Raw genomic sequence first — 72,089 nt, 5'->3', positions numbered from 1 at the left:
AATGCATTTGCAAAAATGTCATTTTAAAGACAGTTTTTTTTTTCTATAGTGCACATGAAATATAGGAATTTATGCTCCCGTTAATTCCCTTTCTTGAGTCATCATGACAGCATACACCTTGACCTTGCCCTTGCACACCTGTTGGGACAGGAAGCGCAGAAGTACAAAGGTAACACCCCACCACCAGATCAGCAGTGTGTACCAAATTACTACAGTGACCAGGCTCTCCATGAAGAATACTTATTTATAGCACATCATTGAATACAGAATGACACGTTACCTAATGTGGACAATTCTTGAAGAATGAACAGGGAGGGAAGCCCTATATGCTGTCATGACGACTCAAGAAAGGGAATTAACGGTAGGCTAAATTCCTATGTTCCCCTCGTCATCATGACAGCATACACCTGGAGGAATACTAAATTAAACAATGGCTTTAAGGATGGACCACCGCATGTTAGACCTTGCGTCCGAATGCCATATCACTACTGGCTTTCAAGTCCAGCTGGTAACGTTTTACGAACGTATCAGTGTTGGACCAAGTGGCGGCTCTACAGATCTGGTCCGTCGTCACCTGAGCTCTCTTCACCCAGAAACAGGCAACAGCCCTATTGGAATTGGCTTTCAGACTACCCAGAGGGGAAGCGCCTTGAGACTTGTAGGCCTCTTGGATGGCCCGCCTGACCCATTTCGCAATGGTATTTTTAGAAGCGGCCTCTCCTTTGGCCGGTCCCTGAAATTGAACAAACAGATTATTAGTTTTCCTAAAGGGCTTAGTTGCCTCAAGGTATGCTAACACTGTTCTCTAATGTCAAGACTATGGAATTTCTGTTCTATATAATTACGGGGTACCTGGCAGAAGGAGGGGAGGATAACAGATTTTTCTCCCTATGAAAATTAGTGAGGACTTTAGGCTGAAAAAAGGGGTCGGATTTAAAGACTATTTTAGCAGGGAATACAAAAATATAGGGTGTTTTAATGGAGAGTGATTGGATCTTCCCTACCCATCTAGCTGAACTGATAGCTACCAATAAGGCCACTTTGTTAGAGAGGACACTAATGGAAAGATCTTCAAGGGTCTCGAAGGGGGCCTCACAAAATGACTGTAATACTAAATTGAGGTCCCAAGGGGGGGCAGTTTCTCTGACAAAGGTATGGAGTCTAACTGCCCCCTTGAGGTACTTCTTTATCAATCTATGATCCCCCAGAGGGAAATCAAAGAAGGCCCCCAAGACAGCTACCTGAACTCTAAGGGTAATAGGACATAGCCCCTTGTCTAAGCCATCTGGAAGAAAATCCAAAATCTGATGGATGTTTGGCTAGTGAAGGTCCTGGATTCTGCAGCCTAACCCCTTCAAAATGTATCCCAGACTCTGGCATAAATTTTCCTAGAAATTTTAAACTTGCACAGAGGGTTGACTCTACCCTTCCCAATAGGTCCTAGTCCAAGAACTTTACCCTCTCAGCATCCAGGCCACCAGTCTAAATGTCTGGAACTCCAGACACTCCAGAGGCCCCTGCAGAAGAAGGTCCGACCTTAATGGCAGATGGATAGGATCCCCGACTGAGAGGGCAATAAGCGGTGGAAACCAGGGCCTTTTTGCCCAGAAAGGGGCGATTAGGATTACAGCGCCTAATGGCCTCTGGACTTTCCTCAAAACGAGGGAGATTAGGGGCATAGGAGGGAAGGCATAAGCCAGTAACCAGTCCCATGGATGGGAGAGTGCGGCTATGCCCAGGGAATGAATGTCCGCACTTCGAGAAAAGAACCGATGGCACTTCAAATTTTCCCAGGTGGTGAACAGTTCCACCTGTGATACCCCCCACTTCTTTGTGATCGAGCTGTATACAAGTGGATGTAATGTCCATTCCCTTGAATCCATCTCTGCGGCTGAGAAAGTTCGCTATTGAATTCTCGGACCCCCTTACGTCGAAGGCTGCTATGGAAAGAGTCTGTCGTTCGGCCCAGTCCAGAAGTCTTGTTGCCAGGTCTTGAAGATGAGGATTCTGGGTGGATCCCTGGTGGTGAATAAGTGACAACGCTGTAAAATATTGTCCGAGAAAATTTTTACATGTTTCCACCTAACGTTTGGCTTGAGTTTACGGACAGCTTTCCATACTGCACAAAGTTCCCAAAAGTTAGAGGACTGAAATGCCGCAAAAGTACTCCAAGCTCCCTGGACATAAATCTGTCCTATGTGGGCCCCCCAGCCAGTAAGACGAGCATCCATGAATATAGTAACCGGAGAGACAGGCTACCATTCAAAGACTTTAGCGAGGCTATGAAAAGGCACATGGTAATAGGCATCCTTGAGATCAATGGTAGCCATGACACTGTCTACGGAAATTAAGGGGACGGTGGATTATATGGTCTCCATTTTAAACGTTCTATATAGGATGAATTGATTTAATGCTTTTAGGTTTATTATTGTCCTATAAGAGCCATTAGGTTTCTTCACTAGAAACAATGGGCAATAGAACCCACAAAATGGTCTTTAACTGGGCCTGGACAACTGCGCCTAAGGCCAGCAAATCCTGAGCCCCCAGCATCAGGGCCTGTTGGAGGGAAGGTGACTGGCAGGGGGTCACCAGAAACCTCTCCAGAGGAGGAGAGGAGAACTCAATTCCATACCCTTCAGCTATCAGGTGTAGAACCCAGGGGTTAGAGATCACCTCTTCCCATTTTGGAAGAAATAGAGATAATCTACCCCCCACTATCTGAAGGTGGGCCCCACGAAGAGCTGGCAGGTGGGATCTCACCCCTTTCTCCTTTGGGGTAGGACCAGCGACCTGACTTTCCTTTCCCCTTATATTCTCTAGGGGAGGATAAGATGAGGGAGGACACCTGAAAGGCCTCTCTACCGGAAATCTATCACTTCTGGTCAACCCCTTTTCCAGCAGGGATTGCAAGGGGGGACCGAAGATGTGATGGCTCTAAAAGGCTAAAGCACAAGGTCTATTAGAGGGGTCGTCCCTTGAACAAGCTTTAACCTAAACAGCCCTTCTGGCTGTATTGGAAAGTACTGCTGTACAGGCTCCAAACCGGATGGACTTCATAGAGGAGTCTGCCAGAAAGCCTGTGGCTAGTTGGAGAAAAGGCAGTTTGAGATTTCCTCTCTGGAGGCCTTCTGGGAGACTAAGATATGCAGTTGGTTTAGCCATATTGCCATAGACCTGTCGACTGACATTGCTGCAATATTGGTTTTTATTGTGAGAGCTGAGGCTTCCCAGGATTTCTTCATGGCCCCATCCACCTTAGAGTCTAGTGGGTCCTCAAAGGGCAGGGTGGTTCTGCCAAGTCAACCTTAGAGATGGTCTTGAAAAAGTTCATATCTTCAGATGAGAATAATAACCTGTCCCTAAAGTCCTTAGAGAGGGGAAACTTCTGTTCAGTACGGCTCCACTCCAATAAGATCAGCTGCTTCAGGGTTTTATAAACAGGAAATGTGGCCCTATGCTGGGATTGCAGACCTATGAACATGTCTTCCTGGATGGAATGAGGGTGGGAAGCTTTCTTCTCTACTTGCATAGTACTTTGCACCGTGCTGAGAAGTTGCTGCATGTCAGAAAAAGAGAATAAATATTTATTATTCTCGGCCGGGAAAGCGGTCATTTCCGATGGAGTCTCCTCAAAAATGCCCTCCTCAGAATCTGATAACACTTCTGGAGACATTAATCTCGCTCTTTTAGCCAGACCGCCCGACTGAGGTGGGAGGCTGGATAGGGATGTTTTCATTTCCTCCAGAATGATGGAGCGTATATCCGCCATTATGGAGGTTTTTTCATCCCCTACGATTTTAGCCATACACTCGGCACAGAGCGACTTAGTTTAAGAGCCCTCTAACCGCCTCAAGCATACGGGACACTTTTTTAGCGCACTTCTTAACCTCCTTAGCTTTCTGTGTGTTCCTGTCCTGCAAGACATGGAATAGGCAGAGTTAAACCAGAAAAAAGTGACAGACTGGAAAAGCACCCCTGGCCAGGGTATACTTACGGTTTTGCAGGCTTTCTGAGTGCTCTCTGGTGGACATGGCTTGCAGCATTTGCAACTGGCATCCAGAGGATACTCACCTGTCTTCTGCCATAATTTTTAATTTTGGCGCCAGACAGGGCTCCACTCACAGGACACGTGCGGTGTCTGATATCATCTCGCAGCGTCAGACCCAGGGGATGCGCTTGAGGCTGAGGATTCCTATGGTGACTGCTGCTGTGAGATGGCTGCCCGGAGCGATGCTGCATAGGGGCTGGGACCGGACAGGCTCAGGTAGGCATACTAGCCCCTTGGGAGGCTGGCGGTCACTGCCCGTGAGAGACCCGCACTTGGGAACTATACTCATGCAGGACCCAACAGCTTCCCGCGGCCCCCCCATGACAGCTCCAGGTTGTCAGCTACCTTCGAGAGTTGTCAGCATGGAGCTGTCCCGTCCTCAGCCCACATGGTTTTAATCCTCAGAGGAAGCATGTTTTTACATCCTTGAGGATTGAAGTCCACTTAGCTAGGACGTAAAAAGACAATGGGGCCGTGACTAAGGGGTTAAGATAAACAAATCTCCCCATAGAATCTATAAAGGATGACTCACATTTAAAAGATATTTTTATGAATCAGCACACTTACTCCACGCAAATAATTCGAGTATACAGAATGAAAAGAATGTGCCCATACAAAATGGTGAAGCAAGTGTACAGTATTCTTTTGTTGAATGTGTTTCTAATAGACAGATAATAGCTGGTTGAAATTGTTGAATAAATGAAAAATAGCGTATCTTTTAGTTTTATCCCTCACACCCCACACATTCCACGAAATTACATTAATCTCTTAAACCATGGTAAAGGATATTCATTATTGATGTTGTACACATATAAAACACCAGTTGCATTGCATGGTGGAGAAGGAGAGAAAGGGAAAAAAACCTTCCACGTTCACCCCTCACCCATACACATATCAGAGAAAATAGTTTCCCCTGTATCACAACTCTCAGCCATGCCGGGTACAAAATAACATAAAGCAGCTATAAACCCCATAACTCATCTAAAAGACACCAGCCATTTATTGAAGAGATATTAATTGGGAGGAATCTATTATATAGGGCTCCTTAGTATTAAATTAGGAGAATTAACATCTAATATTACGCAGAATAAAGGATATAAGCTCAGTGGATTACTTCCTAGAAAAAGATCCACAAAGCAAGTTACTTTTACTAGATTCCATCTGATTCATGTTAGAACATAATTACTTTAAATATAATGGTGAATCTAATTTATAATCAAGCGGCACTTCAATGGGCACAAAATTTGCCCCTTACTACATAAATTTATACATGTGGGCATTTGAGAGGAATACGTGTGGCCCCAGAATTGTATTTTACAAAATCTTTATTGATGACTTTTTAATATGGAATAGTACGGAGGAAGATTTGACTGATTTTATGGTAAAGTTAAATGTTAATGACTAGGCCCTAAAGTTTACAGCTAACATTAGTAAATTTGAAGTTATTTAGACTTGAGGATTTATATAGAAAATAAAAAAAATCCTGAGAAACTTATTTTAAGTCGTTGCAAATAAGTTACCTCAGTTTTAATAGTTGTCATTAAGAATTGGAAAGAGAATATACTTTTTCGCTAAATGAAAATGATTAGAAGAAACTTTACCATTGACAAAAGTTTTAAGCTGCAATTAAATATTTTATGTGGAAGATTTTTAGATAAAAGGATACCCAAGACTTCTTATTAAAGCCTCTCGTGAAAAGATTTTAAACTTTAGTCTAGGATTATGCTGGATCCTTAGTGTTAAATCCACCAAAACAGATGGATTTGAGCTCTATATAAAATGAGTAAAATGAATACGGCCTGCCTGATGAAGAAAAAAACGTAAATGTGGCTCCATTATCAACTACAAGTTACGTTAAGTTTCCTTTGGGGTAGTTGACCATCAAGACACTTTCCCTTTAAATAATCGTTTAAACTGTGGTACAAAATATGTTGTCTATTTTTTTTTTAATGCCCTTGTGGGTTAAAAAATATAGGGAGAACTATTAATGCACTAAGACATGAATGATTAAAACTTAGGTCGAATATTAAAGATAAATTTATGGAACATAGTGCCTCCCAACATTCTCTAGAAACCACAAAAGTGATCCATGTAATATGAACAAATTAATCCACCAAACTTCATATTATGCAAAAAGGAAATGTTTTGGATCTTCAGATTTCACAACGTAGTATCTAAGGGCCTAAATGAAGAATTAGAACATGGTAATTGTTTTTTTGTTTCTGTGTCTGCATGTTTAATTATCAATAGTTCAGAATTTTTCTAGGCTGTTACATAGATATATAAACACAATTAAAAAAATAGGTATAAATATTGAAAACTTATTTTTTTATAAAACTAGTTTTATATTTTGTACATTTTCATAGTACTTACCGTATATACTCGAGTATTAGCAGACCCGAGTATAAGCCGAGTCAATAAGTTTTACCAAAAAAACCTGGTAAAACTTATTGATTCGAGTATAAGCCTAGGAATACTCACCTCCCAGCCGGCGTATCTGTCCCTAGCGCGATGGTCTTCCTAGCAGTGCGGCAAGCTGCTTGAGAATTATCTCCCTGCTCTGCTTTGAATTTACCGCCGTCAGCGCTGTGTAAGCAATGTGATTGGATTGAGTGCCAGCCAATCATAGCTGGCGCTCAATAAACCACTCACAGCCATTCAGTGATGTCATCCACTGAATAGCTGTGATTGGTTTATCGAGCGCCGTACGGGGAGAATTCTCAAGCAGCTTGCCGCACCGCCAGGGAGACTATCATGCTGGGACACAGATGCCGGCTGAAAGTTGAGTATTGTGGATTTTTTTTTTTTTTCTTTACCTCACTCGAGTATAAGCCGAGGGGGGTTTTTTCAGAATAAAAAAAATGTGCTGACAAACTAGGCTTATACTCGAGTATATATGGTAGGTTTAAAGATGCTGGAATGCAGATACAGTGCTTTGATTCTAGACCGTTGAAACAAAAAATATCTTCCCATCAAGGCTATATTTTTTTATATACATATCATCTACATTAAATGTTTTATATATTTCGTTTTACAATATTATATATAATTCTATATGAATTGTATTAATTAATGCAATTGTGATATACGTTTTCATTCTCCCCATGTGATGTGGCGTCTTCCGCTGGCTGGAATGAACAGGCCATTTCCAGTTCCAGCTGACAGATGGTGTGCTGTCCTGCTGATGAAATGCATGCAAACTGATTTTCTGGTTGAGAACCCTAAATCTATTTATTTGTAATTATCGTGTGATATGATGTATATTGGGCTTGAGAAAGGTTATCCTTGTCATATAGGACTTTCCATCTGGAATATGCAATTCAGATCTGGCCATCAGTTCTAGGAAGAACAACTTGGAGTTTAAAAAATAAAAAAGTACAAAGAAGAGTAACAAAACTAATAAGGTTGATGGAGCATCTTAGTTGTGAGTAAAAAAAAAAAATTAGTTTAAAGAGAGACATCTAAGGGGCAACATACTTCATTTCTAAGTCTATGAATGGCCTGTAGAAAAAAAAAAAGACATGGTGAAAAAAAAAATTTACATTTAAGAACCCCTTAGAAAGCAAGGGGTTCAGTGTGGAGAAAAAAAGAACAAAATTCAATCTCCAGAGATGTTAATAACTGTGAATCTGCGGAGTAGTCACTTCAGGAGCTGCTCACTGAAATAACAATTGACGCTTTAAAAAAAGGCTTAGGTGATTTCTTAGAATATATTTACATTAAATGGGTTATCTGACTTGGGGAAAAAAAGAAGATTCCCCTCAAAACGACCCCCAAAGCTCCGGTGAGGTTACATGCTGTTCATCATTCACTCACTGTCCTCTCAGCCATTCATGCAGACACAACTGCTGTGAGAGGGACTGGTTACAGCAGTTACATGAATGATGATAGCATGCAACTGCCACAGCAGCTGTGCCATTAGACTAGACCAGTGGTGGAGAACCTGCGGCACGCAGAGCCCTCCCTGCTGGCAAGCACTGCCGTTGGCCACTCAACAAGTTAATGAATGCGGTGGCTACCCTGCCGGTATTCACTAAGCTGCACTGCTAGCGGTGCCAGAGCAAACTGTGATGTCAGTGAGCAGCCGGGATCCTTCTCCCCCCCCTCCCCTGACATCTCCTCTTTGGTTCCGCGAGAGCAGGTGGAGGAGGCGTCCGACAGCACACTGACAACACAGTGTGCACCTAGGATCAGTGCTGCTAGCAACACCAAGCAGAGGAGCAGCAGTGCTTCCACCAAGAGAAGGGGGTAAGTATATGGGTCTCAGGGGGCACTACTACTACTGGGGCCACTGTGGGCTGTGACTATTACTACTGACGGCCGTTGTGGGGTGTCACTATTACTGCTGGGGCCACTGTGGGGTGTCACTATTACTACTGGGGCCGCTGTGGGATGTCACTATTACCGCTGGGGCTGCTGTGGGGGATCACTATTACCGCTGGGGCCGCTGTGGGGGGGGGGGGGGTCACTCTTACCGCTGGGGTTGTTGGGGGGGCACTATTACCGCTAGGGCTGTTGGGGGGGGGGGGGGGGGACACTTACCGCTTGGGCCGTTGGGGGGACACTTACTGCTGGGGCCGTTGGGGGGGGACACTTACCGCTTGGGCCGTTGGGGGACAGGGACACTATCTGCTGGAGCCGTTGGGGGGGGGGACACTTATCGCTGTGGCCCCTGTTGGAGGTCACTTACCGCTGGGGCTGCTGTTGGGGGTCACTTACTGCTGGGACCGCTGTTGGGGGCGGGGGGGGGGGGGTCACTTACCGCTGGGGCCACTGTGGGAGTGTCAATATTACCGCTGGGGCCACTGTGGGAGTGTCAATATTACCGCTGGGGCCACTGTGGGAGTGTCAATATTACCGCTGGGGCCACTGTGGGAGTGTCAATATTACCGCTGGGGCCACTGTGGGAGTGTCAATATTACCGCTGGGGCCACTGTGGGAGTGTCAATATTACCGCTGGGGCTGCTGTGAGGTTCACTATTACCACTGGGGTATGTTTACATGTGGCGGAAATGCTGCAGAATGTCCTTAGCGGAAATTTTAGTGGCACAAATCTGCAGCATTTCTGCATATAAAAAGCTGTCAAAATCTGCACGCTGTATATTCTAAAGCGGCTGTGTCCTTTTTATAACAACTGAGGTAAAAACCATTCGTTGTGATAAGCCCTGTTCCCTGACATGTTGGCACTTTGAGATAAATAAGTGGGTTTTGAGTTGCAGTTTGCGCACTCGTCGCTAAAAGGTTCGCCATCACTGGATTAGACTAATAGGGCGACAATGGAGCTGGGGGTCATTTAAGAGGCAAGTTTTCTTCACCTTTATTTTTACCTTTTGGGGCAGATTGGTCAGTGCTTTATGGTATGGAACTGAGGTTCTAGAGTTTGCCTACAGCTCTTCTCTTCATCCAACATCTATTCCCATACTGCTATTTACCTAGATGGATTTTTTTTTTTTAAACTGGACTATTTAACTATGTAACCCTAAGAGGAGGAAGGATACCATTGCTGCAATTGTTCTCTTTGTACTCAAAACTCAACATGAATGGAGGACCAGGGGATAGTGATTGAACAGAGTAGTCCCGTGGAGTCCATGGATTGAAAAAAAAAAATAAAACTTCCTAACAGACTAGAAAGGGACCCATTTCCGAAAAGAGCCACTGAAACCGTGTAGAGAGGCAGCTTTTGAACTGTCTGTAGGTACCCGAAGGGAGGAATAACTATCGAGCAGGAACCTTAGCTTCTGGGTCCAGGCATAAATTGGGCTAGAAAGAAAACACACACCAATACAACCCTCTATTTCCCAGACCTAATCAGGTCTTCAGTAGGTCTTAACCCTTTCCAATCCATTTATTTTTTCTCACCCATTCTCCCCATCTCCAAATAAATTGGAGCTGGGGAGAATGGGTGAGAAAAAATACATTTTCTCTGCACCCTGCTGAACTGACAGAGTTCAGGAGGGTGCAGGGAGGGAGGGTGCAGGCCCCCAGCTCGGCATTCATGTGACCGCCGGGGGTCAGGTAACACCGGCGGTCACATGATCGCCGGCCGGAATCTATGCATTGCATAGCGCTAATTGAGCGCTATGTAATGTGTAAAGGGGTCCTCGACCAGTGCAGGAGTGTATCTGCACCCGATGTGCCTGACGATCGGGTGCAGATCCACTCCTGCACTGCAGTGTCGGGCCTGCCCCGACATCGGAGCTAGAGAGGGAAATTAGGATGTCGGGCAGGCCCGACATTGGACTGGAAAGGGTTAAACTAAAAATCTGTTGGGCAAAAAAAAAAAAAAGAGCCCAAAGATTAGACTTTGCCAGACTTCTATATTTTGAAACCGGAAAAGCCCACCTTAAGAGTAGTAGTCAGTAGAAACAAGAGGGCATCTGCAAAATGACATTCTGTGGAGAAAGGAACCAGAGAGAGGAAAGTCATGGAGCATCCAATCAATGTGGAGAGAGAGATAAGGTGGGACTGCAGAACCAGCCTAGGAGGGAGGTGACAAAGTGCTCCAGCACTAGGCCAAAGAGCAAGGACTAAATAAGCATGTTTCAGCCACTGAAGGATTTCATAGCGCCACACTAAGCTGCAAGGAAAAGCCCTGCAGAGGTAGAGGCTGCTCCAGACAATTAAAATGGTCTGTTGGTGGAAGCTGCAGGTGGCTACAAGGTCATTTACCAGGCACAAGCTAATGCTGTAAAGTGGGAGATATATTAGTTGACCAAGTCCACAATGGGGACTTGCCACTGCAACAACTTAGTGGGGCTTAAGGGAGTCAAGAAGTGACTGCAGCTAGGTCTTAGGAGTAATCTCCAAGGAACCGGGAGGTAAATTAATCAGTCTTGCCAAGAACCTAAGCAAGGCAGGGCTAGACAAAAGGAGGCGGCTATTGACCGTGTCCTTAAAGCCATGAGGGAGGCCTAGATAGAAAGTAGAACAGTAGGACACGGCAAATTGATGTAGACCATCTTCAACCTTGCATGTGAACCGGACAGATAGAACTGGCCTGCTCCCAATTCAGTCCAACTGTTGGCGAGCAAGGGGAGACAATGTGACTTCCTCAGCCCTGTTCCTCAGCTCACAGTGGGGCACCTATAACCATATTTTCCTGTATCCCCAAGGAAATGTACAAAGTATTAATTTCTTATTGCTTGGTGTATACAAAGCCGAAGCAGACCTGTGTGTCTTAATGGTCACAGACTACGAACAAATCCTGTGTGTAGTATGATCCTTCATTCATGAGATAATTCCATCTGTCCTTTGCAGCAGAAGAAGCAGTACTTTCCAAGGGGGTAAATGGTCTAATATAGAGTATACAATGGAGCCTTGGCTGATTTTATTTTAATGTGGCGTCTGGATACCTGTATCCCCATATTGAAATTCACTCTGGCATTTTTGTGATACTGATTCCAAATGTGTTCCCCCTGTAGGCTACAATCAGACAGCTGTGAACATAACTCTTGCCAGAAATGAAGGTGGACTGAATCAGAGGGGGGTGGGGGGGGGGGGAGTTTCTTGACTGCCACCCCCCCTCACTCCAAAAAAGTTTAACGGCAACATCCCAAAGTGTTGTACTTTATGCAGATAACATCAAAAGTCTGACACAGGTTTCAACAACCAGAACATAACTTTATTGGAGATATATTCAGCTACAGTTATTACAAAAACTATTAAAAGTATTTGTGATCCATAAGGTGCAGACTGCAAATTTCTGCAGTACGATTACAGTATGAAAGTCATTGAGACAGCTGCAGCATGTGACACTGACAATTTCACATCCAGATTACAATTTCGCTTTTTTTCAACCCCTTTCCCCCCCACCACTGCTATTTACAATAGGATTGCCTGCAAATTCTCATTATCTTGCTCACAAACATTTCTCGGCGAGTTTACCACTGTAAACAGATGGGCCAATGCACAGCTTATCTGGTCTGTGGGTGATTTCATTCATAGGAAAAAAAAAACAAATTAAAGCATTTTAATACATTTAAAAATTTTCAAACATCCTGTAATATATTTTTTCTGCTATTTAAGGTACACCTGAAGTCCTGGGAAAAGTTTTGTTCACTTTATAAAATGACAAGCGTCACTGGTTTAAACACATAGCAACTAATGCAAACATATCAAATAGTGTTTATGTCAAGCTGAAATTTCATCCACGGCAAATAAAAAATAAAAAAGGAATGTTATACAGTTTTTTGTATTTTTTTTTCACAGAAGTGAAAAAAAAAAATCACGACATTCAGAATTTAAAAACACAATAACCAGATCTTGTAGTGAAAATATGCCAGGGACGAAAATACAACATTACATAACGTACAGGGTAGTTTGCTGTGCAAGAATATGACACAATGCAGGCATAAAATGATCCTATTTTCTGATCAAAATGACAGCGAAATCCAAACCACATTCTTCCCCTCCCTGTTAAGCATATAGTCATTCTGAAATGAGGTAAAGCACGGTACCAAGTGCAAGGCTTATTTGTGCTACATAAAACAAAAACAGCAAAAAGAAAAAAAAAAAAGAATGAAACAAAAAGCTTAAACACACACATATATGCAGCATAGTTCGGTCTAGTCAAATACAGTATTGTAAATCGAAGATGGTAAAAAATATACACTTTACCAAATATCATCCGAATGCTGTTGGGTCTCTTGATTCTTCAAGGGTGCATTAAAATGCTTTTAGAATTTATTTTTTTGCACTGAAACGTTCTAAAAATGATTTCCATTTCTCAGCCAGAGTTCCTCCGGAAATCTCCCCATAACTGTAATTGTTACACACCTTGTATACAGGAGGGCACAAAATGAGGTTTGTGCTCACATCGAGGCATTCCCGGGAAAAACAATAGAATTAAATCAAAGGAATTAGGAGAAAAGAAAGCATAACTGGCTTCTTGACACATCTGGATTTGGCAGAGACAATGAAAAGTTAAGAAATCCTATTATACAAATTTAAGACTTTTCTGAAAAAACAGTATAAAAAGCTTTTCAAAAATGGGCTTCCAATATGTTTTGCTAAAGAAAAAGGTTATCTGCTCACAATTTAACTTTTTAGGGTTCTAAAGAAATCTTTCCAAATTTCAATTTAACTCCCTATTGAATATTTTTATGTATTAAATTGAAATACCTCTAGATGTATTTATGAAGTATCATACTAATTTTATGGCGGCGTAGGGGGGGGGGGGGGGGCGGGTGAGGAATAGTGCATTTTTTAAATTTATCACAGCATATATTTAGTCTGCGAATGTGTACAATAAGTACTCTACAATGTGGATTAGGACTGAATCCAACTTTAGGACTTTTCCATTTTTCTTAGAAATGGAAAGCTTAAGAGTATCTTGGAAGAAAATGATAAGCAAACGTTATCACTTTCCACTTTAATGGACCCTTTGTCCTCTCTTCTTATATTTCATAATAAAAAAAAATGCATGTTACAGGTGAAGGGAGTCTTCAATTTTGGCACTTGGGATAAAATGTTTTAAGAATACAATTATATAATATAGAAGGACAAGACGGGGTCATTGATGTGAAAAGAAAATTTGGTTCGAAACGCTTTGAATGAAATCTGAAAAAAACATCATATTATTGGGAATGTTTGCCAAATTGTGGCCAAAACGATTGTAGCTGTGGTTGGCAATGAATGAAAGGAATTGAATGCGATCTAATCAAGCGTTCTCAGGCACCAAGAAAAATACCTGTTGAAAAAGCTGTTCAGAACAAAAAGATCCGAAATCCCATATTTTATTTTATTTTTTGATTATTCGTTCAGGTTAAAAAAAAATTCTGTGGATATCGGAATGGATTCTATCCTTGGCCTCCGTCAATTCGTTATTAACCTATTACACAAATCATTTTGAAAAAGTATAAAATTCAATTTATTTTCTCAGTTTCAAAAATAAAAGTACTAACTTGGAGAACAAGTGTGGGACGACAGGAGAGAGCCATGCGTGGAATTTAATTGAGAAAGCAGCTAACCGAAGATATTTTTTTTTACTAAAGAGTGGCACAACATAAAGCATGCAAGATAAAAAAAAAACAAAAAAAAGAAAAGACTAAAAAATAGAAACAAAGGAAAATCCAAATGTTGAAAACTGAAGGGCAGCAGATACGTCTCTGCTCATGACAGCTCTCTACCCACTCTTAACTTATGCAAAATCCTTGATTTGTTTCGAGGCTTCAAGCATCAGTAGAAAAAAAACATTTGCAGCAAACCTCCAATGATGTGACTGTGGCTGAAAGCACCCCACAATTTGTTTTTGTTTTTTTTTTGAAAAAATACAAGAAACACGTAAATTAAAGAGGTAATATAGTTACAGTGCAAATAAAAATACGCATTTCAAGCTTAATACATAAACATAGCACCAAGACAAAAATGAGAAAGCATGCGGGGAGGGGTGGGAGGATAATGAGGTATTTAAGTGAAGACTGCCTACATAGACTAGAAATTTAGGCAAAACCCCCAACCCATAAAACAGAAAACACAAAGGGAGAGAAAGAAGAAAAAAAAAGGAAAAAAAACACATAACTTCAGTCATACTACAAGACCCCCCTTTAACCCCATGCCGCCCAAAGAGCCAAAATTGCTTTGATTAAATCACAAAACACAAGAGGGGTCACAACAGTCTCAATCAGGTCACTTTTTTTTTTTTCTTCCAGCAAGACTCTAGAAAGTTTTGGAGTCAAATTTGATGGGTTGTGGTAAATGCGACCTAACAAACCAGAGACAATAAAGTCATCTGATATATCCATTTCAGATATTGAAAAAAAAAAAAAACACAACAGAACGAAAAGGAAAAGCTACATTGCGACACCCAACACGTCTTGGTATTTGCAGCATTCCAGAAGTTGGGGAGTCCATCAAGGTGAATATTTTTGTTTCCTCTTCCATTATCTGCCCCTATTCAAGACTGATAAAATTTGTTACAAAATTTCCATTGTAGCTTTACAAGCATTTCGAAAAATAGGGAAAAAAACTATGAAGTCTACTACATGCGCATGGAATCCAGACAGTAGGAATTGTTAGATATTTTGTGGAGGGGGAGGAAAGGAAAAAAAAAAATACCCATCTGTAACACTTATCCTTTCACTCGCTCTGTGACACTAAATGGTGTCCATATAAGTGCAATGTAAAGGTTATGGTTTTCTTGCATGACACAACGAGGAAAAATTGACTTCTCATTGGACCAGATAACCCCAATAAAATTTCTATAAAACTCCCAAAACAGCCCTCGAAATGTGAATAAAATACTTGATGTATGTGAATCTCTCTATAGATTTCATTCACAGGGACAAACTTTTTCTCCCCTCTATCCGTCGAGAAACCAAAATCTGATCTTTGTACCTATTCCCCAAAACTGAAACATTTTAAGACAAGATGGAGACCAGATTCACGACTTGCTATATATCATAGTTAAAGCACTCTTGTGATTAAACAAAGCAGACGTCAGGACAGGTGATCAGATTGTGTTTGCACATTATATCTTTTCCCACAATGCACTGCAGGGCGCTTGCAAAGAGGCCCAGACTGGGAGATACCACAAGGCATGTGTGTTTGAGTTATATGCTCCACTCTGGATGTCATTAGCTCGTTGTCAAAGGGTTATGTTATATGAGTTCTCTGGATGGGCATTTGCCATGGCAGCAGTCGATGAGATCTCTCAGCTGCTTGCGACCTGAGGTTGATTTGCTTTGAGGCTTCTGAGGGCTCGTCTAGCAGCTGCCGATTTGGCAATTCTGTAACTTCTGCCAACCCCTTTGAATTTGCCCTTTCCTACAACTTCCACAGTGACGCGAACTTTGCCGTCATAGGTCCTCTCGGCCGGGCTGACAAAGAAAAAAATGGATTTCAATGGTTTTAAACAATGGATACTACACATGGCTGAATAATATTAAAATTATATATAAATAGAGGAGAAAAGAAGAAAAAATACCAAATCACCACTTCAAAACAAAAACGATGTACCTGGACCATAGGATATTCTCCAGAGTAGTCATCTCCCTCCTATACACAGTAGTTTTCTCAAGATCACTTTATAGATAGATACAGATACAGAAATTCATGAAGGATGCATGCACTTACCTGAATTTGGCTGTCTCCGGCTCCATTTCTAAAAGTTCTCGCACAGGGGATCGGGGAACATTGGCCGAAAATTTTTCTGTAACAAAAGCATTCTTAAGTCAGCAAATTTCAGGAACAGTGCAAGATAATCCCTAGTACAGCGTTTTCCCGAAAATAAGACCTAACCATTTAATAATCCCTCCCCCAGGAATCAGCTCTAGCTACACTAGGTGAAAAAAAACCAAAACACAAGACTCACCTCGCAGCCGGCGTCTGAGTTCCCTGCGATGATCCCCCAAGCGCTGTGGCAGGCCGCTGTCAGAGGATTCTCTCTGGTAAACGGGGCTTTGAATTCCCCCGGCCTTCAGCAAGTGAGTGCTGTGATTGGATTGAGCGCCAGCCAATCAAAGCTGGTGCTCGATGAACCAATCACAGCCATTCAGTAATATAATTCACTGAATGGCTGTGAATGATCGAGTGCCGGCTCTGATTGGCTGGCACTCGATCCAATCACTGCACTCACTTGCTGAAGCCGGGGAATTCAAGGCCCAATATACCAAAGAGAGAATCCTCTGACAGTGGGGAAGATTACACACAGCCTGCCATAGCGCCTGGGAGATCATCACAGGGGACACAGACGCCGGCTGCGAAGTGAGTATATATGGGACCGCCACCAATCCAGAGACTGCACCTTCGGCATGCCCTGGGCAGTGGAGGGCGTGACTACACACGTCTGCTCTATTCACTTAAATTGGGACAGATGTAGGAGAGTTCAAGCACTCGCTATGTCTGGTAGACCCATTCATGAAGCTGTAATTTCGAGATCGATGGGGGTCCCAGCAGTCGAACCTGCACAGATCCACAGAATAGGGGATAGCGTGCTGTGATAAGGAACACCCCTTTAATTATTGTATAAGAATCATTTTTACAACTTTCCATTTTTTTTGGTTCATCTTCACCAGCTGATCTAGCAGTGCGCTCCCTTTTAAGTTTACTCTGCAAAGCAGCACCCACCGTGCAGAGTAAACATAGAAGGTGTTGCAGTGCTAAATCAGAGATGCAGCCCCTTCATTCTTAGAATCCGAGTCACAGAAGTCAGGCTGTCACCGTAAATTCCCAGCAATATGCCTCTTTCTAAAAACTCATAAAATCTTATTTATATTATATATACACTCCCAATTAATATTATTTCCTAGATAAAGTATTACCTATTAATGGTCTCATCATCGGGTAGTACACCTGCCACACGGTTTCTAGTGACATTCCACTGTCCATATAAATAGCTCCCGCAAGGGACTCAAATATGTCACCCATGGCCTTTGGCACCTCAATGTCTTCCTCTTTCTCCTCATCCTCCTCTGATCTTCTCAGCTGAAGAGCAAAATAAGATGAAAGTTACTAAAGGGTGGGGGTGAGAGTTAATAACTTTGCCTCCCATTCATTTCGACTGGAGAGCTACACTACCACACCAAGCCACTGCAGAATAGATGGAGTTTTGAGGCTTCCAGCCAGCCACAAGCTTCTTCAAGATCAACTAATAGGTGGTGGTCCCCACCAATCTACCTTTGATGACCTATCCTGTAGACAGGTCATCAATAACTTTGGAGCAGAAAACTCCTTTAATATATACTTACAGAACTCCAAGTTTTCTACAGTTCTTGCAGAACTTTATATACATAGAATAGACCTCCACTAGAGCCCAATCATCATATATAAAAGTGAGGGAGGGATCTCCTTTAAATGAACAGCACCATGGTGGTTATATAGTTATCTACTTCTACTAGGCAGATGCATTATTCAAATACCTCCGAATCCATCCCTTGCATTTCGTTCTTCTCTAGTTGAAACTGCACAAAGTCATCTATGACGTGAAAAAGTTCTGGAGAAACGGCCTTGAAGTATTTGTGGTAGTCATACTTCACAGCCAGCGAAGCAAATATGGTGTTGTTGACTAGAGCTGAGCGCAAGTCAGTGAGAACTCCTGGGGAGTGCTGGCGGGGGTCTTCATAAAGGTGCTTAGTAATGAGGTAGTCCAAAATTGCATCCCCGAGGAATTCTAAACGCTGGTAGCAGTCTGGAAGACAAAAAAAACACGACATGCTTGCTAACCGGTCACTGAAACATGTGATAACACGACATAGGGGTCATTAATATAGTATATTCTTGCTCATGGGGGACAGTATTAGAGTAGTTAGAATCTCTTACGTACAGGGCAATATTTTAGTAGAATATTTTTGCCCGTATTATTCAGGGACACCGATTATAACCTTGTGTTCAGCTACTGCCACTAATACCGCATTTCCCGAAAAAAATGACGCTGTCATATTAAATTTTGCCCCCCAAAGAGGCACTAGGTCTTATTTTACTTACCTAGCGGGCTCTGGCCAAGTCCCTTGTACTGCTCTCCACAGCTCCGGCATCGTTCCCGCAGTCCTTGGGCGCCCCCACAGGATCACTTCCTGGTTACGGGATTCACAAATCCCGCCTCCACGAAGCTATGGATGCAATTGTTCTTTGGGTGCTGCCCAGCCAATCAATGTGGCGCTTGATAAACTAATTCGATGGCTGCGATCAGTTCTTCAGACACTGTTCAGCCAATCAAAGCAGCGCTCGAACCAATCACAGCCATCGCGTTGTGGAAGCGGGATTTATGAATTGGCTGAGCCGAGGCAGATAATGAGATATAATGCAGGATTTATCATGCCATGGCTCAGCCAATTCAGAAATCCCGGCTCCACAAAGCGATGGCTGCGATTGGTTCATCGAGTGCTGCATTGATCGGTTCTTCAGGCGCTGTTCAGCCAAACACAGCATCTCTTCGTGGAGGTAGGATTTATTTTTTTGGGGCATCACTGCATTCAAAATCCAATAATTTATTTTTCCATTGACGGAGCGCTAGAAGGGCTTATTTTTTGTGTGACGAGCTATAGTTTTTATAGGTACCATTTTGGGTTCTGTCAGCACTAACTGGACAATGTGGGAGTTTGCCGTGACACCCAGCTAGTAACACACAGTTTTTGATTTATTAACTAGTTTATATACCTGGCATTGCCCATTTATACATCTATGTAAATATTTCCTAAAATGACAAACTTTTCTGGGCAAGTGCTTTGACAAAGCTAGGCTCGGATAAGGATACTACTGGTACTTCCTCAGACATGGCTCTTCTCACTGCAACAGTGTCTCACAGCTCTAGTTTTGTTCCAGTTCTGCATGTGGATCTTGGGCCTGATGGTCTCTATAAAGGTGACTACCTTCATTCAGTTGCAGTCACCCCTTTCTGCGAGTCGTCATCTTCCTGTCCCTCTGGCACCGATCCACCCCCAGTCCTCAGACACCCAATGCCACGCTAGTCGCTTACGTAAACCACTAAAGTTGTGGCTTGCAGTAGTGCAGCCTTGTTGAGCAACCAGGACCCTGAAGCGGGCAGCAGCCCACATCATAGCCCCCTCAGCAGTCTACATTCCAGGAGCAGACACAACTGGATCGCTGATGTCCTCATCTGAAAACAGATTGACCCAGGATGGTATGCCCCTCATCCTCAAGCCTTCTCAATAATCTAACATGCAGGGATAAAGCAAATTTGGATTTCATGGCATCAAAACTGATTCACATGCTATATTTCTCCATGACTCAAGCTTAAGATGCTCTTGTCAAACTGCATTTCCTGTTATGTCTTCCATTCCTGTCTTAAATCATCAAGACAGTGATTGTCTAATGATCCTTTTTCTTCTAGACTGGTCCTGTCAAGGCTAGTAGACAGACCTTGTAGCTCTACTGGCCAGTGCGACTAGTGGCATCTGCTGCTCTAGAAAGATCTTTTCCTATGGGGCCCGCTTCTCTAACAGAGTTTAGCAAGAGTCAAAATATTTCCCCATGATCTTCTGGCACCCTTTGACAACCAAATTAGCGGTCTATACCTTTTATTAGGCATGGTTCACATTGTGCCTCCCTTCCGTCAGCCTACAGTTACAAGAAACAGTAAACCCGTCAGAATTCCTTGGATTACTGCATTGATCTCTAATAAAATGTGGTCTGATCATTGTGGCTTGGATAACAATCTAACTAAACTAATAAACACGCAAACAGTTGGACCATACAGGTCTTAACATTCACACTACAGGTTGAAACAAAAAAAAAACAAAAAACCCCAAACCCTAAAGTTTAATAAGCTGTAGATCTCCCTTTAGCAGCATTCACCACCACCAAAAGCTTCCTTTAGCTGCAAATAAGATTTTTAGAACTTTGAAGGAGGAATTTTGGACCATTCCTCTGTGCAAATGTGTTCCAGTTCATCAAACTTTCTGGGCTGCCTTGTGCTCACAACACTCTTCAGGTCAAGTTACAGTATCTCAATAGGGTTAAGGCCAGAACTCTGACTTGGCTAATTTCACAACACAGATCATCTTTTACAACCATTCTTTAGCTCATTTAATTGTGTGCTTTGGGTCATTCTCTTGCTGCATTATTCACAGTCTCTTCAGCCTGAGGTCATGGATTGCTGCCCTTACATTATCCTTAAAATATACCGCAGAATTACACTGTCAAAACAAAAATGAAGCACCTAGAGGTTGTCGTTTTGCTGCAAAACTCGGCATGCAGTTACATCTCAGGCAGATATGTAAATGATTAGAGTTGTGGGGTGATTAGATGAACGGTCTTACCACCTGAGGCCCCAAAAGTGGTTCCACCCTTGGCCTATAAAAGGCTCTGAGGCTCCTTGTATGTAGTGACCTTTTCTTCCGCTTGTGTAGAGCTTGTTGACCGCTAGATGCCTCTACGACCCAATCAAAGAGTTTTCACCTCGTTAAAAGAGTCTGAGAGGGGCGCATTATTGGGATGCAAGAAGCTGGATGGTCGTATTGATGAATTGCCGCCACCTGGGCCGTTCTTACCAGACTGTTAGGGGTTGGGATCAGTGGATGCATAAGGGCACGTACACAAGGCGACCGGAGTCAGGATGTCATCAACAGACCACCAGCACAGAGGACTGTCCGATATACACAAGCAGCTTCCGATATACACAAGCTTCGCCATCCAGATACAGGTGGCACCATGTGTCTGTCGAACATTTTCCAGGTACTTGTCTGAAGGACATTTGGCCTCACTGCGCCAATTACGTTTACTGCCTTTGACACCCAGTCGCCTCCGAGGCAGTGATGTCGTGAATGATGGAACTGGACTACTACAGAGTGGGCTTCATTTTTTTTTTTTTTGACAAGGAGTTTAATTGTTCCTCCAATGATCACAAGGCACCCAGGCCCCAAGGCAACAAAGCAGCCCTAAATCAAACTTCACAATTGGAATGATATTTTGGTGTTGGTGTGCAGTTTTTTTCCCCCCTCCAAACAGAGTTGTGCATTTGTGCTAAAAATTTGACTCAATATGTCCATAGAACGTATTCCCAGAAGCATCATGGAACATCCAGATGGCCTCAGGCAAACTTCAGATAGGTCACAGCAAATGCTTCCTTTGTGATTTTCTCTCATAAACACCATTCTTGCTTTTTCAATTTAAGTTATTTTTAAAAGTAGATACATGAACAGAGGTTTTTGCAGTTTGTAGAGTCTTCATGAAATTCCAGAGTTGGAAGGGATGGGTCATCTGGTCCAATCCCTTGCTCAATGTCAATGTTTTTTATGGTTACCCTTGGGTTCTTTCTCAACTCTCTCAGTATTGCCTGCCCAATGTCAGGTAGAGTAGCCGCAGTTTTGAATCTTTTACATTGGCAGAGAATTTGTCTGTGGATTGATGTCCACTTAGGTCTTTGGCAATGATTTTGCTGGGTTTTTTAGTTTCATGCATCCCTCTAACTTCTTCTGAAAGTCGGATGCATCTTTCTGGAGAAGAATATTTGTCAGTAACCAGGCTTTGTGTTCTTTCATTTATTGGACAAAGCACTCGTGAAACCCAACTTCCAATCTCTTCTCCTTAACCGAACCACCTCTTGCTCATTATCTCTTGGAAAAGTCATTAATAAAGGTTCACTTTTTCTTCTTGTCCTGTGGATTTCTACTCAACATGCTCAATAAAATGAGTAGCACAACTGTTTCAGAGTTATTAATTTAGTTACATTTTGTTTGTCCATTACTGTGACTTAGAAAACAAATCAGCAGACCACATTGTATTAGCAAACGATACAGAAATCTCTGCAATTCCAAAGGATTCCCCTACTTTTTCTTTGCAACTGCACTACTCAATGAGACCTTAATCTGGCCTTGCTTCTTTGCAATCTAATTCATTTGAACCAGTCACCTTTACCTCTACCTCCTTTCTTAGAACGTGGTATTTTACTTGCAATTTTCTTCATGCCGCATTTTTTCAAACTGTCGGCCTTTTCTTGTAGAACTGTATTTCTGGTGATCCACAGACCCAAGATAGTACTCCTTCGATTAGTCTCCTCTTCCCTACCTCCATCAGTCTCAGCCTTTTATACCAACAAGGACATGGTCTTTCTTTCCCTTTTCCCTACACCCATGCCACCCTTAGAGTATTCCTCCACAAGTTGAATGTGGGCTGTCCAATTACAACGAGTATCACGGAAAGGTATGGAGCCTTACAGCACTTTTCCCTACAGAGGCAGGTGCATCAGACAGTTCAACATAGAGCTTGGCTCTACAGGTGTAAGAGTGCCCAACAGTCCACCAGCATTTTGGGTTAAGCCGCTACATGATCCTCACTCACCACCTTTCGAAGTTCTATAGTGCATACTCTTCAATGCCTTTCTAGTTTGCATGGTTTTGCAGGGTGGTGGTGTTTGCACTTGCCACACTCTCCTTTTTTCTACCCCTAGGGACAGCCTTTAAAAATCACGATATCTGTCTCCTGCATGGATTTTTATTATTCACTGTCAAATCATTTGATCTGGACATTCATTTGGGGATGCAGTACGTCAGCACCATGGTTTCCCTTTAAGTGATGACTTTCACCACAAGTAGTTTATTTTTCCTCTAGATCTCTTGTGGTGTGTAGATCCATCATTTGTTAGTGCCATTAAGGTTTTGTCTCTCGTTTCTCCAACTGCTTATGTACATGCTGATTAGCTCAGTGTCTGCATAAGTGGTAAAGCATGGTGGGAAGAGCGAACACTTTTTTGCTTAGTGTCGGCTGCCTAATGGCCCTTTTACACAAGCCGACAATCTTTTAAACCACTGCACGAGCGCTGACGTCACGGCTAAGGTCGTTAACGCTCGTGCAGAACATGTACACTGACTTATCGCTGACTTCCAGCCGAGCGCTTCACATGTAACAAGCAGCCAGCGATCATTTTTTCGCCTACTGAAAGTCAGCACTAAAGACAGGTGAACTGATTTAGCTCAGTGCCTGCATGGGCGGTATAGCTGGAAGGAAGGCCTAACACTTTCTTTGCTTAGTGCCTGCCTCCTAGTGGCAGGAGCTATACCTCAGGTCTTGCGGTGTCTCCCAATGACACAAATAAGAAAAAATTTGGTATTGCTATGTCCATAAAAGTCCAGTCTATAAAAGTAACACATGTATCCCTTACAGTTATAGCGGTCAGAGAAAAATAAAGAACACCAGAACGGCACTTTTTTTTAGTCACCCCCGTCTCCAAGAAAGAAAAAAAAAAGTACTAAAGAGCAATCAAAAAGTCACGTGAACGCCAAAATAGTACAGATTAAAACTAGAGGATGTTCCATAAAAAGGACCCTTTACACAACTGTATTGATGGAAAAACTTAAATTCTCTGCCATCCTCTTTGACAGACATAAATCTCTCCCCCCCCCCCCCCAAGATATTTCCTGGTTTAAAAGTAGTACAACAAAAGTGTTTCATTTTTTATATATATATATATATATATATATATATATATATATATATATATATATATATATATATATATATATATATATATATATATATAATTTGGTATCCTCGTAATCATAGTGACCCACAGAAAAAAGTTGTAGCATTTTCGCCGCAGAGTGTACGCCATAAAAACAAGACCCCTCCTTACCCCCCACACCCCCCCAAGATGACAAAATAGTTTTGTTTTTTCCTGTTTCACTCCACTTAGGCATTTTTTTAAACATTTTTCAGTACATTATCTGGTACATTAAATAGTACCATTGAAAAATACAACTCATTCCGCGAGAGCAAGTCCTCAGACATCTTCGGCAATGGATAAATAAGGGCGTTAGGATTTTTTTGAAAGTGGGTAGGAAAAACCAATAAGTGAAAAAAAGAAGATGTGTCATAAGGGTTTACTTACCAGTTATGGTATTGTAGTGGTAGGATGCATGAGTGAAGGCCTGAAGGAGGTAAGCCTTATTCTTAAATGGATAGTTAATTCTCTTCTCAAAATTTTCAAAGCCAGATATCAGGTGATCGAGAGTTTTCTCTGCATCTGGGTGGTCGAACATGCATCTGGGGGGTATCTGTAAATAACCGTACTCCACCCCTTTGCAGGTTGAAAGGTCAGTACTTGTCTTATTGTTGTATCTGTAGTCACTGTTCTCATGTTTATTATTCTCGGGAAGAACTTTTAAGCCAAGAGAACAGAGGAAGAGCTGGGCAGCCCGCTCGCCGCAGCTTGTCAAGTAGCAGCCCAACAAGGCTTCTACGCAATCCGCAATACTCTTATCCGCAATGCATTGCTCAGTGTGGAGATCATAAGAGATGGACTGCTTTCCGGCATCTGCCCCACAGTTTTCTTCTGATGGGTTCCAAAACCCCACCACAAAGTCGTCTTCTTCTACAGCCTTGCTGGGATCCAGGTAGCACATGGCGTCCCAAGAGCTGTAATCAAAGTCGTCAAGGTCAGATGGGAATTGGGGATTTTCTAAAGAGCTTTTCTTTGGGGTCCTCCACTCAAACGTTGGGTCAGGAGGGGAAAAAGTTGAAAGTGGAATTTTCTTTACGAAGGCACCAGACCCCATTAGCATGCTGTCAATAAATTTTATGTGCTCCTGATCATACTCCAGAAAGTCATCGTCAAAGTCAGCTTCCTCTTTTGGGTTCCTCCAGATCAGATCATCATCTTCATCATCATCAAAATCGTCATCCATCTTGCCGTTAGCAGTCACACTGTCGCTGGCCTGGAGATACACAAAACGATAGTATAGTGAGAGCTTATTTTGATACCTTTTTACCTGATGTGTCTGTACTAGTGAGCTGGAGAAAACATGTAGGTAAGTAGGATACAACTAGGGCTACTTACAGGGCTAGTCTCTTGGAGAGGTAGCCCTGAGTATCTCTCTTTATGGCAATATTAAACTTCATGCAAGGTGAACTAAAGTGACAACAGCCCTACTTGCACATGGTCCCGCAAAAAATCCATGACAGGGTTCAAGCAACTGTCCGGGCCTGGAGAAACAAAGATGGCCAAACCAAGTTCTGCAGTGTCCGCAGGTGTGAATGGAAGAATGAAAAAGTCCATTTACTTTCATTGCCTCCATTCATTGCTTGTTACACACGGGATATACGTGTGCAAAAACGGGATATACATGTGCAGAAACACCGGCATCTTCTCTGGCCCAAAGCTCATTTAAAATGGACTAAGGCAAAATGGAAAACTGTTCAGTGGTCAGATGGTTCAAAATTTTAAATTTTGGAGGCGAAACCTCAGATGTCATGTCCTGCGGACTCAAGGGGAAAAGGACCATCCAGCTTGTTATCAGAGAATAGTTTAAAAGCCTACATCTCTGATGGTATGGGGTTACATACATGTCCCTATGGTATTGGCAGCTTACGTATGATGAAAGGTGCTATCAATATTGAGCAGCATACAGAGGTTTAAAACAACATATGCTTCCTTCCAGACAACATTTCTTTCAGGGAAGACCTTGTATATTCCAACAATACAATGCTAAACCACATACTGCATCCATCACAACAGCATGGCTTCACAGAAGAAGAGTCCGGGGGCTGAACCGGACGCCTGCAGTCCAGACCTTTCACCAGTAGAAAATATTTGGCGCATTATAAAATGAAAAATCCGGCAAAGATGACCCAGGACTGCTGAGCAGCTGGAACCCTCCATCAGACAAGGATGGGACAACATTCCCCTCCAAAAACTCCAGCAATGGGTCTCCTCACTTCCCAGAAGTTTACAGACTGTTGTATAAAGAAGAGGGGATGCTACACAATGGCAGACTTGGCCCTGCTGCAACTTTTGTGAGATGTCTTACTGCCATCAATCTCTATAAGGAGTACATTTTTTTTCTAATGTGTGTTCTATTGTGAATAAAATATGGTTATATGAGATTTCCAAATCATTTTCTTTACATTTATTTACATTATACAGCGTCCCAACTTTTTTGAAATTGGGGTTGTATATGAATCCCATCAATTTTAATTTACTTCTTGGAATATACACATTGCGTGCCCAAACCGCTTCCTTTACTGACCGATGACTTAAGCATTAGTTTCCAAGCGAAGCCACAGCCCCTCCCATCCCCTAAAAATCCCTAAGGCCGCCTGCACACGAGCGTTCCGGATTCCACTCGCGGATTTTCATGCGCGTATGGTACCTAAATGTGCTTGCGGATGCGTGAAAAATCACGCGCGGATATACGCGGATGTGTTGCGGAAAAAAACGCGCAGAAAAATCCGGAAGACACCCTTATTGTAAACCCAACCCCTAGAGAACTGCCCATTCCCTGGAAAACAGCTTAAAAACCATCACCCAGATTCTGTTTTGTCCCTCTTGCTTGTGCGAGCACCGTTAAATTATTCTGGCAACATGCTTTCACCCGGTGAGCAGATGTCTTTGTGGGCATGGTTGATCCATGTCACTTTTTTCGGACGTACTGCGGTAACGGAGGAGGAAGAGCCCCCCAGGAAAAAAAGGAGGTACTGGGTGCACCCTGGCTGGTGTCTGCTGGCTGCTCTCTGGTAGATGAGGGGACTGAAAGGACAGATCTGCAGTTGAAATGTGCCTGTGAAGCTCTGCTGTGTGTTGGGACGCCTCCTACCATGCCTACTTCCTGTAGTCATAGCAACCAGTGACTCCATCCGCAGCTGCACTCCGGATGTACTGCGTGAAAAAACGCACCCATTCACTTGTAGTGGAGGCTTCACGCGCATGATCCGACCAAAATTAGAACAGGTCGCAGATTTTTTCACTCGCGTGAAAAAACGCGATACACATCCGTCCGTCTGGGGACAACTGCGGATCCTCATAGGAGTATATTGGCTGCGGTCTGGGGCGGATTATGTGCCTAAAATCACGCGCTTGAAATTCTGCTCGTGTGCAGGCACCCTAAGGAAGGGAATGACTCAAGGATATGTTAGGAGGGTCATTTTGTTAAACATCAGGGTGTACATGTCATTTAAGAGTTTGGGCTAACCTGAAATTCTACATCCTTACAGAATGTCATGAAGTGCAAGACTCCACAGAACTGAGACTTTCCCGTCGGTTTCTACATTTCTCCATAGAACTAGATGTAATTAAATTGGGCAAACGCCGGGCTAACCTGCTCAGTACGAGGTGTGCAGGGTCTCCAAAGGGCGGATCCACACGTTACATTTTATATTACACGGCCTGTTTTAGCGATTCGTACAATGTTTTGATTCTTACTCACAGTTTCATTACTTTCCCACTTCTCAGAGGAACTTTTATCCTGGTTCACAACATATCCAGGAGGGAGCCAATTCACAGGTGGATCAAATATGGACACGACCATGCAGCTTGGCGAGCCTTTCTTCTTCCCAAGACGGTAAAGGTTACAGTTACTGACCTGTGAAGAGAAAAGGAAAAAGGGGAAAAAAAGGATTAACAGAAGAACAGAATCAACACAGCGGGCTTATTTACTATTAAACATTTGACAGTTTTCTAGTACAAATTGCGCCAAGTTGCTTTCAACCAATGCGGTGCGCCACATTTACTATGCGCTTTTGACATTTTCTGACACTTTTCATTGTATCTCAAGGTGGTGTTCAACAACATGAACCAAGAATGGTGCAATTTTCATTGTAAACTAAGCCAACTAATAGGTGGTCTAACCTTAGGCTAGACAGTCTTACAATTCAGAGCCCCCGTGATAAACTAGCGCATTTATCACTGTCTAATCTAACTCTACACTGTGTAACCATTAGACAGTATTAAACAAATAAGCCCAAAGGTCCACACACATTTGCATGCCCGCTAGAAGTCAAGTTGAGATCTGTGACTTTCTAATAGACTTTGGAAAGAATTACGGTGTTTGTATCTGCTTTCTGTCATTAAAAAGGAAAAAAAAAAAGTTGCAGATTTTAGGTATTTTTCTCTATGGAATTTTTCTTTCTGACGCACTCACTCCTTTTCAAAAATGGACTGTGCTTAGCTGGACTGACCTGACCTCCATGGGTCTTGTATAATTACCATACATACACTATAATTTGTATGGCAATATACTGGAGACCGAGCCGTCAGAGAGGTGCAGCGAGGGGTTTCACGCTGAATGGAACTGAACAATGTATAAGAATATATGTAGGCTGTAGAAGACAAACAGCTCAAAATGTTTACTAAAAAACAAATGTTTTTAATTATATATATATATATATATTTTTTTTTTTTTTTTTTTTTTTTTAACTCAGCCCAAAATTGGTGTTAAAGGGAAAAAAAATACAATTGTTTAATGGCTGTTCACAGCCTTTAAACGGTTATCGAGTCACAATTAACCACTGCAACTAATGGGATGAACGATTGAGAAAGAGTTTTTCTCCAATCGAAGCCCTTGCAGTAGGGTGTCAGTGTATGCAACAGCCGATACCCACTCCCGGGACGGTATCTGAGCCCGCCCTATCCACGTTCATCGAGGCGCACAGAACCTGAAAGTATAGTAATGTCATGGTATGAGAAGGGGTTTTGGAGAGGTTGAAGACCCCCATTAATCTAGCAAGTGCAAGACTGATAGGTAACCTCCAGTTAATTTGGCACAGAAGTCTTAATGGTCCTATACCAGGTTATCAGAGCACAGTGTACCAGATTATGGGTCCCCGATTTAAAGTATAGGGGTTACTCAAAAGAGGGGACAGACATGCAAGACTAACACAGGTTTGCGGTATTAGCTTGTAGCTACTGAGACACATAGGTGCTGAATACCTGAACAAAAGGGGTCAATCAAGACTATTTGCAAAGTTGCTTAATATTTTTTCTTCTATTTCAGTTGCACTGGAGCAAAATTACAAGTCATCTTGTAAATAATTAAGGATCACCAACCTTCTTGCTTCTCATATAAGACAGACGACCCTCGTGAGCATCGGGGTAAGTGCAGAACAAGTAGGTGGTGATGGCGTGTTTCAGAAAGGAGTCACCCAACATTTCAAGACGCTCCAGATTAAACCCATCACTGGCATTGGACAATGTCAAAGCCTGTAGGATAAGACCAGGGTTTGGCCCAAGAGTCTTTGAGGAGTACCCGTTGGAAGTCCCGTGTTCACACTTTCCACCTTCTGCGCTGACCAAAGGGCTGGGACTCCCACCTGAGGTAGGTTTGGTAGCGTTATTGTCACTCATAGTACATTCACTGTTAGCTGTGGGCTGGTTCTTGTTAGGTATATTCTCAAGGGGTAATGAGGTAGAGGATTGAACAGGTAGTTGTTTGCAGCAAGTTGGCCAACTCCCGGGGCAAACATCGCCACTGCCATTAGTAAGACCGTTACAGGAGACACCATTGAACACTTTGGGATCGTCTGAAATATTAGCCACCTGGAGGGTATTGGGAGATTTCGAACAGAGTGCTGAATAGTTCACAGACATTTGGTCATTGCTTTCTGCAGGGGCCTCCAGATTGGCACCATTGTTAGGCATTGCGGCTGCACCCAGTTTACAGTCGCTCACGGAGTCAGTCGTCGAGGGGCAGAGACTAGAGATGAACGTTTTGCTATCAATGGACCTTTTCCACCCGAAATCCAAATTGGGATATCTGGGGGGAAAAAGGGAAAAGAAAACCCAAACAAGTTAAAAATGTAAGTGCTATTCTAGTTTAATGTATAACAAACTTCTTCATTTTCACCATCAATTTCATAACCTCCGCTTGCTGTTCGTAACAAGAAACAATTATTTTTATATATTGCTTGGACCTAGTCATGCTCACACACAGCTCTGGTTTGTACAAATGTATCAATGCAGATAATCTTCTTAACCAGATGCAGTACTAGCGCAGGGATTTCTCCTTTGCATAACTGCCAGGCTTTAATCATTAAAGGAGTTCACCAGCTCCACAAAATTACTGATGACCCATCATTATGATAAGACAGCAATATCAGATCAATGGAGTCCAACTCCAAGAACATCAGCGGATTTAAGGGGCCGCAGTCCTTCATCCGCACACCACATCCCTTTGTTTACCAATCAGAGGCTCTACTAAAAGTACAGAATTGTGCCTACTAAACAATGAAAAAGGTTCAATCAGCTGATTCCTGGGAAAGACAGATCTTATATGGATGTTCTATTGTCTTAAGAGTGCAATTATTACACGGAACAATTATTGTTCATCATTTTAGACACCAATCGTTCAGTCCTCCTCACTCACTGGTGCAGCGGACTGAGCAATCCTGTTAAAATAAGCCACTTATCTTTGTGTTTAGACTGACCTTCCAAGCAAACGGCGTCATTATTTGCTTGGGCGAATGATTTATCACTACGTGCAAGAGCACCCTAAGGCCTCATGTCCACGGGGAAAATGGGATTTTAAATCTGCAGCGTTTTTCCCGCAGCGTGATCCGCGCCCCATAGGGATGCATTGGACACCCACAGGTAGTTAAATACCTGCGGATGTCATTTTCCCTTCAGGCGCGGATTGCGTCTGCGGGAAAACACACGCGGTATGCTCCATTTTAGTGCGGGTCTCCCGCAGGAAAGGCTCCCGCAGGCTTCTATTGAGGCCTATGGAAGCAGTCCAGATGCGCGGAACACCCGTACCTGAATTTCTGCTCTCCGGCGCGGTAATGGAGTGCCCGGCGCATGGGTGCGGCACGCTGCCGCGTGCTGAGCACATCCGCTGGGCCGAAGAAAGAAGATCCGGCCACGACGGAGGGAAGATCCGTAGTGTCCAGACAGGCAAGTTTAATCTTATTTTTAGCCTCATGTCCCCGGGAAAGGAGGTACCCGCTGAGAGATTCTGCATGGAAAATCTGCGGCGGGCCCGATTTTCCCCTTGGACATGATGCCTAAGGCTAGGCCATCGATATGCAGAATGACGGGCCATGATGCTGACATTCTTATGATCAGTCGAGACCCCAATTAATCACACATTGATGGCCTATCCTGTGTTTTTCTGCAGAAGTCTCTTTAAGGGTGCGTTCCCATGGGACAGAAATGCTGGGAAAATTCCACAGTATTCCCACATGCAAAGCAAAGTCATTATCTGCACCACTGCAGCAGATTGACTCGAAATCAGCTGTGTACTTCCACAGCACCTGACAAGCTGTGCTGCGCTCAATGTGGGGCGCTGGGTGCAAGGCTGCGCCAACAGCGCATAGAATTGGGAGGTAAGGGGAGCATTGTATCTGTCGAAATCAGGTGTGGATATACAGCTGACTTAGTCACCATTTGTGCGGATTTTGACTCAGTTGTGGACTAAGAATTTTCCACTGCAGATTTGTGCCCCGAGGGAACATACCCCAAGAGAGTATTCACACAGGCAATTTACCCATGCAAATTCTGTCCGATTCTTAGATGGACAGAATTTGCAGGGGAAAATAATCCATTCATTTGAATACGTTAATTCACATATATGATTTTTCTCTCAGACCAATAGCCCATGTTTAAAGAATTGGCACATGTCCTATTTGTGTGATGCTTGTTCAAGAATCACCCATTATTTTCTTAAGGAGCATAAAAAAACGGATCGAAATCACTTACCATGCAAGCTGCATGCAATTCTGAGATGTCTTAATGCAGGTAACAAACACAAACCAGGAAGTGCAGAGCAGACAGGAACAGGAGTGAAAACTGCATAGGAAACACATCTTTTACTGACCAAAGCTGCACTCACCTGTGTGAATACAGCCCGAGAAACTGATGGAAGTCTTAGGTTATAAAACACTGAGAAGATCTTACCGGAAATCTTCAGGAAGGGATTTCACTCCAACACCCGCATCGATTGCTGTCTGGGCTCTCAGCTCCTCTGCCGTCAGGAGACAATGCAAGCGGTACAGAATGCTTGGCAGGCACACTGCCTTCCTCCACAAGGATGCTGGGATTGGATGAATTGCACAGAGTTCGGGAACCAGGATCTTTCAAAGAACAGAAAGGAGTTGCATTTATGGAAGCCACCCATCAACGAGTCCCCAATTAGACAAGTACAACACTGTGGAAAGTTACCTGTTTGTTCTGTAAACTTTCCCACTTGGCTTTCCGTTTTTCTGCACTACTTAAAGGAAGAGCCTTTCCCTTCTGATTCAGATGCCGTGGGGTCAGCAGGTTAAGTCTAAGGGGAGCAATTAAAAGTTGTTACACTTTATATTATTCAAAATAACCTGTTACAAGACTCAACTGATCACCATTTTCAGTATCTGCTTGCTGGCATTGAATAGAAACACCATCACAAACACGTCTGAAAATTCTTACTAACCCAGTTCCCTTGCCACAGCTGTGGGTTTGGTACATAGATTCAGTTTATGAGAAGGGAATAACTCTTTTAAAGGGCAAGGTTTCTCAAACTTCTTCTACTCAGGTAGCTAGTGTATAATAATGCCAGGGACTCGCCAGTGAAGAAATACTATTGCTCAATACTCCTATTACCCCCTAGCAGTGGTAGTCAAATACCGCCACGCAGTGCACATAATAAACCCTTAGCAGCACAGCACAAACTACCTCTCACCTGAGCCAAACAAGCCATGGGTGGAAAGCTGGATTTAGTTAAGCATTTAAACCTTTAAAGCTTTTCAATCCAATTTGGATTCAGGGTTTCTAGGGGGCTTTCTCTTTCTGCCATTATACAATGGCGCCATCTGCTGGCTAGAGCCAGTTCTGCGGTATACGACATGCTGGAGAGGCCCCCGACAACAGAGCGGCCAGTAATCTACAGTAAGAATACCCTGCCGGACATCTTCCGACATCCTGTACAGCTTTCAATCAGAATGTAGGAAGACGGCAGACAGTGGATTGGAAAGAGTTAATTTCTGAATTCCGAACCCCGTATTGTAGCACTGCACTCCTCCTCCACAAGCCTGTTGTCACTGCACTAGTGACAGTTCTTCTCACGCCCAACTAGCCTCTGGATCTCCTACTCATTCAATCCATGAGTTTTGGTGCTAGCAGCAGAAGTGGGCAGAGTTGAGGACATCATTGGAGTCCATTTGCAACCTATGGCCAGGACCAATCATGGACCGCAATTTACAAGGGACCAGCGAAAACACACCAAGTATTGTACAGCCGAATTTCTACTTGGCACAGATGGGGTTCCGTGGGCCTCAATGCGGTGAGCGCCAGTTTGAGAAACCTTGCTTTAAGGCACTGATACACTAACAAACTGTAGTAGTGTGAAGGTAGGATAGCCAGGAGCAGCTTTTAAATATAAAGGTTTCTATTCACTGACAGCAAATACAGAGAAACAGGCATGCTGAGCTAACAGACAGCACTTCGTTCTTGTGTGTTTTGCGTACCGTGACGAGGTGTGGTCGACGTCCAAGAGTGGCTGGTTGAGGTTTGTCAAGTCGAGGTTGTACTTTGTTTTATAATATTCAGCAAATGTTTCATATTCTGGGGAAGGGAATTTACTGAGTGGAGTAAGGTCAGTGTATACATCAGCCACATAGAACCGATGAGGCTGGTCAAAATTGCGATATCTGAAGTGGAGAAATAAAAGGAATGTTTTAGTTAAAATATATTTTCAGGTGCAGAAAGCCCTTTAAATTATATTCCATCACTTCATCTGCCATAAAATGTTCTCACCCTCCCATATGATTGGACAGTAGAGGGTAGCATAATTATTAGCTCTCAGCTGCCTTGGATGCGAATAGATCCTCTACAAGCAGGGACATCAATAACTTACGGTAATAGCCATACTTTATTTGCAAGGGACAGGAGGGCAGCTTGGAGGATTTCTCAGTGACAGTAGGAGTTAACACAGGATGATGGAGTCCTGCTGCATCCACCACTACTATCTATGCAACACTCACTCAGATACCAATGGGTATGTTTAAAGGGAACAGGTCATTACCTTTGAACTCCATAAACTAAGACTCAGCATGACTTTTTTCACATAGCTCTGAAGGAGCACTCTACCATAAAGATGAATGGGAGAGAATGTGCACAGAGTCATATGAAAAAAGTCAAGCTGTGCGCATGTGGGGACATAGTGCAGGAACGGGGCACCCAGTGAATATAAGAAGCAGCTCCCTGGACTCACCTTTGAACCCCATAATGTAGTTTATGGGGTTCAAAGGTGATGACAGGTTCCCTCTAAGAAAAATGGCCTTGTACCAGGGCGAGTCATGATCCCACACAGAAGCAGAGCCCCCTTTAATTCTGGCATATTAATGAGCTGCACTTGTCTCAGTGATGCATAAGAATGGTGCAGGACCTACCTTGGAATGATAACAGCATCCTGGTAATCTTCTAGTTTGAAAATAAAAGGATTCTCGGCTGAATATTGAGTACTAGGAATGCCAGTACGAGCTTCTGATTTCTCAATATCTTCCACAAACTTAAAATCTATATCCAAAGTGCTGCAGTCATTAACTTAGGAGAAAACACAAATCACAAAGTCACGTTACAGAGGGTTTTATTGGTTAATTAAAGGGGTTCTGACATGAAGAAAAAAAAATTGTACTCACCTTGCCTGGCCTGATCGCCAGGCATGTCCCCTCCAGCCGGCATCATCTTCTGTGCCTTTAAAGCAGAGCAGGAGCGGTCAAAAAGACCGCTTCCTGGCTCTGCTCCGTCCGTCAGGCACTTCCGAGGTCAACGGACGGACCGCTCACAGCAAGCACGTCACAAGCAGTGCTTGCTGTGGGCGGCCCGTCCGTCCGGCTGAACTCCGGAGTGCTGCGCATGCGCAGTGGAGACGCAGCCCGTCCTGACTCCTGTCAGAGGGCACCTCTCTACTGCGCATGCGCGCGATCCCGGAGCGGCGCGGCTGCTGGAGGAAGAAGACTGCCTGCCGGGAGCTGACCCCCCGATGTCAACAACAACAGAAGACAAGGTAAGTGTTATATTTTTATGCTTTAGCAGCCATTAAACCATGGGTTCCCTGGGTCCATTAGGCACACCAGGGGACAATGGCTGCTAAAGCATAAAAAAATTATTCATGTCAGAACCCCTTTAAAGAAGTTGTCTGAGTTATATAAAGTGTATAGAGGGTCCCCATCGGTGCAAAAAACCCCAAAAAAACAGCTGATACCTCTCCTCGTTCCTCCACCGGCTCCACTTTGGTATTTACAGGCTGCAGTCAGCTTGTGCTGTCCTGTAAACCTGCTGCTGCAGCCAATGAGGGCGCTCAGCGATGAGTGCTGCTATTGGCTGCAGCAGCTTGTTTTTAGATGGCTCAGGGTGACTGCAGCCTCTAAAGAGGATGTCACCAAAAAGACTGGAGCCAGCCTCGGGGAAGCGGTGAGTATCAGCTGTTATTTTACACTATTGGAGACCCGTTAAAGGGGCACTTTATACAACTCGGACATCTCCTTTAAAGGAGAACTAGCAGAGTATATAGGAGTCCTTATAGTGTACAATAAAATAGGATAAACATCTCTAATACTTTACTTCTGGGCAGAGATTTGATTACTGGGGCTACCCTGTGATTCACAACAAAATCCCAGGATGGGGGCTGAAATATGGTGTGAAGACACCCTAGGTTCAAGCAATCAGTCCGCATCTTAAGATATTAACCCTTCTGCTGCCAGGGTGTTTTCTCCTGCACCTATAGTAATCAGGACAATTTTCAAATTTTCGACATGAACAAATAAAACATAAAATTACAAACCTAAAATAAGACCCATCATACTAAACCCCATAGAGTTTATGAAACGAGACACCTGGCACATTGTGCAAACACCACTCAGGACTATGTACTTACAGGAGCCTTCATGCAAGGTTTCATCAAAGTGTAATTTGTCATTAAATAGGCTGTCCAGTTGCAAACTATTGATAGCCCCATCTACAGGATAGGCCATCAATAGTAAATTAGCACGGGTCTGCCATCCGGAATCCCTACCAGTCTCCTGTTGTCTGGGTCAGTGTGCTCATGTACTGAGCTGATGGTGAATGAAGCAGACTAGCTCTGTTCCCGCTGCAGTGGCCAAGTTTGGTACTGCAGGCCAAGTAGCCGTTAAAGTGAATGGAAACTTTGCCTGTAAATACCAAGCCAAGACACTGTAGTGTCGCAGGGCAGCTAATCGGCAGGGATTCCTGGACGACGGAGCTGCACCAATCTACTATTGATGGACTATCTTGAGGATAGACTCATTATTTTGCAATTGTACAATCTCTTTAAAAATGCTTGAAAAAAAAATTATTGGTGGTTAAAAGTGACTCAAGTAGAAAATTATGTGCATAAAAGCTCCTAAACTTCAACACGCGCAGCGGTCACATAAACCACTTATGTGCATGTAGACTAAATCTGCTGATTGCAGTTGTCAGCTATGTCCACCTTCACATAATTTTGTAACAAAAAGGCTTCCAAGAAAATATAATAAATGAAACAGAGGTCACGCGTTATTTGGCAGCCAAGTAGTTCTTTGTGGTGTACTGTATATATGTTTAGCACATTTGTGGATTACAACCAAAGTCAAACACACTTCACAAGATACCCTATGTAACAACTTGACTTAATGTATACACATAACGACCTTCAGACAACTGTCTCAAAGAGGAATTAGAAGCAAAAATGCCCACAAAATTTGCAACTACAATGCGTACTCAACACCGCTTATGCTAAAAATAAAAAAGTACTCCGCATAAAAACTGTAAAATGTAAGGAATTCATACATAATACACATCTATGTTCATAGGGCTGTGTGTGTATAAAAAAAAAATAGAACATCAAAACTGCAGGAATGTGCCAACCAATTCTGGCATGCAAATACAACTAATTATTAGATGAGCAAGTGCTCATCTTCACCTCTTTTCTGAAGGGGAAGATGGGGAAATCCCTCCAAAATGTGACAGAGAAAAAAAAAGTGCTCTCTGATTGAAATGGGGGTTGTAAACATGATCAAAAGTCACTACAACCCAACTTGGGGGGCATCTAGTTAGAGGGGGGGCAGACAGGAGGATCTATATAGCTCCTCCCTTCCCTGCCGTCTGTCAGCATGTCCCGCTACAGCAGCCCTCCTCCTCCATGCTGTCTGAAGGAAGAGCTAGGTGAATGGGAAGGTTATGTGATGCCTATGCAATGCTCATTTACCAGCTCTTGGAAATTGTATTGTGATTACTGACTTTAAAACAAAACCAATATCAAAGCACTAGCTGCAATACAGCCTGAGAGAGACGGTTGTAGCAAAGATGCATCTCATACTGTCCTTGGTTACTGAAGCATCTGCCTGCAAGGACGTGTGAGATAGGTCATTGGCAGACCAAGGGTTAAAAAGCAAGGGTTTACCTCTAGAGAAAGGATTATTTGTATATTTCCATCGTAGGTCTCCTTTGAAGCATTTGAAATATGAACTAGTAGGTGCATGTGCTAGCACTTAACAGGCCCCCCCTTGGTCAAAATGCAGGGTAAATTAATGCAAATCAGGGAGTTGAATCTAGCAGTCACAATATAAACATAAAACGTCTGCACAGCTTACCAACATTGAGAGGTAGAACACAATAAGCAGCGTCAGCTGCTGTAGGCTTGAATTCTAGTGCAGGTTTCTCAAGACGAAGGATGTGTGAGAATATGTACTGGTGTAGCCGGGTGATGAGCTCAAGTTGTTGCAAGGTCAATGTAAATCCAGACTTCTTCAGCTCAATCGATATGGTCACTTCTCCTGATCGGGTGTAGACAGGGAAGTGTGGGATCTGTAAGAGACAACCAACACATAGAAGTCTCTTTAGAGAATAATGCATTATTGATTCCACTGATCCATCCATGTTTGAACAATATGCTCAATTCAGCTTGCTGGAAACAGCGAGCCGGTCAACAGATATAGCCTCAATAGCTTATATGACTTAATGTTTGGCCTCTACAAACACATTTGTTCTTTAGAAAAGTTGTCTACTTTAGAAGACATTGTTATACCACCCTTAGAGACTTCTGAATTAATAGAGGGGTCCTCTGTCCAACATCCTTATAACATGGCCGGAGTGGAGGACGACTACAAAGTGTGTCTTGCTTTGGAGGAAATGTCCTGCATTACATATACAAACCACTGATATAAATGGGCACTATGTAATACTTCATTTCTCCTGTGGTGGTGCTGCAGGGATACTGAACACTTACTACCAAGCTTGTCCTCAGAGATCAGTAGTAATCTGTGGTGAACTTTGTGGTCATCTTATATTAAGGGACTCTTGTAAAAGGCAGGGACTGTACAAAATGGAGAACCCTATAACAGCAGTTTACTAAACCAAAGACAGAAATGAAGGCAAGCAGGAGGTGATGATACCTGAGGTATGGGTTTGGCAGTCAGGATGCCGAAGCATCTAGTTGTGTCCTCAGGAGGGTAGAGCTTGCGCCTCCTGAAGTTTAGTTCATCTGGTAGAGGGGTTGTCAATACCATTCCTATCACATATAGGTAACACGGCTGGCCAGGCTTCGGATAACTGTTCCGCAGACACTCCGGGATCTGAAAGAAGAGGTTTGGGTTTTTTTGTTAGGAGTTTGTTAAGAATCAGAAATTGTTCTCTACCAGTCTAGTTACTCATCCACTATACGAGGGTTTGTGATCCCTAGATAAACTGCAGCCCAGATGATTGGCTCCTAAAGACCCAATTGTCTGTTTATCCCAAAGAAGCCCTTTAACCCCTTAGTGACGAAGCCTGTTTGCGCCTTAGTGACGGAGCCAAATTTTGGAAATCTGACATGCGTCGTTCAACGTAGCATAACTCCGTAAAGGCTTTACATATCCAAGTGATTCTGACATTGTTTTTTCGCCACATGTTGTACTTCATTTTGGTTGTAAAAAGAGACAGATATAATTTGTGTATATTTATTAAAAGCGCCAAAATTGGGAAAATTTTGAAAAAATTGTCATTTTTTCACATTTTCAACTGTAATATCTCAAATATGTCCAAACATACTGTACAAATTTTTGATAAGATATATATTTCCATCTGTTTACTTTATTCTGAATGCACATTTGAAAAACTTGTGTTTTTTTAACCATTTAGAGGACATACAAATTTAACATTACTTTTCAGCATTTTGAGGAACACTTTATTTTCCTGCACCAACCCAAGTTTGCAAAGGCTCATGAGTGTCAGAATAATAGATACCCCCCCAAATGACCCCATTTTAAAAACTACACCCCTTAATGTATCCACTGAGGGGTGTCATGAGTATTTTGACCCCACCGTTTTTTTTTCAGGAATTAATTAAATTTAGAGGAGAAAAATTAAAATTTCATATTTTTGCAAATATGTCATTTTAAAGATATGTTTTTTTCCTATAGTGCCCATGAAAATGAGGATTTACACCCCAAAATGGATACCCCCGTTTCTCCCGTGTTCAGAGACATACCCATTGTGGCCCTAATCTTATGTCTGGATGCACAACGGGGCCCAAAACGAAAGGAGTAGTCGGTGGTTTTCAGAACATAAATTTTCCTTGAAGGCGTTTTAGGCCCCATAGCACTTTTGTAGAGCTCTTGATCGGCCAAAACCAAAGAGAACCCCAACAAGTTACCCTATTTTGAAAACTAGACCCCTTAACGAATTTATCTAGGGGTGTACTGACCATTTAGACCCCACAGTTTTTGAATGAATTCAAGCAAAGCAAAAGGAAAAAAATGTGATTTTCGTTTTTTTGCCAATTCAATCATTTTAAAAACTGCTTTTTTTGTACAGCACACACATGAATGAAGACTTGCACCCAAAAATGGATACCCCTGTTTCTCCCGTGTTCAGAGACATATCCATTGTGGCCCTAATCTTTTGTCTGGATACACAACGGAGCCCAAAATGAAAGGAGTAATCGGTGGCTTTCAGAACTGAAATTTAGCATGAAAGTGATTTAGGCCCCATTGCCCACTTGTAGAGCCCTTGAGCGGCCAAAATGAAAGAGAACCCCAACAAATGTTCCCGTTTTGAAAACTAGACCCCTTAACGAATTTATCTAGGAGTGTACTGTGTATTTTTTTTTTTTGTACAGCACACATAGGAATGAAGACTTTCACCCCAAAATGGATACCCCCGTTTGTACCATGTTCAGAAACATACCCATTGTGGCCCTAATCTACTTAAAGGAAACATAGCTAGGCCTATAATGGAAGGAGCACCCGTTGGATTTCAGGGTATAACGGAATAAATTCCAGGCCCCATTGCCCACTTTTAGAGCCATTGAGTGTCTAAAACGATAAAGAACCCCCTCAAATGACCCCATTTTAAAAACTAGACCCCTTAACAAATTCATCTAGGGGTGTACTGCGTATTTTGACCCCACAGTATTTGAATGAATCTAAGCAAAGCAGAAGGAAAAAATAACAATTTTCATTTTTTTGTCAATTTTGTCAATTTAAAAACAGTTTTTTTTGTACAGTGTACATAGAAATGAAGACAGTCACCCCAAAATGGATACCCCCGTTTGTCTCGTGTTCAAAAACATTCCCATTGTGGCCCTAATCTACTTATAGGACACATGGTTAGGCCTGTAATGGAGGGAACACCCGTTGGATTTCTGGGCACAACTGAATAAATCCCAGGACCCATTACCCACTTGTACGGAATAAAACCTGACTCCCTAAAAATATCCCCCCCCCCCCCCTCCGCGCCCTTTTCGGCGTTCCCCAAATCTTAGATAAAAGTAATAATGTGAACTGTGTGGTACTTCCGAAGACAGGGGTTACTACGGAGGCTCATTGGGATGGGCCCATGGGGCAATAAAACCGTGTATCCCCCCTCCTCATGCTTTTTGGGGGTCATTTCTTGACCTCAGTGGCGGGTATGGGGTGTAAAAAGTGGCGTTCTGTGAGTCTCCATAAGCTTGCTGAGGTGCGGCGGTCTCACACAGAAGACGTTCAACAAGCTGCTCCTGGAACTGCATGAAGGCGAGCGTTCCCGGGGCTTCTTGTAAATTACGTATTACAGGTAGCGGTCTGAATAACGCCGGGCTCACACGGCCGTAGGTGGAATCCGCTTGCGGAGGCCCGCAGCGGATCCCAGCTGTGAGCCGGCCAGGACCCTGCGCACGGCCGCGTAATGTACTGCGCATAACTGCACACAGGTGGTCATGCGCAGCTCATTTTTTTTTGTATTTCCCGCAGTCGCTTAGCGATGACACGGGTACCCGCAGCCCGTATACAACGTAGTTACGTATGGGCTGCGGGTATATCCGTGACCATGGAGCACAATAGGCTCTATGTTGCGGATATCCGCGGTAAAATAGAACCTGCTGCGTTCTCTTTTCTGCGAGTGGATTGCGCAATACCGACCCGCTAATGTGAGCGGAATTGTGTAATCCAGTGCGATTGATCTGCGCATTACCGTGGATCAGACGCATGCGGAATCCGTAATTCCTATCCGGTCATGTGAGACCGACCTAAGGTAGATCGCTACTTTTTTATTACGTGACTGGCGACCGCTGAACGAGGCCACCCGTCACTGCTCCAGGCTCTCGGCGACCGTTGGTCGCTGGGAGTAAGGAGATTTTAAATTTCCTGGGCTCCCTGACTCCTGCGCATGTGTCCGGTATTTTGCCGGCGGTCGCATGCGCAGAATCCGGGAAAGTTCACGGATGAGGATCGCGTCGGGGTGCAAATATGGAGGCCTCCGGTAAAAAGTTTCATCTCCCCTCACCGATCGCATCAGTGAGGGGAGATGAAGCTTCACCTTTTTTTTACTTTTACGTGATCGCCATTATCCATTGGATAACGGCAAACACGTGACCAGAAACCGCTCACCTCGGCCCCCGTGAAATCTCCAGGCTCTCGGCTAAATTTTGTAGCCAGGAGCAGGGAGATTTTAAATTACGCTGGCAATCCACTGCTTTTGTGCATGCGTCCGCCACTTTGGCGACGGGCGCGTGCGCAGAAGCTGGGGTAAGGTCAGCCATTTCATCCTCCCTCACGGATATGATCCGTGGGGGGTGATGAGACATAAGATTTTTTAACTTAACTTTTTTTTTTTTTACTTTTTACACTTTTTTTTAAACCTTTTTACACTTTTTTTTTCCTTTACATGATCACTGTCCTCCATTGGATGACAGTGATCATGTCCCTGATGACATGTCTCTGCTCATGGCAACACATGGCAGCCAGGAGCAGAGGAATTTTAAATTTCCCGGGGCTCGAGCCCCTCTGTGCACGCGCCCGATGTCAATCGGGCGCGAATGCGCAGAGGGGGACTTCGGATCCCGGAACATCGGGACACCGCTGAGGACCGCGGGTGAGTATTTTCACCTGACACTTTTTTAAAACTTTTTTTTTACTTTTTCGCGATCGCCGCTATCCAATGGCTAGTGGCAATCGCGGGCCCAGGGACTGCTCACCGCGGTCCCCGGTAACACCTCCTGGCTCCCGGCTACCTTCAGGAGCCGGGAGATTTTAAATTTGCCGGAGGTCCCGGGCTTCTGCGCATGCGCGTGACGTCATTGACTGGTGCGCATGCGCAGAAGACCGCCGGCGGGTCCGGGAGGACCAGATTCATCGGGGGCAGCGGGGAGAAGGCAGGTGAGCATTTTCAGCTGCCCTGATGGATCCGATCCATCAGGGCAGCTGAATATCTAACTTTTGTACTACTTTTATTCACTTTTTTGCGATCGGCGCTATCCATTGGATAGCGTCGATCACAATACCGGGGGGGGGGGGGGACTGCCCGCATCCTGGGATGACAGCTCCATGCTGTCGGCTACCTGCGGGCACCGACAGCATGGAGCTGTCACGTCCTCAGGCAAGTGGACATTAATCCAAAGAGGATGCATAAAACTACGTCCTCTAGGATTAAAGCCCACTTTCTGAGGACGTAGTTTCCCGATGGGGCAGTCGTTAAGGGGTTAACATCAAAGGATTGGGACTATTGCTCCTCTTGGTCGAGCCTGGCCGGCCGGGAACACTGGTTTCTTCCTCATCATGTAGGTCCAGCTCCTCCTCGTATTTAACAGTTTCTTTGCCAACCGGCATTAAATGGTCATCCAGTTCACCTGCAAGGAATGGATGAAGAGTTCTAGGTTTTGCAATATAGAAGTTTGGAAATTATTACTTAACATTGTAAAAAATGTGTGATGGATACTTAAATGAGAACATGCTAAAATGTTCTAGAAATTAAATGAGAACATGCTAAAATGTTCTAGAAAACTCTCTTGAAAAAGGTGAAAAAAACTTCAGTGGCCAGTTGCAATATAAGTTGTCAATAGTTGCCGTGTCAGCAGATCCTGATAACGAAGGCGCCTCAGCACTGGTTTAGGCCTCGTTTACACAAGCATTGTTTTGCATGCATCCGTGCTGCGCTAAAAGCAATGGGCTTCCTATGCAGGAAGCTGCAGCACAAGCCAATTCAAGTGAATGGGGTCCATTTTAAGTCCCTTCACAGCGTAGTGTCTGGGCATTGCCATGCAGAGAAAACCAGCATTCATTCTAAGGATTGAGATCTCCGAGTTCGGACTGTTACCAATCAAAGTGATGGCATATCCAAGCAATAAGCCATCACCTTGTGAGATGTAAATACCCCTTTAAGAATATGTATATCACCACATTTATGAATAAGAAACTTACCGATCTGGTGCAGCATCTTACAGCATATGAGAGCCACTGCTCGCTCGGCAAGTCTGGCACAGTTCATGGATGGGCCCTGGAATAAAGACAAGCACAGTGAAGAGAACAACTAATAAGACACTTACACAAAACAATCAGTAAAATAGATCAAACTCAAATCTGGAGGACAGAATATCTCACTAGCAAGAGGCCTTGTCAGCGACACTAAATTCTTACCCAGTACTTACAACAATAGGGGCTCTGAGCGGGGAGTTGATTGGCAGGTAAAGGGTTGACTGGCAAAGACCACTGGGCACCTCTCTGGTTTTACATTTTGGAGCGAGGTGAGTAAATGGGTCACTGGGGAGCCGGGCACAATACCTGTGTACAGAGGGGCGACAGCGTAAAGGAAGAAGCATCTAAAGACGTTACATCAAAAGTGGCCTACCATCATAGGTTACATCCAATAGTCTCATTCATGGAAACTGTCTTTATTGCCTCATAGCAAACGAATAGGAACTCCGCTTTCATCCTTCTAGAACAGTTCAGGAAATGAAAGCAGAGCTCTGAATGGTTGTTATGAGCATGAAAGACGGTTTTCATAAATGAGGCCCACTGTAGTAGTACTTGACCACATGACCAATTTCCTATCCTTTGCTAGCCATCATCAAAATCTCTGCTTGCTGTCAACCTTTGATAGGATGGCTTTCAGTATAAGCAACATTGAACTGCACACAAAAGAAGAAAAAAAGTGTTTTTAGGTGAGGAGCTCAGGACATTTAGATCAAATAAAATAGTAATCCGTCAGCTCTGAGAAGTACTATTGGGGGGGGGGATTTATTAAAACTGGCGCTTCATTCGTCTAGTTTCAATCAAAAGTCCACTAGAGTAGAATGCACCAAACTGACGAAGCAGCGCATGCCTCAGTATATTCGGAGCATCTTTGGCTATCACTGCATCAGGAACTGAAATCTAGGCACCAGTTTCTAAATTATAGTACATGTATTGGGCCACTGAGGGCTCTGCCCCCTACCCCTAAACCCCACCCTCAGCAAAATCACACCCCTTACTCACCATAGGCTTAAAAATGTGGCAAATCTTAGTGCAATATGGTGTGCACTAAAATTTGTAACCACACAGTAAAGTGGTCTAAAGTCTTTGATAAAGTGCGCCGTGTGTACAGGCTTCCAACCCATGGATATAAACCATACTTCCATTCAGTGACAGCAAGCAAAGCTTTTAATAAGTTTCATAAAAACGTTTGCCAGAAAGTTGGATAATTTTTATTTATACAATATTTAAGCTTCATTTACATAAAAATAATAAAATTGACAGCAGCCAGCATCTCACTTACCGATTAATGTGGCCAATGGCATTGTTTAAGGTGACCCTTGGGCTGCCGTCATCTTGCCGCAAGACATATGGAGGAAAGATGCCATCATCATCCACGATGGGGTCCGACTCAGTGTCCCCACAATCCATGGACTTGGAGCATTTATTCCGTAGGATCTGTAATGCAGGCGAGTGTAAGCCCCCCTGGAGATGCTGCATGGATCTGCATATACATATTACTTCTATCATACCTTCTCGATGGCTTTATAGGTTTTCAGATCCTCTTCGAATCCCTTTATCTTGTCGGTGTCGGCCAACATGATGTAGTTGGAGATGGGAGCCCGGGCTCGACCTTTAGATTGGACATATGACCTGTACTCGGTTGGTAAATCAAAGCGGACAACCAGGTTGCATTTTGGGATGTCCACCCCCTCCTCCACAATGCTGGTAGCAATAAGCAGGTTGGTTTCATGAGCTCGGAACTTTCTGAGAACCTAAAGGGGAAGGAGAGGGGCAGTTAGTGGGCCCAATAGTCACCACAATGGATAATGCAACTTTCTAATACTCTTTCTCTCCACTTAGAAAATGTAAATTTGCCATCAGTGAATAGAAACATTCTAGCCTATATCCAGAGGCTCAAATCCTATCCTGACTTAGTCATGCTCACACAAATAATGGACTGCTTATAAATTACTGGCATCAGCCTTAAAGGGAATCTGTCACCATCTTCTTGCAGCCCTCATTGAAATCACCATAAGAAATTGATAGTTACTCTGCTTGCAGCGATATGTCTGCTGTGTGTATCTGTGCAGTAGTTTGGGAGAAACTTGCATTTTATTAGTAGCACCCAGACACAGAACTAGTCCTGCATATTCATGAGCTGCAGCTAGCCACACCCACCCCGCCCTCCAGCCAATGATTGGCAGCTCTCTGTCCATGTACAGTAATAAGCAGACAGCAGTCAGTCATTAGCTGGAGGGCGAGGTGGGTGTAGCTGGCCTGCAGCTAATGAATATCCAGGACTACTTTAAGTAATCCTATATGCATGTGCTGCTACTGAAAAAATGCAAGTTTCTCCCAAACTACTGCACAGATCCACAGAGCAGACATATCACTGTAATCAGCGTGTCTGTCACTACCTTGTGCTGCTCTCAGAGAGGTGCAAGCCTACGGTTTCCAATGGGTTCTTTCAGGCTACAAAACATAGCAATGATTTTGTAGCCCGTGTGAACAAGGCCTTAATCCAAAAAGCAGCATGATCAGGACATTGGGTAAAAGCCTGTTAAAAAAAAACCCTAAGACTTCTCTATATCACTCAAAAACCGCAGTATGCATGTAACAAAAAAAGGATTAAAACAAAAAAAAAAACACACCAAACTCTTGTGAAAAGGTTGAAAAAGATGCTTGAAATTCATAGCATTCATGAAAAAAAGAGTGCAAAGTGGCCTTATGTAGCAGTGTTTAGCTTAGAAGATTCTCTATATAAATACATTGTAACAAACCCCCAGCCGTGTGAGCAAAACTGGGTCAGAATAGGTTTTTCAACCCTTTTAATGAAAACAATGAATGCTTCAATACAATGACTGCAAGCAGAGATCTTGAAAATGATCAAAACGGACAGAGAATAAATTAGGATTATTTGGCAATCTATCATTCTCTCAGAGTCCTGAAACCTCCATCTTCCCCACCATATACAAGATCTCCGCTTGCCGGTACTGAATGGAAACATTATTATGAGTGTATGCACGGCTCATGTGATGATCACACAGCTCTCTACATCTTAACCAGAAAATCGGTAGTTTTCAAGTTCACAAAATATGCTAATGAAGAAAAAAAGGAAACAAGTGCAATACCTCCACCCCCAAAGCGCAGTACGCAAGACACAGGCTGCGGTCCAATTTTGACACACGATCTCCGAGATCAAATCGTAATCATCTCCTGCTTGTATGAGAAGGTGCCGATTATAAACCTTCCCTGCCCCTTCAGATGACATCAGGGACCTGCAGCCCACCATAATGTCATTATGGGCAGCCTTGGAGTCAGAGAAGTCCATTACAATCTGCAGCCAGTCCTATAGATGTTCTTACAAGCACTAAATGGCATTATTTAACTGTCAGGGTGAATAAGCTGCAAGAAACGCAGAGCCGACCGGTAATGGTCTAGCAAGTGATCGCTCTGGGTCTAAAATGGCACATAAGTATAGTAGGGGCTGGACGGGGTCCAGGCCACGTAGGGGAACATACACAAAGCAGACTGAGGACAGAATAAGTGCCGCGCTACCCTTCCGGTATCAGCGGGGGAGGGGCGCTGCTAGTATTACCTCCTCCTGCTTTCTGAACTCCACTTCCATCTGCTTGTTTCGGGGCTGGTTCTTGCCAATGCCGTGTCCAGTTATGAAGTTGCTGCTAATGTACGCCAGCTCGGGGTCCTGCTTCCCAGCCTCTTTAATCAACCTGTAATGTTAGGTCGGAACCATTGGTTAACATAGCATTTTGATTTAAAGCGGTTCTTTGCTTTGGACAATCCCTACTTCTTAAAAAAAAGGTCCATTAAAATAAGCCAAATCACAACGTGCCCCCTGCACAGATCATCTATGGCAGGAAGGGTCCTTTATACAACAACTGTACGTCTTCATGTAACTGATGGGTTGTCCATCTCTCCTGCTGCTGGCATTACTAATGACTACAGGTGCCCATGTATGCCAGATGTGCTGCCAACAAGTTGTAGGACGATGATTATCGCCGATCGTCTGTTTGCTGCACATGTTCACACTGGACAACGATTGGGGGCTTTCGCTTAATCTAACTATGTTTTCTTTGGCCAGTAAGTGCCCCGAGTCCTCCAGTACAGGAGATGCCCCTCGTATCCCACCGCTCTCTGGGCAACAGATAAACCATCCAGAACAGTGATGCTCCCCATCGACTCATTCCAGGAGCCATGGCTTATGTTCTCGCTGTCATACTGGGTCTTGTTTCTTACAGGCTGAGTTGTACTTCTTTAATGGTACATCTACTCATTGTCAAAAATATATATCAAGCACCTAGGAGGAGTTGGCAGAGAGAAATGACACTTTGTGTGATTGTAACGTTGATGCAAGTGATTACAATATAAGAACAACAGGGTTTTTTTATTATAGAGAATAGAACACCCTGTTGTACCACCTCTAGCTTGGATACAAGATGCGATACGGGTGAGCATGGAGGCTCTAGTACCCTGTTGTACCGCCTCTAGCTTTCATATAAGATGCGATACGGGAGGGCAAGGAAGCTCTAGTACCCTGTTGTACCACCTCTAGCTTGGATACAAGATGTGATACGGGCAGGCATGGAGGCTCTAGTACCCTGTTCTATTCAAGCTAGAGGTGGTACAAGATGCAATACAGGCGGGCATGGAGGCTCTAGTACCCTGTTGTACCGCCTCTAGCTTGCACACAAGATGTGATACGGACGGGCATGGAGGCATGTATGGTATCCTGCAGCATATCGGCCCACATTTGTGCTAACTGATCCTGCAAACTCGTAGGCTGTAGAAGTTGGCATCCCAGATGGTCCCCTACATGTTCTATCTATCTATATATATATATATATATATATATAAAGCTGAAAGCACGCACGCACTGACTGACTGACTGACTGACTGACTGACTGACTGACTGACTGACTGACTGACTGACTGACTGACTGACTGACTGACTGACTGACTGACTGACTGACTGACTGACTGACTGACTGACTGACTGACTGACTGACTGACTGACTGACTGACTGACTGACTGACTGACTGACTGACTGACTGACTGACTGACTGACTGACTGACTGACTGACTGACTGACTGACTGACTGACTGACTGACTGACTGACTGACTGACTGACTGACTGACTGACTGACTGACTGACTGACTGACTGACTGACTGACTGACTGACTGACTGACTGACTGACTGACTGACTGACTGACTGACTGACTGACTGACTGACTGACTGACTGACTGACTGACTGACTGACTGACTGACTGACTGACTGACTGACTGACTGACTGACTGACTGACTGACTGACTGACTGACTGACTGACTGACTGACTGACTGACTGACTGACTGACTGACTGACTGACTGACTGACTGACTGACTGACTGACTGACTGACTGACTGACTGACTGACTGACTGACTGACTGACTGACTGACTGACTGACTGACTGACTGACTGACTGACTGACTGACTGACTGACTGACTGACTGACTGACTGACTGACTGACTGACTGACTGACTGACTGACTGACTGACTGACTGACTGACTGACTGACTGACTGACTGACTGACTGACTGACTGACTGACTGACTGACTGACTGACTGACTGACTGACTGACTGACTGACTGACTGACTGACTGACTGACTGACTGACTGACTGACTGACTGACTGACTGACTGACTGACTGACTGACTGACTGACTGACTGACTGACTGACTGACTGACTGACTGACTGACTGACTGACTGACTGACTGACTGACTGACTGACTGACTGACTGACTGACTGACTGACTGACTGACTGACTGGCCAAAAGTTCTCCAACTTCCCGATGTCGTAGAAACATGAATTTTGGCACGAGCATAGATTATCTCCAAAATAGGAAAAGTAATTGGGTCCCAACTCGATTATTCAATTCTAGCGCAAAAGAATTGGCGTCGAAATTTTACGTACAGAATCTAAAGCTCTCACTTCCCAATGTCATAGAAACTCGAAATTTGGCACGGGCATTGATTATGTCATAAATAGGAAAAGTTATTAGGTCCCAACTCGATTATTCAATTCTATGCGCAAAAGTATTAGCGTCCAAATTTTATGTGCAGAATGTAATTTCTTCACTTTCCGGTGTCATAGAAACAGGAAATTCAGCACGAGCATTGATTATGTCATAAATAGTAAAAGCTAATGGGTCCCAACTCCATTATTCAATTCTATGCGCAAAAGAATTAGCGTCCAAATTTTACGTACGGAATGTAATTTTCTCACTTTCCGGTGTCATAGAAACCTGAAATTTGGCACAAGCATTGATTATGTCATAAATAGGAAAAGCTAATGGGTCCCAACTCCATTATTCAATTCTGTGCGCAAAAGAATTAGCGTCCAAATTTTACGTACGGAATGTAATTTTCTCACTTTCCGGTGTCATAGAAACCTGAAATTTGGCACAAGCATTGATTATGTCATAAATAGGAAAAGCTAATGGGTCCCAACTCGATTGTTCAATTCTAGCACAAAAGAATTGGCGTCGAAATTTTACGTGCGGAATGTAATTTTTTCACTTTCCGGTGTCATAGAAACGGGAAATTTGGCAGGAGCATTGATTATGTCATAAATAGGAAAAGCTAATGGGTCCCAACTCGATTATTCAATTCTATGCGCAAAAGAATTAGTGGCCAAATTTTACGTACATAATCTAAATCTCTCACTTCCCAATGTCATAGAAACATGAAATTTGGCACGAGCATTGATTGTGTCATAAATATGAAAAAGTAATGGGTCCCAACTCGATTATTCAATTCTATGCGCAAAAGAATTAGCGTCCAAATTTTACATACGGAATCTAATTTTCTCACTTTCCGGTGTCATAGAAATGTGAAAATTGGCACGAGCATTGATTATGTCATAAATAGGAAAAGTTCATAGGTCCCAACTCGATTATTCAATTCTAGCACAAAAAAATTGGTGTCGAAATTTTACGTGCGGAATGTAATTTTTTCACTTTCCGGTGTCATAGAAACGGGAAATTTGGCAGGAGCATTGATTATGTCAGAAATAGGAAAAGCTAATTGGTCCCAACTCCATTATTCAATTCTAAGCGCAAAAGAATTAGTGTCCAAATTCTATGTACGTAATCTAATTCTCTCACTTCCTGATGTCATTTTATATAAAAGGAAACGTCGCATGGTTGCCTCCACGTGGTGTTTCCTGGGTAACGCAGAGAACTATGCAAAATGGTGAACATATGTTTTTCCTCAGTATTTCTAAAGTAACCACGACTTCATAAGATTTTCCGTGTGAACACCAGATAAACACCAGTAACAAATTAACTTGGGCGAATCCGGGTATATCAGCTAGTTGGTGATAAATCTCGCGACCAGACAGGCCACGGATGTGTGACAATGTTGTGGGGACATTCCTGTGACCCCCCCCGTGTGTGCGGCCGAGCATTATCCTGCTGGGAAATGCCATGAGAGGAACACATGTGGCTGCAGGATGTCCTGAACATATCACAGAGCTGTCATTGTCCCTCATACCACTACTAGGGGGGATCGCCTGTTGTATTTGATGGCCCCCCAGACCACCACACCAGCAGTGGGGGCAGTGTGCCACTCCACAGCAAAGGCAAGCAAACACGGCCATCATCAGTGTCCAAACTAAACATGGAATTATCGCTGAAGACAACCTGGATCCACTCCCTAGCAGTCCAGCTTCATTGTTCACGACACCACTGCAAACTGAGGCGACGGTGGTGGGTGTCAGGTGCAGTACATCTAGTTGGCAAAGTGAGACCAAATATCTTTCGGCCAAGTGTGCAGAGCTGGTTCCAAAAGACACGGTGTAACGATGGTGCCACCTGTCCCTGGATGGCGGGCAAAATAGTTGGAGCTATTGGTGCTTGTCAGACGATCCTGTCAAATGGTGGTCTGTCGAGATCGTCCTGAGCCCGATAGGAGGTGTGAGGGCACAAAAGGCTAACAGTCTGGACAGAACAGCCCAGGTGACACATAATTCGGCAATATGACCATCCAGCTTCTTGCATTCTAATAATGCGCCCCTCTCAGACTCTGGTAACGGGGTGAAACCTCTTCTCTGCGTCAAACAGGCGTCTAGTGGTCAACAAGCTCTTCACAAGCAGAAGAAGAGGTCACTACATACAAGGAGCCTCTGGGAGCTACAACTCTAGTCATTTGCATATCTGTCTGAGATGTAACTGCATGCAGAGTTTTGCAGCAAAACGACAACTTCTTCTAGGGGCACAGTATTTATTTTTGACAAGGAGTGTACATTATATAACTTAATATGATGTTGTCTGTAGCGTATGCCAAGTTAACATGTTGCAGATGAATGCTGTGCTGCCACCTTGGAGAGCCCACGACTCATTTTTCCATCAAAGAAGCTAAACGAAGGAGCACTTCTTGCAGGACAACCTGTAGTTTTATTTTGTGGTACACGAGACGTTAAATCTCTTTTTCTTCTGTGTTTTGGAGGCAGCATGAGCAAATACTTCTAGAAACAAATGCTTTGATGCTAGTATCAGCAGCGACCAAGTAGGCGGTAGGCCCTTGTATGAGGTCTTCACGTTCTGCAGCAGCACACTGCCTCACAACTGGCGAGCGTGAACCTAGCATTACTTCAGGTGAAACCAATAGGACCAAGAAACACACTTTTACCTGTTCAGGACAACTGCCGTGTATCTTCGCTCCACAAAGATGATCCCACACAAGATGTTGGTAAATGGGGAAGGGAAGCTGGTCTCAGTCTTCTCTTTCTCCTCTATCTCCTCGTCCTCATCATCGTCATCCTCAGAGTCGCTCCATGACACGTAGTTATCCTGGTTGCGGTTGTTGTACCATTCCACGCTCTCAAACTGCTGCCGCTCGTACGGCTTGTACTTGCGCAGAATCTCCAGAAGCTTGATCACTTTGGGGGTGACAAATTTCAAGTCGAGAGAGGCGGGCGAGAAGTGCTCCTCGCACAGAGCATGTATCTTCCTCAGGATGGTGTCTGTAAAGAGCAGGAATTTCCGGTGCAGCTCTTCTTGCTCGTGTTTAATATATTTCTGCAGTTCTCTCACCATCATGCCGGCAACTTTATCAGCGCACCATGGACCAAGGACAAACAGCACCGCCCGGCAGTCCGAGAGGATCTAATGGAGACACAATTTGTCAAAAATAAAGCCCAAACTGATCACAATAAAACGATGGCATCAGAGAGCCATACCAGATACACTAATGGCGGTCAGCAAGCTGGGACCCCGCCGCCTGCTACAATGAACACCCTGTGCTGGAGGTATGGGTCAAGGATCAGTCCCTGCTCAGTAGCACCCCACTGATGCAAGTTTCTAAGGTAGTACGTTAACCCCTTAATAGACATTGCTTTGGGCTTTAAACCACCAATATATTGTTTTTTTTGTTTTGCATCTACTGGGTAAAAACGGTTATGATTTACTAACAAGTCTGTGGTGTTCTGCTGGGTCTAACCAGACACAGTAATGCAATGATCCCTGGGGCCTAATGAATAGTTTTTTCGCTGAAACTCAGCAATAACCACAAGTTAATGCATAGCAAGTGACTTTTTTTGCATTTACACTGCACGATTACCGCTTAAGTTCGTTAATTTAAACAAATTTTGAGCGATAATCGTTAGGTGTAAATGGCCCAATATCTTCTTTTACCTGTTTGGAGATGGATATTGAATCTCTCTCTTTAGACACAACGGGAATGTTACAGTCATCCAGGAAGTGAAGTGCATCATCCAGTTCAGACAGGAGCCTCTGATAGAGTCCACTTTTGTCATAGTAGGGGCCACAATCCAATACAATCTCACAAGGCTGCGAGGCGTACCTTCACCAACAGGAGAATAAAACATTAATATAGGAAATACTTGATAAAATCCTTTTCCATTTCAGGGAAAGCCAAGAAAAAACATTATAAGGGACACTTTAGTCAAATAGATATGAAAACCTTTAGTTATGAATTAAAAAGGGAAGCCATGAGGAATTTCAGATTGTCTGTACCGTGGAAAACATAACACCCCGACAGACATGCACATTGCAGAAGGCAACACATCATCATCCTGGGTGCAGAATAAACTCCCTTTTTTTTCCTCCATAGTGCACTTTGTTTATTTTGCACTCAAGACGCCATCCTGTTTTGGATTTTCTGGAAGGGAGGGTTGCAGGTCTAGCGGACTGTGCGTGTCCCCCTCGGCTCCCTGCTGCTGACACACTGTTGACCAGAGGCATGCACATTGCAATCACCCATGGTTTACGCTGAAGAGCGGCAGCATGTCAGAGTAAGAATACTTCCAAAAGCAGCCAGAAACAGGGTGAAGAGTCAAGAGGGCGAGCCGTCACCCACTTTACTGCTAGATCGCCAGGTTTCTTCCTGCATGTATATACAGTATACTCTGGCTGATCTGGGCAGACACAGGGGTAGGGAGCTGCCTCCTTAAGAATTCTCCCTTTTTCTGGCTGCTTATTAAAAGTATATTTTCTCTGTACCATTTCAGAGTAAAGCCCTGGTGTCTACAATGTACGTGCTTATTAAGGATTAGTTACATAGAGCAGTGTTTTACACGCCAATCTAAGTCAGCCCTGCTCAGCTATGAGAAACAAATACGTTAAGAGGTGCCAGCCTCCTAATACAGTACAATTGTTTCATCTGGTGGCCAGATGAAAGCTTACTCCAGCCTACTGAAGTTTGTGCTATTATTTACACCAATTTCTGGTAACAAACAGGCCGTGCATGGCCATGCTCCCTCAAACTGGGCGCCACCAACTCTGAAACAGCAGTGGTACATGTAAGCCCCTGAAATCGCAATTTTGGCAATCTCCAATCCCAGACAGTTAAAGGGGTTGTCTCACGAAAGCAAGTGGGGTTATACACTTCTGTATGGCCATATTAATGCACTTTGTAATATACATCGTGCATTAAATATGAGCCATACAGAAGTTATTCACTTACCTGCTCCGTTGCTGGCGTCCCCGTCTCCATGGCTCCGTCTAATTCTGATGTCTTCTGGCGTTTTTAGACGCGCTTGCGCTGTGCGGTCTTCTGCTTCTGGTCGGTGCGGGCACGAGCGGCTTTCCGGCTCCGCCCCTTTCTACGCGTCATCGCGTAGCTCCGCCCCATCACGTGTGCCGATTCCAGCCAATCAGGAGGCTGGAATTGGCAATGGAACGCACAGAGCCCATGGTGCACTATGGGAGAAGACCCGCGGTGCACCATGGGAGAAAACCGCAGTGCATCCCTGGGAAAGGAACGGCGGCCATCTTGGGAGAAGAATTTTATAAGTTCATCTTTCATCACATCGGTGAGTAGCAAGCGGTTTAAAAACCGCTTTAAAATGCTATTTTATGCCAGGGGGGGGGGGTGACAGGGGGAATGGGCTAATGTAAAATTTTGATGTTTGCCGCGAGACAACCCCTTTAACCTCTTAGATGCTGCAGTCATTAGTGACCACAGCATCTAAGGAGTTTGACAGAGGAAGGCGGCTCCATCTGTAAGCCTAGTAGCATCCCACAATGCAACTGTGGGATGTTGATGAGTTACCATAGCAGCTAGGGGCCTAACAAAGGTGACAACCCATTCTACCAGAGGCATGGCCTAATAGTTTACCTGTCAGTTTTCCATCACTTGCAAATTCCAAAGTACTATATAAGTGATCAAAAGATTGCAGGTTTTAACCCCCTCGAGCAGGAAAAATAAAAAACACAAGAGGTTAAAACAGGGGTTTTCCAGGCAGCACCCGCCGAAATACACTTGGTTTGGAGTGGAAGTGCTGCTCTGACCCCTGTGCAGTTGCCACGCTTGTAATAGCGGGCACAGCTTTCATTGAAATCGATGGAAGCCACATCTGTAATTACAAGCACAGCTGCCATTACGAGCGCCGACCACTACACGGAGGCCGGAGCAGTGCTTCCGCTCTGACTCCAGTGTACCCTGGCGGGCGCTGCCTGGTCTGCCTTTTTAAATTAAGCGAAGTTCAATTTTATAATTAAAAAAAAAATTCTCATCTGATTAACGCGGCGAGATCCTGCGTCCCCAGACTATGGAGACAGACTGAGCCACCTAATATAAGGATGTGGTTCAACGCGGTAAACTGGATAATGGAGATGGAGGACCTCACGGCCACACTGGATGGAATTCCAGAACACGGATGAGTACACTCAACTCTGAGATTTAACACAGACATATGTGGTGTCCCACCTATCCACCCCCCACCCCCCAACCTTCCCGCCCCACCTCTTCTCCTAATATATGTAAGTCCACTTATAGAAGTTACGCGTAGCATAGTTTATTTGAAAAACAACGGTTTTGACAGACACGGGTCAGGAAAACCAAGTCAGGCAAGAACATTAAACAAGAATCATAACCCGAAGGAGTATGAATAATCACAAGTGGTTACAGTAACGTTGGTCAATGTTACCCAAATATCTATGTGACCAGAAGGACCCACCTGACAGTTTATTTCATGTTTTGTAACCAAAAAGAAAATGTTAAATAAAGAATTAAAAAAAAAAAATAAAAAATTCCCCCCCCCCCCCAGAAAATATAAAAAATGCAGTGGAGATATTGCAGACACCAATAAAAAATATTAAACATTGATGGATAACTTTAAAGAGGTGTCAAACACTACAATTCATTCTGCAATAAGCCCTCATACAGCTTTGTCACCTGAAAAAATTAAAAGTTTAATTAAAAATAACTAAAGGTTATAAGTTGAGTAAAAAATGAAGGTTTTTATAAAACTAGACTGGCTCTCAAGGGGTTAACCCTGCGAGCAAAGTCCAATCCTACATCCTTTTACAGGGAGATGAGGTCATGAGTTCTGCATTGCATTTACCTGTCTAAAACCACCAGATCGGTCGCTGTTTCAGCATTACTCCTCAGAATTTCCTCCAGTTTCTGGATTTTTTCTTTAAGGTCACGGGGGTCACATTTCCCGTTGAGTATGGAGGCGGTCAGTCCCAAGATTCGTGGACATATCTGGCAACTTTCACAGATCTGTGCATGATGGGGAAAGGAGCAGGTTATGAATTAACTTGCTGCTCGAAAAATTCATAATGGATAAGATCATGACAGATACAAGCTACACCCTCACAATGGGGTCCTTACACCCCCAAAACCTGAGAAACATTATAGAAAACTATGCTGCCCCGCAGGTTCTTAAAGGAGCAGTGTGAGAATTACACATTTTTCTCAAACAGACTAGACCTGAAAGTAATAGGAGGATAGAAAGAAATTGTAATGAAAAAAATTAATTGACTGTTTAGATTCTCCTGCTTGCCCACAAATCACCATGAGTTATTTCAACTCTCACTGTTGTCACATCACTGCAGAACCTGAACTGTAGAGTATGTATAGAACTCTCAGTTAGAATATGGGCAAAAAGCTGAAACTTTGATGGATGGTATATTATAGATTTTTAAATTTCCTATTGGTTTGTGCTCTTCTCATACGGCCTCTGTAAAGAAATATCCTATACTGCGAGCTCCAAAAAGCAGCGTGCAGTTTCCAGCGCTCCCAGTTAATTCAATAAAGAGTAAACGCATCGTTATCCCAGTATCTGCAGATCTGTGTGCCTGCAGCCTCTGAGTGCATGGGAGCACCCTGTGAAGATAGCTAAGGAAATGTCCTTGTGACCACAGAAGCTCTGTACCCAACAACAGACAGTGGATTGCAAAGAAGCTACTTCAAACTAATTTCTAATGTAGCAACATTTTTTGTGCTCCTTTAAAGTTAATGGTGCTGAGATACACACACACACACACACACACACACACACACACACACACACACAGTGGTTTGCTATGGCAAACATTTTTGGAACAAAGCAACCATGTTTTTTCTAATCCTATACAACCCCTTTAAAACCTGCCATGATTCCCCTCCTACCTTCATTATCTCACGATATGGGTGATCCTGGATAGCAAGATGGCACTCGTCGAATACCAGGAGGTTGATCTCGGATAAGGAAAGTCTGTCGCTCTTCAGGACATGAAGGAAGATGTGACAAGTCATAACCAGAATCTGAAATAAAAAAACAAAGAAAATGAAGCCTTGGTGATCCCGTCAGGAAACTGTGTGAGCGTCTGGTGTGAATTTTGACGGTCACATGTTTTCAATGATTCCTTTGTAAACTATCTGACAATTCCCATCACATCCTGCGCCTGACGCGCTCTAAATTGCTCTCGTACTAAACGTTTCTGGAGAATGAAGTTTGACAACTGCCGGGGCGAAAACTCAAAGCCACCGACTTAACTTACTGCCCCTTTTATTAGGCACCTTGTAACAATCAGATTTTTTCTCGCATACAGTTGCTTCCCGCGAAAATGTGTTACAGCAACCCTGCGATATAAGGGGATATACGGGACCCCCTCCGCCACCTACAGGCGTGCGTGGGGACAGCTGTTTGAACACAGGGACATAATCCTGTTGCTGTTATGACTGCTGATAAGTGTTGGTCTTTGGTGCATCATCGGTTGCCATGAATGGCTGGAGGTTGAGAGCCGGACCACCCAACGATGCATTCATGGAGGTACAGACAGACACATCAGCCAGTGTGATAAACTCCAGCAAAATATTGATCAGTGGAGACCCACGCTGATGGCTAGAACAAGGGGGCTGCTCACACAAGCGCTGTTCCCCCACAACTGTCTTTGCCACTTTTCAGCTGCTTCTAGTAGCTAAAAACAGCCCACAGGGGTGTATGGCGCTTACGATAGACCTCTATGCGGGCGTCTTCAGCTGATGGAAACTGACGAAAAGCAGCAAAGATGAGGGGGCACGACACTCGGGTGGGTGCTGCAGTCCCCTCATTCTAGCGATCAGCAGGGGTCTCAGCAGCAGGGCTCCCACTGATCAATACTATTGACATGTCAAAAATTAGTTGAATGTGCGGCTTTTCCTTTATCAAGGCTATTTGCAAACGTTTTCATATGAAGAAGGATTGTAAAGGTAATTACACCCTTTTGGAAACAAGCTAAGTATCTTGCAGGTACAAATAATGCAATTTAAAAGCAAAAAAACCTGTAGACATAGCGAGCAGCAGGTTTTATGTATGAGTCTAATGAGCACATATGGGGCAATTCACATTAGGCCTGCATGAAATTCTTGAGGTCCAAAAGGTAACACTGCAGCAAATTGTACGTTTTGATGGAAAGTTTCCACAGACCATACCTGATGAGCCACAAATGCCTCGTTCCATTTTTCCTTCGACCAACTCTCCACAACTTCTAGACTGGAGAATTCCCCGACCTTCAGATCGGAGTGAGTGCGAACCGCAGACACTTGCTGGGCAACTTGCTTAGCTTAAAAAGTATAAAATGAAGAATTATGCAATTCGGTATCAAGAAGCAAATTGAAAAAAAAAATAGAACAAAACTAAGATTGTTTGCCGTAAAATGGCAGAAAAAAAAAGCATGCAGCACCACTTGGTAGTGTGAATACTGTTTCAATTCTGTACCATTTTCAAATTTTTCCAATTGCAGCCTGCAAGGTAAAAGATGAAGGTTTTCATTTAGGTTGTTCTAGCCATGTCCACGAACTGCCTACATGTAAGGCCATGTTCACACGGCTTTTTTGCAGCAGCAGATTTAATGTAGAATCGAATCTGCACCATATTACGTTTAATGGGAACCTGCGCTCTAGTCTGTATGGCGCAAATCTGTTCCGCACATAGATTTCAAATTCACGTGCAAAAAAAAAAAAAAGTGACATTTCACTTCTTGACATGGAATCTACATTTAGAAGTCAGTATGTGGATTTGCTCATTAAAAAGGACTAAGTCTGAGAAAAACGCAACACCCATTTAAACATAGCCTAAATATACTTTCTCCTCTAGCCCAAGGTTCTCAAGCTGTGCCAAGTGTATTCCCAGAGAAAACTAGGGGGGGGGGGGTACCTGTTAAATTAGGTAAGGCAACATAGAATAAGCCCAACACGGGTGTTGCAAGGATCGAAGAAACCTCTGATCCCAGTAATTTATCTATTCGATCACCACTGTCACTCCTGCAGCATATTCAAAAGGGGGCTACTCTGATTGATAGGGCCACTGGGTTTCCAGGTGATGACTTGTGCAGTCAGTCCTGGGGGCCTAGAACATTAGGGCTATTTGTACACTACGACCCTGATCCGATTTATCAAGGCATCTGTGCCAGAAGCTAAAACCCATACAGGCAGAGGGGGTTAATGAGCTTTAGGCAAACCTTCCCACAGAACAGAATTCCAGTATGCCCAAGTGATGTAGCATCTCCTTCCGCGATGGAAAAGCTTCTGGAAGAGTATATTCACCTATGGATATTTTACCGTATGTACAGAGCTATAATAAACCAGAGTTGTTTTTGCATCAGCAGACTTTATTCCAGCGAGAGCGACACTCCCATCCAGATCATGACATGAAGAAAGAACATATTTAGGTTAATATGAAGTTGGTGACAATTACCAGAATTGACGAGAAACACCGTTCTCTTGGCGGAGTTATTAAAGTCTCCCCGGATCTGATAGGACAGCTCTTTAGTAAGTAGTACGGCGATGAAAGTCTTCCCTGAGCCAGAGTTCAGACACACTATTGTATTGTGGTCCAACGCTGCTTCCAGCAGCTCCACCTGCAGGAGAAACAGAGAACAGGATTTTTTATGATTAACTCCCACCATTATTTAACCCATTAAAAAATGAGAGTTAAACAAACAAAAAAAAACAAAAAAAACTTTATTCTCGTCCATGAAAACTGGTAATAGGATATGTAGCAATATTTTTCACACAGACCATCGGCCGTACAATAAGCTGCCCATGTGTATAGGCTCATAGGCTATAACGGGGTTGTATGCAGTCCGTGGAATATACAGACAGCTCATAGCCCAAAACGTGGCCGAGTGAATTGGTCCTTCGCATCGCAGGGTAAGAAGGTCAAGTAGTACAGTCCATGTTGAGAAGCGTTCCTTAGGGTACGGTAACATGTGGCCAAATTGGTGCACATTTTCCGCAGCTGAAAATCCTCAAATTACACATCCAAGCCCACGCCAAAATGCAGATCCACAGCAGACTTCCCTCTTTCAATTGAAATCAGCTGCAGGTCTTCAGCTAAAAATCAGCACCAGATGGTGCCGATTTGGCTAAAAATCTGGAGAGAAAACATGCTGCAGCTCTACACCCAAGTCCATTACATGTGAAAGTACCCTTAGGGTACCCATACACCTACAACAACTGTGCGACCAACAATTGCTCATCTGACAGCCATTTCCGCCCCTATACACATGAATGCTTTGCTCTGCCGAACATTCATATGTTTAGTGAATTAGGTCTGGCAGTGAATTATCTCATGGGGGAACAAAGGTTCAGGAGTTGAACTTCATTGTCCTGATCCTTCTTTCTCCCAGCATCTGTTGGGAGAAAGTAGAGTTGCCCCCATACACATCAGAGAGTCATCGAAACCTGCCATTATCATAAGGTTTGGAAGACTAAAGTCCAATGATTCTGGGGGCCTTTAGAGTCAAAGACCCCATAAGTGCCTTCTCATCTGTACCCTTGCCACTTGTGGGGTGGTTGGTATATAACTATTAGGATATCTGGCCAATCTGCTTATATAAAGGGTCTGTCATAGTGTTAAGTTCTACATAAAGTAGCAAGAATTTACATACACTACAGTCAGAAGCGGTCAAGATATGCTGGGAGTTGTAGTTTTGGGCCATAGGTTGGAGACCACTGTTGTGTCCAACTACAAGCACCCTATGCACTCCTTACATGACGTAGACGCAATTTACACTTTGAGTACAACCAGTACCTGATATTTCCTAGGGGTGTATATATTGTCATGAATTGCCTCCTGCTGCCAGGGTAGTCCAAAGAAAGGACCCATGGGCGAGGAGGCTGGGGTCAGGAGCTGCAGGCCTGCCATGCTGAGGGTCTTCTATCATCCAGTGACTTAGATCATTGCAGCTTAGGGTCAGCACAGCTTTCTGCCAGTACAGAGAAGAGAGAGAAGACATAAGAGGATGAGACGTCATAACATGAGGACCTCTACAGCAGATTCCGGAAGTTTATTGCAGTTACTCACCTCCTTTAGTCAAAAAGGTGAAGAGTCTTGAAACGTTCTTTGACATTGTCATAACTGCAAAGACACATCAGTGCAAAATGTTATATATGTGGTTACAAAGATGCAAGAAAGTGTTACAATAAGATTAAAAATGTTATATGAAGGCAAAAAAATAGCTAAATGATAGATTTCCGTCACCGTAAAAGGGGTTTCTCCTCCTCCTCTCACATCAGAGGTTAGCTGTGATCAGTGGAGGAAGACAAGGCCAGCCACAGAGTTCCCCTATGTAAAACATGGATATGACGGCTCACCATTCTGAAGGGGACCCCCTTACTGTGCGTCCTAGTAGCATACGGACAGGCGGGGTCCTGGTGGGACAACCTATTTAGTTATAGTAAACTGCAATCTATACTAGTCAACCATAAAACCACCTGTCTGAAATTTTGTTGGTTCCCCCCCCCCCTCATGCCCCCAAATCAGCTCTGCCTCGTCAAGGCATGGATGTCACAAACCCTCTGAAGGTGACCTGTAGTATCGGGCACCAAGACACCAGCAGCAGATCCTTTAAAGGAGAACCTGCCATCACATTTGAGCTCTGTAAACTATGTTAGGGGACTCGAAAGTGATGGAATGTGAGCCTGGTGAGGTGTTTCATCCTCACTGTGCTCCCCATTGCTGCTCGGTGTCCCCGTGAAGAAGGCCTGCGCACACAGGGTGACTATCCAGCCAGCTGTATGGAGGTGCTCTCCGACAAGAGATGAATGAGAGAGAGAGTACACACAGCCAGCTGAGATTAGTCACGCTGTGTGTGCCAGCTTCACGGTGACACCGAGCAGGAAGGGGGTGCAAGGTCAGTATGAAACACAGCTCCCTGGACACCCCGTTCTATCACCTTACAGCCACATAATGTAGCTTGTGGGGCTCTAAAGTGATGACAGCGATAAATCATTTTTTTTCATTCATCGCAGTTCAAGATACATTCCAAAATGCCAGGAGTGTGACAGCATCAATGGTGCAAAAAGACAAAGATCCTTAATTCCTCCATGACGAAAAAACAGCAACGTTTCGACTCAAGAGTCTTTCTCAAGCATGCTCGGTACTGCTCCATTCATTTCAATGGGGTAGACAGAAACAACAAGGTGCTGTGCTTGGCTGTCTGAAGCAGCCATTTACCTGCGCCATTGAGGAGAATGGAGCTGCTGTTGCGCTTGTGTGACCAGCAGCTTCTATTCCCCACTATACGACAGAAATGTCTCTTGAACTGCGAAATAGGGGGGACACCAGTCCCCCATTCTCAGGACCAGTTGGAATCCAAGCAGTCGGACCCTCACCGCTTTATCAGTTTACCCCATTAATTATAGTACGTTGTGAGGTGCGGCCTCCATGGATCAGACTTTTTTCAGTATATCTCAGATGCTCAATCACATTGAGATCTGGGAATGTGGAGCCCAAGTTATCCATCACCTTGAACGGTCATGTCCCTCAAACCATTCCTGTGTCATTTTAGCAGTGTGACAGCAGGGGGCATTATCCTGCTGAAAGAGGCCACCGCCATTAGGGAACACCGTTGCCATGAAGGGGTGCATCTGGTCTACAACATCTAGGTAGGTGATACGTGTCATAGTAACATCCACATGAATGCCAGGACCTGAGGTTTCCCAGGGCATCACATAGCCTCTGCTAGCTTGTCTTCCTAAAACGCATCCTGGTGCCATCTCTTCCCCAGGTAGAAGACGGGCATGTACCCGGCCGTCCACATGATGTAAAAGACAATGTAACTCATCAGACCAGACCACCTTCCTCCATTGCTTCACGGTCCAGATCTGACACTCACATGTGTATTGTAGCCACTACAGTAGTGGACAGGGGTCAGCATGGGCCCACTGACCAGTCTGTGGCTACAGAGCACGCTGCAGTGTTCTGTGTGCTCGTACACCTAGCAGCCAGCAGACTGTACTGCAGTAGCTCTTTACAGGGATTGGACCAGACCACCTTCCTCCATTGCTGCACAGTCTAGATCTAACGCTCACATGTCTATTATAGCCACTATCAGTAGTGGACAGGGGTCAGCATGGGCCCAATGACCAGTCTGTGGCTACGGAGCACGCTGCAGTGCTCTGTGTGCTCGGACACCTAGCAGCCAGCAGACTGTACTGCAGTAGCTCTTCTGTGGGATCGGACCAGACCACCTTCTTCCATTGCTCCGCGGTCCAGATCTGACGCTCACATGTCTATTATAGCCACTATCAGTAGTGGACAGGGGTCAGCATGGGCCCAGTGACCAGCCTGTGGCTACAGAGCAAGCTGCAGTGCTCTGTGTGCTCGGACACCTAGCAGCCAGCAGATTGTACTGTAGTAGCTCTTCTGTGGGATCAGACCGGACCACCTTCTTCCATTGCTGCACAGTCTAGATCTAACGCTCACATGTCTATTGTAGCCACTACAGTAGTGGACAGGGGTCAGCATGGGCCCACTGACCAGTCTGTGGCTATGGAGCACGCTGCAGTGCTCTGTGTGCTCGTACACCTAGCAGCCAGCAGACTGTACTGCAGTAGCTCTTTACAGGGATTGGACCAGACCACCTTCTTCCATTGCTCCATGGTCCAGACCTGACGCTCACATGTCTATTAAAGCCACTATCAGTAGTGGACAGGGGTCAGCATGGCCCACTGACCAGTCTGTGGCTACAGAGCACGCTGCAGTGCTCTGTGTGCTCGGACCCCTAGCAGCCAGCAGCTTGTACTACAGTAGCTCTTCTCTGGGATTGGACCAGACTGTTAGCTTTCTCTCCCCATCAACGAGCCATGGCTGCCCATGACCCTACAACTACTTCACTGGTGGTCCTCCTTGTAGTTACTAACCACTACATCTCAGGAACACCACACAAGACCTGCCGTTTTGGAGATGCTCTCACCCAGTCATCATAATTTGGCCCTTGGGCTCAGATCCTTACACTTGCCCAATTTCCTGCTTCCAACACATCATCTTTAAGAACTGACTGTTCACTTGCTGCCCAATATATCCCTCCCAGGTGCCATTGTCACTAAATAATCAATGCCATTACCTTCACTGGCTAATTGGTGTATTCAGTCACAATGCTGCATTTAAAAGGATTCCTCTTGGCAGCAGCGCTCAGAGGGTCACATCTCCCACCCCCGACTACTAATACACAGTCTATGTGCTGGAGGTGTAGTGTTCATAGTGGGATAGTCTGTCTCACACTGCACTACACAGAGGCTTAAAGGGACACTCCAGGCAAAACTGTTAAAGGGGCATTCCACAGACTCAGCAAAATTGTAAAAATTTGCCTAACATTTCCACTTATAGCCATTATTGCAAACACCCATCTAAATCATTAAACTAAACTCCAGTACTGTTTTTGCCGACCTCCTCATCCACTGCTCTCCACACAGTTACTTAAGATGCTCACCGGGGAGTGTAAAAACTACATCTCCCACAATGCCCCCCTGCCCGTTACTGACCAGTGCGCAGTGCCAACTGTACAATTGTGTCTCAGTACAGAAGTTGGAAGGCACTGGGCACGCCTGGCCAGTACAACAGCGGAGCAGACGGGTCATAACCATTGGATACAATGGGGAACTTAAGATAGGTGATAAATTGCTGGAAGTCCAACCTCTGAGGACCATGAGATGGACACACAACGGGTGAAGGCAGCAGTGATGCATGGCCACTGCACCAATCACTGTTTAACCCCTTATTGACGAAGCCTGTTTACGTCTTAGTGACAGCGACACATTTTGGGAATCTGACCTGTGTCACTTTAACATAGAATAACTCCATAAAGGTTTTGCATATCCCAGTAATTCTGACATTGTTTTTTCGCCACATGTTGTACTTCATTTAGGTGGTAAAAATAGACTGATAGAATTTGTGTACATTTATTAAAAGTGCCAATATTTCACATTTTCAACTGTAATATTTCAAATATGTGCAAACATACAATACACATTTTTGATAAAATATATATTCCCATGCGTTTACTTTATTTTGGGCGCACATTTGAATAACTTTAGTTTTTTTGTTTTTCTTAACCATTTAGGAGACATACAAATTTAACATTATTAACATTTTGAGGAACATTTTGCTTTCCGACACCAAGCCAACATTGCAAAGGCTCATAGGTGTCAAAATAGAGACACCCACAAATGATGTCCGTATGCACAACGGGGCCCAAACAGAAAGGAGCATTACACTTCAACTGTTTTTAACTTTGTCATCGCCATTATCTGTGATAGTGGCGATCACATGACCGGAGACCGCTCATCGCGACCCTCGGTCACTCCTCCAGGCTCTCAGCTACCTATAGTAGCCTGGAGCAAGGAGATTTTGAATTTCTCAGGCGCTCCTTAGCTTCTGCGCCTACGTCCGCCACTTTACCGACACGCGCATGCGACGAAGTTGGAAAAGGGTCCGCGGTTAAAGATCCTGTCGGGAGACATCGCCGAAGGCCTTGAGTAACTTCACCTCCCTTTTTTTTCCCGCTTTTACGTGATTGCTGTTATTCATTGGATAGCGGCGATCATGTGACCAGAGAACGCGTACTGTGGGCCCCCGTGAAATCTCTAGGCTCTTGGCTACGTTTGGTAGCCAGGTGCAGGGAGATTTTAAATTACCCTGGCAATCCATGGCTTTTGCGCAAGCGTCCGTGATTTTTGCGATGAGTGAGTGTGCAGAAGCGGGGGTAAGGTCCGCGGATAAATCCGGGGGCCTTAGTTACATTATTTTATCCTCCCTCACAAATATGATAGGGGAGATGAAACGTAAGCTTTTTACACTTTTTTTTCCCCCACTTTAAATGATCAGTTATCCATTGGATAACAGTGATCATGTGACTGAGAATCACATACAGCGGTCCTCAGTGACATCTCTCTGCTCCCGGGTACACATGGTAGCCAGGAGCAGAGGGATTTTAAATTTTGCGTGTCGCGAGCCCTTCTGCGCACGCGCCAGATGTATGACGTCAGGCGTCCATGTGCAGAAGGGAACGTCAGGTCCTGGAAGACCGGGACATCACGGAGGGTGGGGTGAGTATTATTCCCTCCCCTCATGGATACAATTCTTGAGGGGAGGTGAAACTTTAACTTTATTTTACTTTTTTAAAACTTTTTCGTGATCACCGCTATCCATTGGAAAGCGGCGATCACAGACCCGTGCTGATCTTCTCTTCTACACATGCACCGCAATTTTTCCTTGGGCACACATGCGCGGAAGACGCCGGAGGGTCTGTTCCAGACCATATCAGCAGGGGACATCGCGGAGGATGGGGGTAAGTGGTTTCAGCTCCCCTCGTGGATGCGATCCACGAGGAGAGCTAAAACTAACTTTTTATTTACTTTAATGTGATCGGCACTATCTGCGGGGCTCCCCGCAGCCCCTTATGACAGCTCCATGTTGTTGGCTACCTCCGGGAGAATGGACCAGTGGTCACACATGCGCCATTCGTGTGATCCCTGGGGTTCCAGCAGTTGGACCCCCATTTAAAAACCCATCCTGTAGAGAGGCGATAGGGGATTTTCACAATATGACCCTTTAGTCTGAAAAGGATTCAACTGTCAGCTCTTCAGATTCCAAGGTAATAGCCAGAATTGTGAATGCAGCTCTGGATGTGATTAGAGTATAAGATATAATGTGTGTTACCCCCTTGTAACTCGCTGTTACGCCTCTGGCATCCTATAGAGAATGAATCCTATTAGATTTAACCTCTTGTTTCTTCTCCCAACCTCCTCTACATATAAGGTAACCATTTCCCCACTAGTGTGTAATGAGCCATTACTTATGATGGAAGGATTATAAATGTCACCCTGGAGAGGTCTGGGGTCTGCGGTCTTGGGTGGGGGGTCATTACCCGTGTTTATCTCTGAGCCGTCCCTGAGCTTCTTAGATCCGGTCACCTAGAAGGAAACAAATACAAGGTGGTTTAGTTGCTTTCCTGCCTTTGCGGCTCCGCAGAATCTACTGACTAGCGATTTTTGGCAGGTGGTCTTTCGCCCGGGCTTCGGACATGTGCGGCGGTGCCGAGATACAGAATAATTAGCGTGGGTGAGAAGCTGAACACACTGAGCGGAATCCATGGGAGCAGCGTCAGACCGTGCCGTAACCGTGCGCTCCGACACCTCCTGCTTTGTCTCGGTGCACCCCAGATCTCAGGGGGGGGGGGGGGGGGGCGCGTAAATTAGCTGGAGCGCCCAGACAGGAGGATGTCATATGTATGCCTTTCGTCTCCTAACAGCTTGTAAAAGCCCTGATAGCGCTGAGGTCTGTGAACCGCCATTTTCACGTTCAGAAGGAAATATAAAGTTACGCTGAAGTTAATGAGGAACGGTGAAGACCAACATGACATAAATAATGAGGTAAACGAAGTTAACGGCCTCATAAAACAGACGGCCCGGACAGACAGGTGGGATGGCGGCCCGGGGGGCATCGCTGGCCGGGGATCTTAGGGCGCTATTCACATGGCAATTGTGGTCTGTGTAAAACGGACTGATTCTTCAGCGCTTTTCTCTGCTCTTCTTTTTTTATATGGTATCCATAGTAACCAGTGTTAAAAACATGGCACACTCATGACCATCGCACATAGGACAAGCAGACATTTTTGTAACTTGGACTATCAGAGAGACATTCCCAGTGTGCACTAACCAGTCTCGGACTGACGGAACGCGCGCAGGAATATCGCCTCCGTGAATACGGCCCAAGGCCTCCTGCACGCTGCAGAGCCAGGTCCTGCTTGCTGTCAGGCATGCACAGTACAGATTTTTTTTTATATTCTGGGCCGTTGCTAGGCGACAACGCGGAATCCGTGACCTGTCTGCAATGTTCATTGTGGACGGGCCACGGATCGGACGGCTTCCATTGACCTCAATTGAAACCGTCTGCTCAGAATCCACGGAAAAACTGAGCATGCTGCGATTTATTTTGTACGGCAAAAAGCGTTACAAAAAACGCTAAAAAACAGAGGCAAAATGCTAATTTTTAGCATTTTGCCTCCCAAAAAAATGCAATAAAAGTGATCAAAAAAGCCGTACATTCCCCAAAATAGAACCAACAAAAACCACAGCTCGTCTCGCAAAAAATAAGCCCTTATAGAGCTTCGTACATAGAAAAATAAAAAAATTACAGGACTTTGAATGCAGCTATAGAGAAAAAAAAAGATTTTAAACAAAAAGGGTTTTTATTGCAAAAAAGTGTAAAAACCTAAAAAAATATAACAATTTTGGTATTGTTGTAACTGTACCGACCCGCAGAAAAAATTTAGTGTGTCATTTTTGCAGCATGATTAATGCTGTAAAAAAAAAAAAAAAAAAAAAATCTATGGCAGAATTGATGCGTTTTCTCTCCCTGTTATCATATAAAAAATAATAAAAGTTTTACGATAGTCTATGTACCCAAAAGTGGCACCGATAAAAACTACAGCTCGCCACGCAAAAAACAAGCCCTCATACGGCCGCGTCGACGGAAAAATAAAAAAGTTATGGCTTTTGAAAACTGGAGATGGAAAAATACCAAAAATCGCTTGGTCCTCAACGCCAAAATAGGCCATGTCATTAAGGGGTTAAAGGCAATCAACTATATTGCCTTCCACAGCTCCACTCACATTAGCATGTCGGAATTGCGCAATACGCGAGTGCAAAAAGTAACAAAGTAGGGTCATTTTTGCCCATTGTGGTGTATATACACACACGCCCATACGTGATGACATTGTGTACGGGTGGCAGGTATACGCGTCATCACTGAGCGATGGTGTGGGAAATATACGAAAAAAAACAGGTTACTGCGTTTTATGCTTCTGGCCACGTGCGCCGGCCTCAGGGCTCCTGCACACTTGCGCTTTTCTTGCACAATTTTTTCACGCGATATCGCTACGTTTTTTTAATGCGATTGTCAGTGGGACTTTCTAATGTTAAAAACGCATCGCACAAAAATCGCAAAGAACAAACCTGTGATGTGTTTTCAACATTAGAAAGTCCCATTGACCTTCGCACAAAAAAACCACAGCGATATCAAGATCTGCTTGCTGTAGGTGAATGGAAACTTACACCAAGTGGCTCACGCGACCAGGTAGGATGCGGCATGTGGGAGGCACACAGGGGATTCGGGCGGTGAGCGGCAAGTAACTGGACTGTGGAGGCTCGCAGGCGGTCACGCGTAGTACATGGCTTTTTCTTTGTATTTCCCGCGCCGTGGCTTAGCGATGACCTGGTACCCGCAGCCCGTACGTAATGTTAATGGAGGCCGTCCGCGCTGCTTCTGCCGTAAAATAGAACATGCTGCGATTTTTCTTCTGCTCGCAGAACACGCAATTCGTATCTGCGAGTGCAAAGGAAAAAACTGGGCTCTGCCGCTCCTGGGAAAGCTGGGTCTCCCCCGCACAACCCTCGTTACCCAGCTTTCCCAATGTGCAAAATAGTGGGAAAGAATTTAAGGGACACGGCCATTCAGATCCGCAGGAAAACTGGGGCCGTCCTGGAAGTCACACTAGTTGTCATCCAGCTCTTCCCGGAAATGGTTAATATATGAGGGCGACTCAAGTCCCTCCCCCTCGAGGGCGGCAGCACTACACTAAGGGCCCTCAGCTACTCCGATGTGTCCGAGCTAGTAATTCTTTCAGGGGGGAATACAATTCTGAAGCATTTCATCTTAGTCCTCTACATCGTGCAGTTCCTCTGTTATTCCTCCTGGAAGCACATGAGTAGACTGACACCCGGGTGGAATCAGCTGGGGTCTGATTACTGACAGCAATGATTTGACAGTGTCAGACTCTGTAGGACCGCCCCCTACTGGTAACACCCAGATGTCAGCTTATTCATACATTTCCAGGAGGAACAACAGAGGAACAGTTCAACATCCATATAAGAGGAAAACCCACTTGGCATGGTTATAAGGAATGCTAGCAGGCCGTATCCTAAGACACACAAGTAGACCCCGGCGGGAGGTCACATAACACGCTGTCCGCGAGTTCACCGCCACTGCGGACTCCGAGGACCTGCAGCGTGGAGGACGGGCACAAGTCACCTCGGGCATCCAGCTCATCACATGTCATTTTACAGGCAGGGGTTACCCTTTTAAAAACCCAGCCTGGCACTATAACCCTGGCAGCAGATTCTGCTGACCACTGAAGTATCTGCTTACCCAATACTGTTAGATGTTATACTTGGCACCAGGCTGCTAGGCACCATGCCACCCAAGTGCTGGGCACCAGGTTCTGTAATTCCTATCTACTGGGCACTATAAAATCCAACACTGTGCCACCCAACAACTAGCTCCTTGACACCACAATGCTCAAGAACCAGCTGCGACCATACCACCCAAGTGCCAGGCACCAGAAAAGCCAGAACACTAGCTACCAGGCACCATGCCACCCAAGTGCCGAGCACCAAATACCCAACAGCCAGACACCATGTTCCATAATACCCAACTGCTGGGCACTGTGCCACCCAACACCACAACGCTCAGCAGCCAGCTCCATGGCACCATAAAACCCAGCAGCCTGGCACCGTGCCACCCAACAAACAGCTGCCTGGCACCACAAGACCTGCCAACTACATATCAGACACCCCAGCCCGCCGCCTGCTCTGCAGTACCCGGCATCCCCTGTGTGTGGCGCGGCAGCGGCTCCCGGACACATGGATTGCTGCAGCAGCGCATTGTGCCGGGCTCTGCGGCCGATCATCAGACAGGAGGAGGGTCTTACCCGCGGCCGGCCGGCTCATGGGATCCGCACTGCACGTAGGAGCTCAGCCGCCGGACTCCTCTCCCGGACTGTGCGATTCCGGTCCCGGGGGGTGAGAGGGAGAGCGGCGCAGATCGGGCCCGTCCACCGGCCTCCGCCAAGAGCTCGCCGCCTGACGTCACAGTCATGTGACCGTCCACCGGAAAGGGAGGAGCCTAGAGAGGAAGCCATCCAGGGAGAAGCAGCTCACCGTGTGTCTGCAGTGGTCTCCTCTAGACCGACGGAACCCGCCTGTTCATACCTCACAGCATCCCTGTACCTGCCTGTATCTGTGTGCCCGACGTCATATCCCCGTACCTGCCTGTATCTGTGTGCCCACCGTCATATCCTTGTACCTGCCTGTATCTGTGTGCCCACCGTCATATCCCCGTACCTGCCTGTATCTGTGTGCCCACCGTCATATCC

General features: G+C 44.4%; 1 protein-coding gene across 1 annotated transcript; it reads right to left on the bottom strand.

Moving 5' to 3' along the window:
* Positions 1-11,653: 11,653 nt before the first annotated feature.
* Positions 11,654-71,796, bottom strand: DICER1 (dicer 1, ribonuclease III). The gene is made up of 30 exons (XM_066572390.1): positions 71,646-71,796; positions 67,803-67,848; positions 61,958-62,011; positions 61,685-61,859; positions 60,347-60,509; positions 59,083-59,213; positions 57,799-57,933; positions 56,747-56,907; positions 53,574-53,742; positions 52,570-53,045; positions 47,469-47,601; positions 45,400-45,642; positions 45,171-45,325; positions 44,065-44,197; positions 43,838-43,913; positions 43,125-43,266; positions 41,696-41,759; positions 38,579-38,758; positions 37,778-37,991; positions 34,577-34,730; positions 33,653-33,835; positions 32,370-32,475; positions 32,106-32,281; positions 29,262-29,967; positions 27,643-27,798; positions 24,330-25,155; positions 17,905-18,173; positions 17,308-17,470; positions 16,121-16,196; positions 11,654-15,864 (listed from the first exon to the last, which is right to left on the bottom strand). Exons 4-30 carry the CDS (start codon positions 61,796-61,798, stop codon positions 15,699-15,701), a joined length of 5,670 nt encoding a protein of 1,889 aa, XP_066428487.1. The 5' UTR covers positions 61,799-61,859; positions 61,958-62,011; positions 67,803-67,848; positions 71,646-71,796; the 3' UTR covers positions 11,654-15,698.
* Between the last annotated feature and the right edge of the window lie 293 nt (positions 71,797-72,089).

This window comes from Eleutherodactylus coqui, chromosome 6 (assembly GCF_035609145.1).
Source record: "Eleutherodactylus coqui strain aEleCoq1 chromosome 6, aEleCoq1.hap1, whole genome shotgun sequence".
NCBI classification, from domain to species: Eukaryota; Metazoa; Chordata; class Amphibia; order Anura; family Eleutherodactylidae; genus Eleutherodactylus; species Eleutherodactylus coqui.
This window is presented reverse-complemented; position numbering and strand designations above follow the sequence as displayed.

What these genes read in the sequence shown, in the direction of transcription:
- DICER1 (XM_066572390.1), bottom strand. Translation starts at nt 61,798, where the DNA reads ATGGCAGGCCTGCAGCTCCTGACCCCAGCCTCCTCGCCCATGGGTCCT. An exon ending in GATGCTGTTATCATTCCAAG is followed by an intron (nt 33,836 to 34,576) that starts GTAGGTCCTGCA and finishes TCTCCACTTCAG; the next exon opens with ATATCGCAATTTTGACCAGC. An exon ending in TCCCTTCCTGAAGATTTCCG is followed by an intron (nt 29,968 to 32,105) that starts GTAAGATCTTCT and finishes TTTTCCCCCCAG; the next exon opens with ATATCCCAATTTGGATTTCG.